This window comes from Aethalodelphis obliquidens, unplaced genomic scaffold, assembly GCF_003676395.1.
Source record: "Aethalodelphis obliquidens isolate GAN/ISIS:26980383/991018 unplaced genomic scaffold, ASM367639v1 scaffold3, whole genome shotgun sequence".
NCBI lineage: Eukaryota > Metazoa > Chordata > Mammalia > Artiodactyla > Delphinidae > Aethalodelphis > Aethalodelphis obliquidens.
Genome location: NW_020837947.1, coordinates 37,943,999 through 38,016,087, shown reverse-complemented (window position 1 = coordinate 38,016,087; position 72,089 = coordinate 37,943,999). Strand labels below are relative to the sequence as shown.

Sequence of the window (72,089 nt, the reverse complement as noted above, 5' to 3'; positions counted from 1 at the left end):
CCAATTAGAAAGTGCACTCGAGCACACTGAATAAACAAATGAGGCTACATGCCAGTTTTTATGTTCATATAGTCACTTTTCTACATTAGCACTTTTCAACATGGCTCTGTGTTCTCTTCCTACCCTGGGATCCAAGCTCTTCTCAGAGACATATTAAGGGGAATGAAGAATGATCCAGGTAGCAGGCTGCTTTAAGTGCTCTGACCTTAGGACCATCTCCACAGGGCACCTGCACCTAGAGAGCAAGAATCTCCCTTTACGCCTTAAAAAAAAATAATATCTTATTTATTAATATCTGTATGTAGGAAGGAAATGAAAGCAGCTCTCGTCCTTCATACTTCTGTCTCTCTATTTTTTTCTATTTACTTTTTTTCAATTTTTTTTTTTTGCGGTACACGGGCCTCTCACTGTTGTGGCCTCTCCCGTTGCGGAGCACAGGCTCCGGACAAGCAGGCTCAGCGGCCATGGCTCACGGGCCCAGCCGCTCCGCGGCACGTGGGATCTTCCCGGACCGGGGCACGAACCCGTGTCCCCTGCATCGGCAGGCGGACTCTCAACCACTGCGCCACCAGGGAAGCTCCAATTATTTTTATTGTGATAAAATACACATAGCATAAAATTTACCATCTTAAACCTTTTTAAGTGTACAGGTCACTGTTATTTAATACATCCAAAGTGTTGTGCAGCCATCACCACCATCCATCTCCATAGCTCTTTTCATCTTTCAAAACTGAAACTGTGTGTCCATTAAACACTAATTTCCCCCTCTCCTGAGCCCCTGGCAACCACCATTCTACTTTCTGTCTCTATAATTTTGACTATTCTAGTATCTCATGTAAGTAGAATCATACAGTATTTGTCTGGCTTATTTACTTAGCATAAAGTCGTCGAGATTCATCCAAGTTGTAGCATGTGTCAGAATTTTCTTTCCCTTTCTACCTTTTTAAAGGTGTATCTCATGCAGTGACATATAAGATAATGTGACAGTCCGTCTACACATTGATTCTAAGTATATTTGACCAGGCAGTAGACGATATCGTAAGTTCTCTGGAATTTGCCATCTCAGAATAAGTTTTCTTTATTTAATTCTTTTTCTCATGATGTTACCTTTTGTCTGTGGTATAGATTCTTCCCAAACTCCTCTCCAATTCTTTCCCCAACATAGAGTTAAGTAGACCATTTGTGATGTCATATTTACTTTATTTTGTGCATTTTTCCCATTGTAATCCCATTATGATAAGGTGAGGGCCCTGCTGAGGGAATAACCTTAAAAGGTTTATGTGTCATTTCAACCTTCTAAAACCTTACCATCATCTGGTTAAAATCCCAGTGTATTCTGCTTACTTCACTTCCCACATTTTACTGATAGTAGCTAACCCAGATAATTTCTCCATCAACCTATAATGGCCATTCAACAACACCATCATTATAAACTAACTTGCTCAGGGATCATCTATAGTAGAAAGTGATGCCAGGGAGCTCTTATAGCTTACCATTTTATTGCATTGCCTTAAGAGTCTGTCTTAACATGCAATATAGTGAGAAAGCCTTTGTCTAAGGCTCAGAGGCCCCAGATTTTAGTTCCACTTCTGTCACATACCTACTATATGCCCTTGTAGAGGTCTTATGATTAAGTTTCTTCATCTTTAAAGGATCAGAATAATACTTGTCCTACTGAACTGATAAGGTTGAGTGGAGACTACCTAAAATAATGTGAAAAGACTTCAAAAACTCTAAAATACAGTAAAAAGTTATGTTGTTGTCATATGTGAAAACAGAAAGGAAGCAAGCGGAGCCTGAACCTCCTATTGAAATTGCAGATATGCCCAAATATATACGATAAGGAGCTGAAGTAAACTGAGGAAAAACTTTTCTTTTTAAATTTACCAACTGTATTTTCAAGCCCCCAGACTTTGGAAAATGGTGTTCTATTTCAACTGCTAAGTAATACCAGCTTTTCAAATACCACATACTTTGGGGGCTCATCCTAATACTCTTTCTGAGTCTTGCAATTCCTGTTTTGGCAAACTCACTAATACGGGCAACATAAAAAATGAATATAAAGGGAAATGCAGAGCAGGAAAAAAAATGATAAAATATTAAAGTCCAACATATGTTTGCCCGAGGGCAGGAAAGCTTAAATATGTAAAATCTAAGACGGCTGTAAGGTTCAACTGTATTTTGTAGAATCACAGATCAATAGCTCTAATATGCATTTTATTCTGTACTAAAAAAAAAAATAGCCTGATTTATCCACTGCTGGTCAAACTTATCGAGGAAGCAAAATAAATTCATTAATTATTTACAGCAAAATGTCAGATCTAATACTAAGGGACTTTGTGAGGTCACCTCACCCCTCCCCTACTTACTGGCAGAAAATGCCCAAATATATTCAAAGTACCATGATTTATTTGCTGACTGGTGTTTCTATTCCTAGTTCAAAATATTCCCACAGATGTACATTCCACAGTCTTCCCCTGTAACATAACTCACATTCTGAGATCACTAAAAGTGTAACGGCCTACCTTGATTATTTTATTGAATTTACAATTATTATTGTTAACAAATCGGTAATTTGGTGTAGTAACAACCAACTATGCCTTGTCTCTTCACATAATTACCAATAATTTTGTTACATACACTATATAATTAACATTTGTATGATGTAATTTCATGCCTGTAATTACCTTGTATTTAGTCAAATTTAAAGTGCCATAGATAGGTATAAAGGTCAATAAATCATTTACAAAAATTTGCATTTGAAAATATTTTGATAAAAATTCTTTAAATAAAATATAATATTTAATGTTTAATATTTAATACTTGTTTTGTGTTATGTAGCCTCATGTACTCTAAGATTTATAAATATCTGTCTCTATCACCAGATTGTGATCCCCTTGAAGTTGGAGACTCTCTCATTCAGTTTTGCATTTTTTTTCTGACTAACCATGCTTGGCACATAGCAGGTGCCACCTAAAAGTGTATTGAATGAATGAAGGAATCTTAGATGTTGTAGCAGATCTTCCCACACAACAGATACTGCAATCAGAACCTAATTTTGTTTGAATGCCCATTTTCCCTGTACCTAATCTATACCAAATATGGCAATAAATTTCCCTTTTGACATTGATTGTTCTAGCAATGACTATGTGATCCAGTCCGAGTCAGTAAGTTATAACGAGACTCCACTAGGATTCTTCTGGGAAAGATTTTCTTTCCTAGTGAAAGAGGTAGACATCCAAGTAGAATGCTATTTGTTCTGCTTGGCCTTTCCTTCGTGGGAAAATAAGTGAAAATGTGAAACTATGGCAACCCCGAGGGCAAGACCTCCCGAGGGCAAGACCTCCCTGTTAGTATGAGGAGGACAGTGCAGCAAGCAGAGGGCTGGGTGTTGGGAAGACAACGCTCCATGAATATTTTCACCTTTTTGCAGAGGCTGGACTTCACGACTGAACGGCAAAGAAACTAGAGATTGGGGATTGCTCCAGGGAGATTTAGACACTCATCTTCCCTGCACTCAGTTGTTTACATTTTAAGGATAATAAAATCTTGGAACCCTCCCCTCCTCTTCCCTGAGAGGATCTGTTTACATTCCAGAGCAAAAGATAAGGGCCCTCTGTCTCTCCAGAGAGGAGAAGGGACAAAGTAACCATCTGTCCTATATAAACTTTGAGACATAATTTCCGTTTCCTCTCCTGTGGTGCAAACACTCCCTTGTATGCACAGGTGGCAGCAGGCTTCATAGTGTGTTGCCTTATGAACAATTGGGAGATGGGGAACCTGTGCAAGATGCTCTGTGAAGAAGCAGTGTGTTCTCTGATCTAGAAGCCCTCATATTTCCTGTCGGGGTGAATAAATACATATACACATAGACTGCCTCATACTGGGTATTTTAGAACATTTTGGGTTAGTATATCAGTCCTGGAATCTCTTATGTGAGAGAATTAGATGTCATTATTTTTAAAAACATTTTTATACAGGTGTTCTGTTACATATAGTTAAAGACTTCCTAACTGAAACAGAATTAATCTACTTCTTACTCAGAATCATGTGGTGTAGAAGTTTTCTCTTGAACTCGTTTTAGGATTACTTTGAAAGGACCTCTATCTAATGTATGCCTGGTTTCCTAATTAGGAAATCCATAATATTCAGCCAAATTGTACCCTCTGTTTACCCTATCTATAGCATCATGTTTAAAAATATAAAGTTTGTATTCAGATAGATCCTAATTCAGATAGATCCTAATCCTAATCCTAATCATCCTAATTCTAGAATTTATTGGCTATATGATACTTAATCTCTGTTTTAAGCTTCAGTATCACCATTTGTAAAGTAAGCAAAACAATATTTATATCATAGCGTTTTATAAGGGTTAAATGAGGTAATTTATGTAAAGTGCTAAATAGAATGCTTGGCGTAGAGTAAGTGCTTAAAGCAGGTAATCTCAATGAGCCAAGTAGAAATTCAACCACCACTACAATCACTGAGAAGTGTATCAATGTATAATCTAGTTGTATTTTTCAAATCGTAAATGCTTAGCCCCCACTCCTATCGCTCCCACAAAGGGAGACACTAAATTAAACCTTCAGGGGATAATCCCTACCAGCAGAAGTCTCCCTTACTGGTGGAAGTGTGTCATATAGCTCCAGTATACAGAACCAAAACAAATGGCAGACAATCATGACATTAGCAAATCTGCATTTTTTTTTTTTTTTAGGTCCTCGTCAGCAGGATGATCTTTATACGTTTGTTGACAAGCATCATGCTTCCTCATGTTTCTTCTTCTTCCCATATCTTTCCCATTTGCCTTGGTTTCTAGACTGGTCTTCCTGTACCCTAACTGTGAATGCCTTCTAGTTTGTTAATATCTTTTTGAAATATAGTACAGAGAAATAACACCAATAGTTCCTCTCTAGGTAGCATAAACAATGAAGATCATAAATCCTAGTATTTTTCTTCATCTGAATGTTTTGTTTCTGGAAGTATGCCTACAACTTCACATACTCTTTTAGCACTGCTATAGTAGCCACCATTGGCTCATACTATGCTTGTATCCAAGTTATTTTTCTTATAGGTCTTCTTTAAGCCAAGATCCTATAATGCACATTAGGAATAAATGTAGGCATTTATCTTAATTTTCGTCATATTTAATCTTACTAGTTTTAATTCATTACTCCATCTTATTGAGAAATCTTGTTCATGTTTGTTTATATTTTCAAAAATATATTTCTGATTATATAAATAATACTACTGTAGGAGAAAATCTGTTGGAAATACAAATATAGTAAAATATTACCAAATTTTTTTCTCAAAACACATCAATAAAATTTACATTGCCTAGTTATACATCTTGCCATGTTTCTATGCTCATATATTTATGCAACTGCCTTAATAGGTCACATAGTTTTATTATCCTTTATTTTAAATGTAACTGTTTGAAATATATGTTGGTACTTTGCATGGCTATGTCCCAGCTCTGTGTTATAATCAGCCCTTGCTTTAAAGACAAATCATCCTTAATTTACCAAGTTCAAGTTAAGAAATATTGAGAGACCAGAATCAGATATAGTGACTTTAACACACACTAGAGCACTCTCTTCCAGACTGTCATCACTCTATTAATCACACTGTTTGAACACAGATGTGTTTTCACATAATTAAACTGTCTTTCAAAATATACATCTCCATCATGTCCACAACAAAGGTTTTCATTCAATCACTTATTAATTGATTAAATTAGCTTATAAAAATGGAACATGAGAAAAGTCTATATTATGTCAAACATTACACTCAGGTCTACAGGTACAAATTGAATAAAAACATTCTATATCTTGAAAATACAGTTCCCTGGGAAAGAGGGATATTTATACAAATATCTCCGAAGTATGCCGAATGCCGAATGTATAAAAAGTTATGGGAGTTAAGAGGAAAGAAAATTATTATTCCAAAGGGGATTAGGAAAGGCTTCATGTTATTTCAGATACTTTGATCAAATTTCAAATTGAATTCTGGATATAGCTTGGGAGCAGAAGATGGCTGAGTAAAGGATTTTAAACTATTATTACCTTTGAGCAGGAAGAAAATGAAACATAAAGATGAAAAACTCCATCTTTATTGTAACCCTAACCCTAACCTTTGAAGAAGGCCAAAAATTCAAATTTGGATCAGACTTAGGACACTACAGTCTGCATATATGTGACTATAACTGCAAATCTTATCAACGAGTAGAGGTCTCCAAAGGCAAACAGTAAGCCCTAGGTTGCGAGATCAATGATGATTGATTTCAGATGTCAAGGTCTGAGGTGTAGGTAGGCTAAAAAGTATATCTGAGATCCCTTAGCTGGTCAGGCAGGGCTGAATAATAGTCACATGGATAAACGATTTTGCAAATCGTGGGCTTTTATTTTGACAGCGTGAAGGATATATGTGTTTGCTAATCACCTATGCAGATGTTGATGACTATCAATGGAAGAGAAGTTTATGTTAATTTGTTCAGAACTCTATTATGAATCTAGTAGAATTTCTCAGACTCTGGAGATGAGATATACCTGCAAGTAAGAATTCTGTTAAGGAGTTTTTGAGACAAAGTAATCACAACCAGGCTGATATGATTCTTTCTTACTCACAGTTTCAGCAATAGATAGCTTAAACAGAATTGCCTTCATTCAAAGATAATCATCAGAGAGCAGATAATATAGGGATTTTACAAAAGTATTTTAAGAAAAATGGTAGAAATGAACTTTAAAATCCAGAGTAAAAGGGACATGAGAAAACTTCTAGGAGGTATAGAAAAGTTATGAATCTTATTTGTAGTGGTGGTGACTTCAGGTGGGTGTACATCTGTCAAAACCCACTTCCTACTTACATAGTGTCAAGGTCAGTCAGTAGAAAGTGCTTAGCATTTTCTTATTTCCTGAGCTCACAACCCTGGGCATATGCAATGAGGTAGCTGATATTGGAAACTTACTCTTGAGGAAACTAACATGTGTAATGAAGAAGCTACTTGCCCATTGCCACATAGCTATAAGCTGTAAGAGACAGATTTGGGATTCAAAGCCAGCCTCTATAACAATGGTGAGTACCTCCTATATATGACACACAATCACCCTGTAGTTCTTAAAGGACACATTAAAACTAGCAACTGTCTGAACTCCCTGAGGAAAGAGACAATCTAAGCCTTGATCATATGTATTTTGTGCTATATTATCACAAAAATACTTATACAGTTATTATTTTCTCTGACATTACACTTGAGAACTCCTGTGTGGATTAATTCTTGGTTTTATATCTAGGGTCTTGAGTTGTTTGGAAATTAAAAAAAAAATAACTTTTCTCAGTAGGTTTTCTAGAAGCCTGGGGGTCATATGTAATACATTCATCATTTCTAGAGCCTTCAGTGCCTGGTCATTCTCTGCTAAAATATTTGCAGCTCAGATGCAACTTTGAATGGACATTTAGGCAAACAGAACCTGCTGAATGTTGGCATAAATCTCACCGCTTGGCACTGTCATGGGGACTGAGAGATACGCCAAGACTGTTAAATACATTTATTTGAAGAGAGTGCTTGGTTTTTGATCAATTGTTGTAGGAATAGAAGAGAAAACAGCCATGGTGTTTTGAAAAGGGAAGAGCTGTAATCTCCTCCTTTGGGAAAAGTGACTAAGCTTGTTGTGGGAGAGGTATCAGATCGAGGAGTCCAGAGAACAACTGCTTTTTTTTTTTTTTTTTTTGCGGTACGCGGTCCTCTCACTGTTGTGGCCTCTCCCGTTGCGGAGCACAGACTCCGGACGCACAGGCTCAGCGGCCATGGCTCACGGGCACAGCCGCTCCGCGGCAGGTGGGATCTTCACGGACCGGGGCATGAACCCGTGTCCCCTGCATCGGCAGGCGGACTCTCAACCACTGCGCCACCAGGGAAGCCCAACAACTGCTTTTAACATGCAGGCTTTTTGGCAGCGGTGACAACAGACCACCTTGCAGAAACAGACAAAAAATCAAATTTAGATGGTCTCTCCTGAGACAGAATTGGATCATATAGACAACAACAAATAGCAGACTTCTTTTTAAGGAGGAAGCACCTCGGTGTTTGAACAAATAGGGCACCCAGCACTGCAAGGCATGAGTTCAAACCTAATTCTCCTGTCTCCACAGCCTTATGACCATGAAAAAGTGGCATACACACTCTGAGCCTCAGTGTGGTCATCTGTACAATGATAATAACTTCCCTACTTCACATCATCTAGTGAGGTAAGATACATGAAAACAAAGGGCAGTAAATGATTATACAAATGTTAATTGTCACTATATTTAAGATGGGTATCTATGATGGAATGATAATATATTTCATTGCTCTTTCACATATATGAATTGGATTTTGGATTCTGGACCAGTAGCTAAACTTACAAGCTGAAAACCAGATTTTATTCTTCAATATGTTTTTGTCATCCTATTTAAAATTTTACAAAATTGCATGAAATACCTGCATATATTACAGTTTGTGGAGATAGAGTGTAATGACAAAACTAGAAGGTTTTTTCTACTCACTATTACAAGTAAATTAGAACTTGCTAATGATCATCGGATTCTGTATTGAGCACACTGATGACCAAAGATCAGTTTTGTTGCATAATTAATACTCAATTTTTATTATAGTTCTAACAAACACAATCTTTGAGAATTTAAAAATGTAGTAAGGCATTTCTGGTACTTCCCTGATGGCGCAGTGGTTAAGAATCCACCTGCTAACGCAGGGGACACTGGTTCGCACCCTGGTCCAGGAAGATCCCACATGCCGTGGAACAACTAAGCCTGTGTGCCACAACTACTGAAGCCCGCGTGCTCTAGGGCTCACGTGCCGCAACTACCGAGCCCGCGTTCTGCAACTACTGAAATCCGCGCGCCTAGAGCCCATGCTCCGCAACGAGAGAAGCCACCGCAATGAGAAGCCCACGGACTGCAATGAAGAGTAGCCCCCGCTCGCCGCAACTAGAGAAAGTCCGCACGCAGCAATGAAGACCCAATGCAGCCAAAATAAATAAATACATAAATAACTTTTGAAAAAAAATAAAGATGTATTAAAGCATTTCTAAAACTCGGTTTTGTATATATAAATTGAAGATCAGGAAAACTGGTTTCCCTATCTCAAAGAAATTCATGTACAACATTTAAGAATGAATCACGAACAAGTGTCTAAACTAAAACTTGGAGCTCTTCTCTCATTATTCAAAGAACATTTACTGTTTCCTATGTAACAGGCCCTAGAATTTTTCTTTATTATTAAAAAGTTTGGCTTTGTTGATGGTCACTAATCTTTTTACAACTAATTTTCTTTTCCCTCAGAAATTGGAAAGCTTATAATCTTTATGTCAAATTTGAATTACCTAGTTTTACCAAATTTAGTCTTGTAAAACAGTACTAAAAATCAAAGTTCTGCACCTTTAGATCTCCTACATTGATCTGTTGTTAACAGCAATAATACTAATAACAAAAAACTAATAAATAACAATTATAGTTTTTAGAAACATGAATTCTTCAAAAACAGATGGAATCATGCTGTATAAATTGTGTAATTAAATCTATGATTCTATTCATACTGAGACTACATATAACTTCTATGAAGACAGAAAAGAAAAAAAAAATCTATGAGTGTTTTGGTAAATTCAGATAACAATACACCTATCAGGACTTCTCTCCCAGGTGGTACTCTGCAGAGCCAATTGTATTCAGTCAACAGAATCATCAGATACTCAGGAAACATCAACTCCCTGCCAGGAACTCTCCAGGTACTGGGAATGCAGCAAGAAACCTGGAGGAAAATATTCTTACCCTCATGGATATTATATTCTAGGAGGATAAGGTGGACAATAAACTAATACTAGCAATTTGTTCAGGTTTTAATTATTCAATAAAATCAGCCAGTTTGGGGGCAGTTATGTGAACACTAATAACATGCAAACAACATCTTTTTCTTTTTTTCTGCCTGGAAATTTCTCAGTGGCTATCTAATTTTGAAAGCCCCTCCCCATTTATCTTTTCTTTGTTTCTTTCATGCCACATTTTTCTCTTATGTTTTCCAGAATAGCTAGAAGATGTTAACTACCTCTGAAGTATGAAGAGGACAAATAACTTGTCAAGGCAACACAGACACAGCCATGTCCCCATATCTTAGCACTCTTACAGCTATGTGCGGATTGGCTTCCTAACAAGAAGTGGGTGCAAACCTGACAGGGTGACCAAGGAGATTTGTGTGGTGTCGAGTAGGAAAGAAAAGCTTTCCTCCTACATGAGGAAGTTTCATGCTGCAAAGTTATGTGGCTCCAGGTAACGCACCCACTTGATAAAGTAGAGGTGATAAACAAGTAGGCATGGAATGAACAGCCCTCCAGTGAGAAAAAGCAGTAAAATGATTGTATAACAAATAAATTAATTGAAACTTTACTGATTATTTAATCTGTGCTCATACTGTGCTTTACATACATTTCTAATTTAATCCCAACAGAAATCTCATAAAATGGTTTTTATCATCATCTTGTTCAGATGAGGAAATGAAGAGTGAAGTTAAGCATCTCACTCTTTTTTTTTTTTCCAGGACCTAAACATTTATTTGACCTTAGGATGACATAGAAAGTTTTAGCATTATCTGTGTCATACGGAGACATAAAAACTTTTTATACATTCAAACCTGTTCACTTTTTTTTCCTTTATTATTTCCAGGTTTCCAAAATGTCTTAAAATTTTTTTCCCAACTCTGAAATTATATGAATATTCTACTAACTTTTCTCCTAATATTTTAATATTTTTACATTTAAGTCATTGTAGTGAGAGATTATTTCTATACATGATGTAAGAAAGGAATATGACTTTTTGTCCCATATAAAGCATCTCACTCTTATTTACAAGCTGGAAAGTGGTATAGCTCAGCCCCTGAGCTTATGACCTAATCATTGCCAAACTGTTATATCAGTTAGCATACTGACTATCTCAAATGATAGGCAACTTATTTACATGTGTTTAATCCTATTATTTTTTAATGTCAGATATTATTTTTAAAAATCAAATTTGAGGGCTTCCCTGGTGGCGCAGTGGTTGAGAGTCCACCTGCCGATGCAGGGGACACGGATTCGTGCCCCGGTCCGGGAGGATCCCACATGCTGTGGAGCGGCTGGGCCCATGAGCCATGGCCGCTGAGCCTGTGTGTCTGGAGCCTGTGCTCCGCAACGGGAGAGGCCACAGCAGTGAGAGGCCCACGTACCGCAAAAAAAAAAAAAAAAAAAAAATCAAATTTGAATCTGATTTATGTCCTGTCTCGAATATATCCTAATATACCCTAATATGTCTGCCTTCCAATAGCTAATATGACTAAAGGACAGCGTCCAGCCCAGCTTCTTTGTGTAAAAATGTTTTTTCTATGTTTGGAATGAATGACTCAGTCAAGTTCTCATTCAAGAAAACTTTATTGAGTGCATATTACGTGTATAGAAATATAAGATAAAAAGTGAACTAGACACAGATCAGCCCTGCAGAATCTTTCACTCTAATAATGGAGATGGCAGAAATACAGCCAACATTACCACTCCAAATGAAATAAAAGACCAGGCTTAGCAGTGAGGATGTAATTAGAATGATTACCTGCCTTTCCCTAAGAGACCATCAGGAACAATGTCACCTTGCCTTACATGGCTCTTGACCACAGTCTCCTTCATCTATCATCACCAGGCTTTTTATCCACACAAACTCCTGTATATTTTCTAATCTCCTTTTCCCTGATCTCCTACACCCAAGATTTGTGACCCTCTAGAACTCTCATCAGCCCTCCAGGAACTCCTCCATAAATTCACCCTCTTTTCTTCACAGATTTTCCCCTGGGACTTATCTACTCTCTGTCCACTAACAACACTGCTTGTCCAGAAGCCTCTCCGGACAAGTGACCTGTGTCAACTTTTTCTCCCATATTCTATGTACCAGAGATCCTAAGAGTAGAATAAAGCCCCACTGAATAATCCTTGCTTCTAAAAGCCCTCATCTATTTTGATGTATAGGCTACCAGGAGATATTACCTGCTACCACTCCTCTGCCAACCTCCCTGACACTCCCACTTACTAATTGAAAAGCTGGGGATCTGGGTCACTGTCTTGTTATTCCATCATTTCTCCTGTCATCATTCTTGATGAATTAAAAATTATAAACATATATAGAATATTAAATATGTATGTATGTGTACACATTCGTATGTGTGTGTGTGCACATATACCCCCGCATTCCATTTCAGCTTCCTTCTCTCCTGGTCATTATCAATAACAAACATACCACATTCAAACTTGTGATTTCAAACATCTCTCACTCAGATTTCCACTGGGATTTTCAGTTATCTTACTCTTGTGCCCACTTTGACAATGCTTCACTCCTATCAGGACCTCTCGTTCATTGCTGTTACCAAGTTCTAATTTTCTATCACCACACTTGTCATCATTTCCCCCCACTTTTTTGTCTTAGATTCTATTAACTCAGTCATTCAACAAATATCTGTGGAGCGTCCAAAACTGTCCAGCAGTAAATAGCCTAAGTAAAATCCATGACCTCCAGAAGCCCATGATTTAGTGATAAGAGTCCATCACTGGAATCATTCACCTGTCTCCACTTATTTTTTCTCTCTCCATCACAATTCTCTGACAAAATATCAACCATAGTTTTATCCAATTATTTGCTGGAGCAAATTTCCATGATTGAAAAAAAAAAAAACTAGGGGACCACTCCCAATTTAAACGTATAACCACAGATTTCAGGTAGCCCTTGGCACTGAAATCCTACAGTTTCCTAGTTCGTTCAGTTTGCTACTTTCTGACATAATAATTTTACCATTTCTCCTCTAACTTCTAATACTTAATTCTCTCTCTCCATTTGTAGTTGGTGATCTCACCTTATTTGAAAAGGACAGTAGAAATAACAAGAGACAAAGTATCTCAAGGGATAAACTCTTCCTGCAACTTTCTACACCCAACCCTCCACTTGGTTGTAGGTCCCATCCCTTCTCACTCATTTAAAGACATTGCTTTTGAAGTTTTATTCTCTCTTCTTACTTTGTTTCCTCCCTATTAAATAATTCCAAAAGCATACCAATAAACCAAAATTTATCTTAAATAATGTGAAAACACATGTACATATAAATAGATCTCTCTCTTTTTGTCTCTGTCTCTCTACCTATGTCATCTATATCTATAGATACATCTATGTCTATCTATATATAAAATGTCGAATATATAACATATATAATGTTGAATAAATAGCATATAGATATAAAATGTTGAATTAGAATGGAGTTTTTTGCATGGAAAGAAAGTAATTTAAGGGACTAAATTACTCAAAATTTATCAGCATCTCATCTATCTAGATAAAATATAAGGTAATTTAATCAGCATGTGTCATTTTCTGCTCCCTTGCAATTCATTGCCTCTGATGCCATCTCCTAAAAACACCTCCCCGCCCCCCCGCATTTGGTTCAATTTCTACAGAGCTGTGGGGAAACTCTATTATGCTGAGTTGATGAGACAGATAAGTGGTTTACTTAAATTAAATTAGCAAACACATCCAATTACTCTGCGAACTTAACAAGAAAAATCATTATCAGCACAGAAGAGATAAGCCCTGTTGTGTGTGTGTGTGTGTGTTATCCTTCTTTGGAGATTAAAAAAAATCAGTAGGAAAATGCTTCACCATGGCACCTGCTTTAGAAAGGGCAGCGCAGACAAGAATGTAGCATCTCCAGAAGTTGAGAGAAAAAGTTAAGGTGCAATAGAGTCTCTAAGATTGAAAGGACAGATGGATGGAACTTCTAGAGAAGAATGGGAATATTGATTCTAACCTAAATTTAAAGTTGATTATTATACATAGCTGAAAAAGTTAAAGTCCAAGTAGGAGAGCATCGGAGGAAGATATCTTGGAATACTTACTCTTTTGGAAAACAATCTATAAGGCCCAAGAAGCATGTGTATTTTTGCTGCTCCCTTTCTACATTCCTTTGGTCTTTCACATTAGAGGTTCTCTCTGCTGCCAAAGCTTAAATGCTCTTGAGCACTGTATTGGGAAGGGTTGCTAGATTCTCTGACCTGCTTCCTTGTGACAAGGTCACTTCAGGAGGATGCTGAGTGGGAACTGCCAAGACAACATTATTTTTGGAACACAGGTAAGTTGCCTTCTTTAAAATAATTTATTGTTCCTGGACTTAATTCTTGGCAGAGTTTTTGATTCCTTAGCTCCGGGGAAAAAAAATACAAATTATCTCTGAAAGAAAATGTCCTTACCATTTTCCTCTTTCAAGTTTGCTGAAGTCGAAGCAATAATGGTGGAAGACAGAAGCAGGAAAGGAAGGTGGGCTTGAGAGCATGAAGATGTGGCTGTGAGAGCAGAGGAGTGGGCAGGCATAAGCCTTGGCCTGTGCCCAAGAAAATTAAAAGGTGGTGCTGGATGTTGGGAAACTCATGACCAGCTAAAGCCTCATACATAGATTCTGATCTGACAAAAACTTCTGGATAATTCTTCAAATCATTTTCCCCCCTGGGCACCTTCTGTTTAGTATGCAACCATAAAAGCGTTTTATTACTTAATTTATTATCTCAGGGTTAAAATTACAGTGAAATTATTGAAAAAATAGCACCATTTAGAAAGATTTTTCACAAAATTTCATATTTAAACCAATTACTTTTAATTTCTATTATACAGTAAATTACAATAAAGGCCATTATACTTTTCTTCAGCATTCTAATTTTTATAAATTTGCTAATTATGCTATTCCCATTAAGTGAATATGTTTTTAATAAACAATAAATTCATCTCAGGGCACAGATAGTTATCACCAAATGACTTTATCTCTAAATTTCTTTTTCTCTTATAAAGCAAATTTTAATATTTACTTTGAGTTTTGTTTCTAGCCCCACTCCTACCCCACAGGAAAACTGGGGGTGTTGTATGAATGAGAATCCATTTTTATCTCATCTCATTCTTATACCTTAATGATTTGCACAGGCTTAGCCTTAAAAACAGCATACCTTGGCTCTTCCGCCAGCCCTCATATCTTCTTATACCCAATCCTCATATCACTTTCGTTCTGTGATCCTGTTAACCAAGTCATTTCCCTCCTGAGATGGTTCCATAGGGCTATGATGAAAGAAATTTAGGCCTACAGAGGCTGGGCTGGTGATGCTGACAGACATTCTGTAAAAAATGTGAAAGGGTTTTTGGTACTTCCACTTCCAAACTTATTGGGGTAACTGTATGATGTAACTGTCTTTGGAAATTGGAGAACAAGCTTAGCAGAACACTGATTCGTGACAGGAAGGAAGCAAATGATATAAGAACAGTGATCACCACATTATTCTGTTTGGAGGAATTTTCTGAGCAATGGTGAATGAGGGGGAACCCAAGGAGAACATGGCAGGTTTGCTGCATTAAGGAAAAGAGAACAGGTTCAGGTAGACTGAAATGACAGGTCTTTGCACAGTAGACTATCAGAGAGGAGGAGGTACAAAGAAAAAGAGTTTCAATAAATATGTATGGAGTCAGTTCCTGAATATTAATGTATGCTTACATAGAATGGACTTCTATAATCGGGGTAAATAACATCTGGAGCATTGTAACCTGAGCAATTCCCTGAGCGTTCTCAGTGCATTCTGACCAGCTAGAGTGGAGACTGCTCACTGAACACCCAGAACATTTAGTGGAGACTACAAACAGTAGAAGACTAAAATAATGGATCATGAAAGTTAAGAATAAGCTTTAAGGGAAAAAGCTGACCCAATTTGATTGATTGATTTCCAGAAAAAACTTGAACCTTTTTTAAAAGAAGGCAAAAATTCTAGAACTCAACAAGGCAAAAAATATCCAGCATTAATTGAATTTACTAGACCTGAAAAGAATCAAAAAAATGTGCCCCATATCAGAAGATCAGTCAACAGAAAAAGACCCAGAAATGACAAGAAATGATGGAATTAGCAGAAAAAGACTTTAAAATAGCTATACTAAATATGCTAAAGGATTTTAAAAATTAGTATAATGATAAAGAAAATGTGAAAGATAAAAATAACAAAAAGGGGGCTTCCCTGGTGGCGCAGTGGTTGAGAGTCTGCCTGCCGAGGCAGGGGACACGGGTTCGTGTCCCGGTCCGGGAAGATCCCACATGCCGCGGAGCGGCTGGGCCCGACAGCCATGGCTGCTGAGCCTGCGCGTCCGGAGCCTGTGCTCCGCAACAGGAGAGGCCACAACAGTGAGAGGCCCGCATACTGCAAAAAAAAAAAAAAACAAAAAAAGGAATACTTAAAGAAGAATTATAAAATATGTGAAATGAAATATCACTGTGTGTTTATCAGCACATACAGATTGCAGAAGAAAAGATCAGTGAACTTGTAAGGACAGCAATAGAAAATTTCTGAGTGGAAGCATAGAAAGAGAAAATACCTAAAAGTGATGAGCAGAGTGGCAGTGAGGTGTGGGACAAAATCAAGTGGTCTAATGTATCTGTAATTGGAGTCTCAGAAGGATGAAGGGCAGTAAAATATTGGCAAGAGCTAATGACTAAAATTTTCAGAATTGATCAAAAGCATAAACTCCTAGAGGGAAACATAGGGAGAACACTCTGAGAAAAATCACAGCAATATCGTTTTGGATCCATCTCCTAGAGCAATGAAAATAAAAATAAAAATAAATAAATGGGACCTAATTAAACTTAAAAGCTTTTGCACAGCAAAGGAAACCATGAACAAAATGAAAAGACAATCCTCAGAATGGGAGAAAATATTTGCAAACAATGTGGCCAACTGAAAAGGGATTACTCTCCAAAATATATAAACAGTTCATGCAGCTTAATATCAAAAAAACAAACAACCCAATCAAAAAATGGGCAGAAGACCTAAATGGACATTTCTCCAAAGAAGACATACAGATGGCCAAGGGGCACAGGAAAAAATACTCAATATCGCTAATTACTATAGAAATGCAAATCAAAACTACAATGAGGTATTACCTCACACTGGTTAGAATGGGCATCATCAGAAAATCTACAAACAATAAATGCTGGAGAGGGTGTGGAGAAAAGAGAACCCTCTTGCACTGTTGGTGGGAATGTGAATTGATACAGCCACTATGGAGAACAGTATGGAGGTTCCTTAAAAAACTAAAAATAGAAAGACCATATGACCCAGCAATCCCATTACTGGGCATATGCCCAGAGAAAACCATAATTCAAAACGAATCATGTACCACAGTGTTCATTGCAGCACTATTTACAACAGCCAGGACATGGAAGCAACCTAAATGCCCATCAACAGACGAATGGATAAAGATGTGGTACATATATACAATGGAATGTTACTCAGCCATTAAAAGGAACAAAACTGGGTCATTTGTAGAAATGTGGATGGACCTAGAGACTGTCATACAGAGTGAAGTAAGTCAGAAAGAGAGAAGCAAATATCGTATATTAACACATATATGTGGAATCTAGAAAAACGGTACAGATGAACCGGTTTGCAAGGCTGAAATAGAGACACACATGTAGAGAACAAATGTATGGACAACAAGGGGGGAAAGTAGTGGGATGGGGGGTGAATTGGGAGATTGGGATTGACATATAGATACTAATATGTATACAATAGATAACTAATAAGAACCTGCTGTGTAGCACAGGGAACTCCACTTTGCTGTACAGTGGAAACAAACACAACATTGTGAAACAACTATACCCCAATTAAAAAAAATTTTTTTAATTGGCATTATTGACAGTGGGGGGGAAAATCCTTTGAGGAGTTTGATATGGATTACTTTGAATTGATAGATTTATTTTGATGTAATTAATTTTAATAAAATTTTAATTTGAGAATAGTTTTATATTTACAGAAAATTTCAAAGATAATAGAATTCCCATATAGCACATACCCAGTTTTCCCTACTATTAATATTAACAGCTTACATTAATGTGCACATTGTCAGAATTAATGAATCAATATTGATACATTATTATCTACTGTTATCCATCTTTTATTCAGATTTCCTTCATTTTTGCTAATCTCCTTTTTCTATTCCAGGATCCCAATAATAAAAAAAAAAAGAACAATGAAATAATGCCATCTGCAGCAACATGGATGGACCTGGAGATTATCATACTAAGTGAAGTAAGTCAGACAGAGAAAGACAAATATCATATGATATCACTTATATGTGGAATCTAAAACAAAATGATACAAATGAACGTATTTACAAAACAGAAACAGACTCACAGACATAGAAAACAAACTTATAGTTACCAAAGGGGAAAGGTGGGAGGGGAATAAATGGGAAGTTTGAGAATGACATATACACATTACTATATTTAAAATAGATAAACCAATAGGACCTACTGTACAGCACAGGGAGCTCTGCTCAGTATTCTGTATTAAACTAAATGGGAAAAGAACTTGAAAAAGAATTAGATACATGTATAAGTGAATCACTTTGCTGTACACCTGAAACTAACACAGCATTGTTAATCAACTATACTCCAAAATAAAATAAAAATTAGAAAAAAAGAAGGCTCCAAAAAGACAAAAATAATAAAAAAAGAATACTTATCTTCCAAATGTTGACGTAACATTTCCTGATTTTGGAGTGAGTTTCAGCGGAACTTGAAGTTTCATCACAAGTGGGTTATTAGATAGGCATGGCTATCATGCTCATACTCACTCTACTGCAAAATACTCCTTGACTGAGGGCTTCTATCTGCAAGATTATTTAAGAAAAATGCACAATTGTGACCAATAAAAAAACACTACAGTGGTCCTTGTCTTAAAGTTTAAAATAAAGAACATATCATTTAATTATTTAACAGAAGGGAACAGTAAATGTAACAGAAGAAACTGAAGAAATTTTATTTATTTATTTATTTGGCTGCCTAGTGTGGCATGTGGGATGCAGGATCTTAGTTCCCCGACCAGGTATCGAACCCCGGCAGTGAGAGCGCTGAGTCCTACCCACTGGACTTCCAGGGAATTCCCAGCAGTGAACATCTTAAACACAGTATAAATAATTGGTTTTAATAACAAATTTTATAAAATATAGCAAATCTTTAATCATACTCATATCGTTAATATTATTGTGGAAAGTAAAATTAGGTAGATCACTTGATTTTCATTTTGCTAGCTATACGCTATCAAAAATCGCTTCACGGGGCTTCGCAGGTGGCGCAGTGGTTGAGAGTCCGCCTGCCGATGCAGGGGACACGGGTTCGTGCCCCGGTCCGGGAAGATCCCACATGCCGCGGAGCAGCTAGGCCGGTGAGCCATGGCCGCTGAGCCTGCACGTCTGGAGCCTGTGCTCCAAAACGGGAGAGGCCACAACAGTGAGCGGCCCGAAAATACAAAAAAAAAAAAAAAAAAAAAAAAATTCACATCACATTTCAGTTCTGCTTGGAACAAGCTTGTGATCTTAGGCAAATCAATAAACTGTTGTGAACTTTATCCTGTTTGTCAAATTACTGATTTATCTCTTCAAACCCAAAGTTTCTATACTCACAATATTTTTCTCTAGGCATTTAAAGCTATTCATAACTACTTTATTGTTTTTCAAATCAATATTATTTTATAAGTAAGAAATACAGGGACTTCCCTGGTGGCACAGTGGATAAGAGTCCAAGCTCCCAATGCAAGGGGCCCAGGTTCGATCCCTGGTCAGGGAACTAGATCCCACATGTATGCTGCAACTAAGAGTTCACATGCCACAACTAAGAAGCTGGTGAGCCACAACTAAAGAGCCCTGGAGCCACAAATAAGGAGCCCACCTGCCACAGCTAAGACCCAGCACAACCAAACAAATAAGTATTTATTAAAAAAGAAATGCATAATAAGCAAGTTTCTTAAACATACATTTTTTAAAAATTTAAGGTAACCAATCATTTCTGAAAGACAAAGTTACTTGTTCCTGTCATTATCAAGTTGATGTTTCATTTACAAAACAATCTCCTCATTAACTATCAGCTAGTATCTTGATTCTTTTGATTATTAATTTAATTTCTAATATATTCTATTATTAATCTACTATGGAAATATTGTGATTATTTTAATCTGGTTTGAGTTTTACCCTCTTAGATACATGAAAAGTATCTTTATATACAAAAAAATTGGCCTGGTAATCAAAGAATAAAAATCTTTCACTCTGTTTCAAAATTATTTTCTCTATTTCAAAAGGCTGTTCATTACTTGACTAAAGGTGGTACCACTGAAATTAAATTACAGAAAATGTAACTATGTTGTGGTCCCATTTTCTACTGTAGACATTCCATTTTATATAAAATATGCTATTTTTGGCCATTTTACACAAAATGTAAAGCATGATTTCTATATTATTTCTCAAAATGTGCTCTAAGCAATCATCACACTAAATATGCTTTATTTGTATTCTGTTTTAGCATAATGTTGTAGGAGAAAGTAATAGGAAATAACCAATGAGACAAATAACATTTACCAATTCCCACTCAACAGATGAAAAAATACTCTGTAATTGGATTTATAATTGCAAATTTCAGTAAGATGTATATTAACAACATGGATTTAAGTCATTTTCAGCCTTTTCATTTTGAAGAGCTTTAGCAGAGATAAGCAGTCTAGCTAAGTCATTTTAGGCATACATGTGATAAGTTCTTTCCTCACTAGACAAGGGGTTAGTTACAAGCTCTAATGGGACTGAATAAAATGAAATGTGAATGGGATTTATCATCAATTTCAAGCAAAGATTCCTTTGAACTAAGAAGAACTAAAGACTGCTTTACATCAAAGGTGCAGTTTTAAAGCTGAGGGTGTTAATGATGTGAATCATGACCTTTTGATTTCTTTAAAATATTTTATATGACTCATAATGAGATTAAAAGTGGGCATTATTTCCAGATATCTGAAATGTAGGCACCAGACTCTTGTTACTCAAAATGACCCATTGAAAACTCTTTGCCTAACCATCCTCAGAATTAAAGAAAGTAACAGTTACAAATTAAAATTTCTTCATCTCTCAAAAAAGTTTAATTTCCTCATCCACACCAAATGAAACTTAACTTGAAAAGAAACAAATGATTATTAATTATAAAAGTCTGTGCAGGGGCTTCCCTGGTGGTGCAGTGGTTGAGAGTCCGCCAGCTGATGCACGGGACACGGGTTCGTGCCCCGGTCTGGGAAGATCCCACATGCCGCGGAGCAGCTGGGCCCGTGAGCCATGGCCGCTGAGCCTGCGCGTCTGGAGCCTGTGCTCCGCAACGGAAGAGGCCACAACAGTGACAGGCCAGCGTACCGCAAAAAAAAAAAAAAAAAAAAAAAAAAGTCTGTGCATTATATTTCAGTCATCAAAAAACTTAACACTATTCTGGCATTAGCAATAGAGTACTGCCATTTAGAACTGTCAATTTAATTCAATTTATTTTCTAGTTTCAAAAATAATTTTATTTTCTTTAAATGAATGTTATTCTGGTTCTAATAGAAACATGGTGTATGCTGAGTTCCCAATCTTGACACTTCATGGAAACTACATGGAACAACTACAAAAACAAAATAAATGAACAAACTAAAAAGGTCCAAAATCTTGTATCTTCAGCAAAACGTGGAAACAAAGAAAATATGAAAACTCAAAACTAGATCTATGTGAAGCCAAACGTATTCCTTTAAAAAAAAAAGACAAAAATCTACTTAACAAAAGTCCACACAATTTAAGCAAGTTTTATATAAAAGAGGATTTCCAAATGATCAATAAATATATTAAAAGTTCTCAACATCATTGGTCATCAGGGAAATCCAATTTACAAGAGTGATGAAGTTTGACTACATACCCACTAGAAGTTAAAATGAACAAAATGACAACAGGAAGTATAAGCAAGGATTGAGGCAGCTGGAAATTTCGTACTCTGTTGTTGGAGTGCAAACTGTTACAACCAGTTAGAAAACTGTTTGGAATTATCTACTAAAAATGAACATTCACATACTCTATAAGTCAACAATTCACCTCTGAGCTATAACACCCCCCCGACCCATGTACATATGTATGCAATATAAGAAACTAACAAGAATATTTATAGCAGTGCTATTACACTGGACAGAAACTGGAGATGTCCAAATACCCACCCACAATAGAATGTATAAATAAATTCTTTGGTATATACATACGTGAACACTATAAAACAATGAAAATGAATAAACTACTTCTTTAGAATGTAAACAATATGAATGAGTCTGACCTGTGTAATGATAATTACATAGAATAGAAACTGGATATAAAGATGAATAATTTATGATTTCATTTATATGAAGGTCAAAACAGTCAAGACAGTTCTTTGATGATAAAGTCAGAATAGTGGTTATCCGGGGATATTAACTTGATGAGATATGAATGAGGCTTCTGCGGCACTGTTAAGGTTCTATATCTTGACCTGAGTGGTGGTTTAATACATGCCTCCAGCTCTCCACTCAAGATGTGTGCAAAAAATACATCTATCTATACTTGTCTATATTAATAAGGAAGCTCTGTATATACTGACATAAACAAATAATTGAAGATACATTAGATGAAGAAAGGAAGGTACAGAACAATGTTTATGATATGTACTGTTTGTGTAAGAGAAGTATCAAAATGAGAACATGTATTAGTTTACCTTTGTATTTTCATAGGATGAATACACAAGAATCTGTCAATGTGATTAGCTGTGGGAAGTAAAGGAGTGGATGGGAAACTGAAGCAACGAGGATGGGGTGAGATGATACTTTCGATGTATACCTTTAATACCATTTTGACTTTGAGCAACATTAATGTATTCCCAATTTTAAAAATATTTTTTCATGAGTAGATGTTCCAAAGATGAAAAAATGGAATTGTTTGCTATATTTGTCCCTCAAAATTGCTGGAATTCACAGCTGTCTTGTCTTTTCTATAAAATAGTGCCTCCTTTTTAAAGAATGTACTTTCCTTTCAGATCATCCCAACTCTGTCCATGATGGCATCAAATATATACAAATATACAAATGATTTGCCATTGAATTCTGAATATGAGAGGGAGAGAGAGAGTTATTTTCTAAGCCAAGACGTAGGCTACTTGTTTTAAGATGCAGTAGTATTTATTTTGACACCGCCTTCACTAACTTACATTGCTGAAACACCTTCAGACCTTCTAACAAATGTTCGATTCTGTGGCAGTGTCTAGGGTACAAGAGTCAATTGGTGTTCTGTCTCAGCTTTACATTCAGAGCACTACCTTTTCACAGATATCTTACAAGCTCCGTGGGTTCTGACTCAATGGTTTGAAGGATATTCTGCTGCCACTGATTTATAGTAGCTCCATGAAAAGAACACAAAACAGTGAATTTTTTTAAAGCAAACATTTTTTTGCCAGTGGTGATGTTCCCATTTTTGCGTTTGGCTCATGCCGGTCTGGCTTTCATTTGCTGTTTTAGCTCATGACACTTAGCAATGCTAGGTCTCCAGTTCAGAGCATAGCTGGACCATTTAATAACAAAACCAGAAGGAGTTTGAAAGGTCTTACCAATATTACTTTCCAAGGTACTTTCCTGTAACTTTCCTCACCAAAGATGAATGACCTTGTGTGGCAGGAACATTTGTTTTCGTTTCGAGATGAAGAGCTGAGGAACAGAGGAGATGGATGACCAGAGTTACTCTAGAATTAGAATCTGACCTCAAGTTTGAGGACCTTAGGCCACAGGGCTCTCTACCACAGCAGACTTGTTCTGAAAACACATCTGACCTGGAAACTCTACTCAGAGAGATCCTGAGGGATCCCTCCTACTCAGAGGGATCCCAACCTCTTATTAACTTATTTAAGAGAGCTTTGGATGTAATGGGGAAAAGTAAAATGCCCTAATGACCTAATGCAAGCAGTTAGTTCTTGCTAAAATTTCAACATGGAGAATTGACTCAGAAATTGATGATCTTGAAGAGGGCACATGGCCTGGAACTGAACATGGCTGTGTGAGAAACCAATATTTTTTTTTGCTATTACCACTTTATTAACGTGCACTTCTTCTGAAATTTGTATGACTCTAATTATTAATATGCACTAATTCATCATTTATTTGGAGCTTTCCTTTAGAGTCTAAATGTGTTTTTGTTAGCATCTGTTTTTCTTACTTATTTTGTTAACCTGCATCTTTGGATGCATTGAGATTAATTTAAAGAGAGTTGTTTTCTTTTTATTTGGGGTCTTTCAGTGACTTTTGACTTTTTTACAGTTAAACTGTGTGGAAAAATAAAACTATTTTTATACACACAGGGAAGCATCCACAGGAATTTCTAAATGTTTTATGGTCATATATGATTATTGAAGGGGAACAGGTACAGGGTAGCAGCAGTATTGGCCTGAAAGGAGTAGGGCAAAGAGTGCTGTCTGAAACCCTGTTCCTGGAAAATTGTGCTGTTTCCACATCTTAATGAGTGTGTAAATTACATAGGAAGTTGATGATGGTGGAGACTTATATGGAGTCACACCCGGTGGGTTATATGCAGCGGATTAGAAAACAGAAGATTCCGGTTCTCAATCTAGTTCTGTTACTAGTTAGCAATCCCTTTGGCACGTCACCTAACATCTTTGAGATTCAGTTTATCTCTAAAGCAAATGAATGAAACTTAAGGTCCTTTTAGGCTCTCACGTAGAAAAAAGTAAGTCTTTGCACACAGGATTACATTTCTAACACCGATTATAATTTAAAAATAAATTTTGAGATGCTGGATAAAGTAGCCAAGATTTGTAATAGCACCCTGAGTACAAAGTTAAAGGCATTTGGGAGCTAGCAGACTAATATTCTAGGCCTGGCTTTGACGCAGTTGGTGACTGGGCAAATTTATGCATTTCTATAGGGACTAGGTTTGTTTTCTGTACTGCCAGTTGGGCTAGATGGTCTCTGAGTTTTCAATCAGCAATAATATTGGCTATTCCCTCTGATTTTTCCAGTAAAATAACTCAAAGAAATAATATGAGTCCCTCAATATACAGTTTTAGTTTCCACAATATTTCCATGAGGAGTTTTGAAAGGGATGTACCAGAAGGAAGCAATATACCAGCACTTTTCATGGGAATTATTTCCAAAAAGCTTTGCCCCATTATCAGGCTTTATGAAAACTAAATGTAAATTTAAAACCTTAGGTAGTTATTTATTTTCTATAGACCTTCATCATCTATTAGTAAGAGGTAAAGTGTGGGGCAGAGTAAAGAGTTGGGATGGGTAGCTCACACCAATTAGACAAAATGAAGAACTGAAACAGTTATTAACTACTTACATGTTCATGACCAATATGACATGAATTATAGGTGAACTACTAAAGACAATGACTTTTAACCAAACATTTATCTTTTCCTTTTAAAATGTAAAGCACAAACATGAAAGGACTAGAAATACTTTATTTGATGGACTCGTACAAACAGATGAGTTTAGTTAATATTTTTCATGTGCTCTTATCATTGTAACTTTAAGCAGATAAACCTTAACAATTATTATTAATATCGTTAACATCATAATTCATTTGTCTAATTCTAATTACAAGAAATTGTCATATTTAACTTTTTTATCAAATAGTTTTCATAATGAGCGTGAAAGAAACAATAAAATAATATAGAAATGCACTCAGAGGGAAAAGTACTGCCACATCCAAAAGTATTATTTCAGAAAATGTTTTTTATGTCATATCTGTATTAAGATATTTTGTCAGTCTCCACAGTACATCTGTGAGGTATAAGGTTGTTTGTCCTGAAATCCCTATTTTACACACAGGGAAACAAGCGCAGTATGTTTAGCAAATTTTCCAAGGCCACATATTGTGTCAGGATAGCGCTGGGAAAAGAATTTATCGCTGATATTTTTCTTATATAGTCCAGTGCCTAACACAGTGCCCTAGAAAGAGTAAATGCTCAATAGTCACTGAAGGAAAAGAATGAAACCATTCTTCTCTATGAAATTGAGAAAACTGTCATATTTGCTCTCTATTCCTTTAGTCATTAAACTGGACAAGCTAGGGCAGCAGTTGAGCAATAAACTTCATCCACTGTCCTTTCCACAAGTTTTCATTATTACATGAAGAGGCTTTACAAGATGGTACCATCTGGTCAGTACTGAAGTTACACACTTCTAGGCACCCCACGTAAGGAGTGTCATTAATCTTGGTTCATTGTACCATTGGCTTTTGTGGTGTAAGTTAGGTCCACCAGCCTGTGGCCAAGATCAACTTTTCACAAAAGTCACTGAAAATCCATTATTAATAATTAACATGTTACTAATGTCCTACCCTAATGATAGTCTAGTAAAACAGAGTTCTACATCTTGGAGCTAAAACACTTAGTTGCAGTCCTTGAAAATAAATGACTTGGCTAGTGTCGGCTCTGTCTACTTCAGACTTCGCTGAAGATAATTATAAAGCCAGAAAGAATAACTCAATTTATTTCCTGAGTTAATGTGTCGTAAGTTGAATTGCAACTGTAAACATGATAAAGATCACAGTGGCATGACTTCTACTTTTATTTATTTAATTATTTTGGCCACGCCACACAGCATGAGGGATCATAGTTCCCCGACCAGGGATGGAACCCTTCCCCCCTGCAGTGGAAGTACAGAGTCGTAACCGCTGGACCACCAGGGAATTCCCTGGCATGACTTTTAGAGTTGATAGAAAAATGTGGTAAAAAACACAAGTGTTGATATCACTGGGAGACAAAAGGATGGCAAAACTATAGTAGTTACTCCCAATGATGCATCATCAAAATAAGTTAAAGACTGTCATTCATTTCACTGACACTGGTAACCAATTACCTAAAAAATAAGTAAGACATCTCGTGAAGCACTTATGGTTAAAACGTATTCCTTCACCTCTAATGACATTCATATTTTTCTCTTTTGAGAAATAAAACCTGTTTAACTCCATAGAATGATCCTATTAAAGTGAAATGAAAATACTCTTGTATCTGTCACCCCAATTTAGTGATTGATCTAAAATTTCACCCAGGTGACATTTTCATTAGGGCACAGTCTGCAGAAATCTGACAATTCTACATCTCATTTGCTTATACTTAAACAAATGATTCACCAGACTTGCCTAACTGGATGGTGTATTTCCACTGGAGTGAATGTCCTAATAGTAATTCAAGACAAATCTTAGAGATAAGATTCATCAAACATTTCTACTCCATCTTATCATGTCTAAAGGTCAGAGATATTTTGAGCTCTAAAAGAGCATCATAAGGAACTTAAAGCATTCTTTGGTGCAACTGTTACTCATTTTTAGAGCATAGTCACAACTAAAATAGAGATAGACAGAAATCAAATCAAACTATTAAACATCTAAAAAAAAATGGTTCTGAAGAACCTAGGGGCAGGACAGGAATAAAGACGCAGACGTAGAGAATGGACTTGAGGACACGGGGAGGGGGCAGGGTAAGCTGGGATGAAGTGAGAGAGTGGCATGGACATATATACACTACCAAAAGTAAAACTGATAACTAGTGAGAAGCAGTTGCATAGCACAGGGAGATCAGCTCAGTGCTTTGTGTCCACCTAGAGGGGTGGGATAGAGAGGGTGGGAGGGAGGCTCAAGAGGGAGGGGATATGGGGATATATGTATAGCTGATTCATTTTGTTATACAGCAGAAACTAACACACCATTGTAAAGCAATTGTAATCCAATAAAGATGTTAAAACAAACTATTAAACATCAGCTTACTGGGTAAATTGAGTTTAGACACCTACATGATGCAAAAGAGCAGCCTTTGTATGAGCTCCTACACCCTTTAAACTTGAAGCATAGTCCGTGTTTTCACTTCAAAGTAAATATCTAACTGAAGCCAGAAATTTCATTTTGTCATTGTGTCAATTATGTTTAAAAGACCATTATTAAGTAAAATGTAACCTAATTTGTGAACAACCCTACAGCGAGTGGAAATAGAAAAATATAAGTACCCACACCCAGCAACAAACAAATGACAGATTCTTGAGCGCCAGACCCTCCAACTCGTCTACTTATCATTCGATCCCTTTGCTCACTCTTTCTTTCTACACCAGGCAGGAGGGTAAAATATTTTCAGAGAAATTCCCTGGACTATATGATTTCAATTGCACGTGCCACTCTGGACAAACAGAAGATCCTATTTTCAAAGTCTTAAAGCACTTGTAAGGGCTGTGTATATGTGTCTTATCGTCCTTGTTGCTTCTGTTCTGGAGTACTTGGTTGGCCAGAGCTCTCTCCAGGGCGGTGTGCAGGAGTGACAGGAAACTGAAATCCATAGCCATTGTATCCATCCAAGTAGACACATTGGAAGAAGCTGATGGGGCCTAAAGAATAGAGGATGATGATTTATTGAAACAAGTAGAATGTGATTAGGAACAGAGGTAAAACACTGTGAGGCAGTCTAATACAATACATATGGACATGGGTTCTCCAGCCAGATAGCCTTGGCAACAACCAGCAAGTTCCTCACATGTAAAATCAAGACAACAACAAAAAACCTCACAGAAATATTGTGGAAATTAAATAAGTTCATATATGTGAACCACTTGAAATCCTTCCTGGCACATAATAAGCCATTATTAAAATGATAATAAGAAAAGCCTGGCATAGAAAGTCTAAGTGTTTAGTTTATAGGAATCTAGATGTGCACAGTATTTGGAAAAACTGGTATGTAGTAACAGGTTTCAAAACATGAGCTTATCAATATGCAAAGTAACCAACTCGTGTGTGTGTGTGTGTGTGTGTGTGTGTGTGTGTGTGTGCACGCGTGCGCGTGCGTGTGTTAATAACACCACAGAGAGTCTTGTGATTTGTAAAGTCTTGAGGTTTTCCACTTGCCCTTACTCTGGAGGCAAGCACTCTCCTGAGATGGCACAGTTACTCTCTAGGGCAGTGCCTCCAGATAGCAGCTCTGTTGTCAGAGTAGAAAACAACACAGGAAAGGACTTAAAGCCCAGCGAGGCAGTGTGCGCATTGGATACGGCATGAGCTCTGGGCCCAGTGAGCCGAGGCTTCCAGGTAGCAGTTTTGTTAAGAGATGGTGAGTTTAGCCCCTCCTCACCATGATGGACCCCTACTGACTCTTCAGTGTGGTCCATCGTATCCATTTGCATTCTGTCAACCAACCACAGACTTCTTGCACATGGCCAGGAAAGAGAATGACAATTGCAGCTAGTGGTATGTGGGATATGGGGGTGAGGGGCGTGCTGGCCAAATCCATGTGAGCCTAAGGGTTTACGAAGTAGAATAAAGCAAAGTGTGTGTAGAAAGAAGCCAAGGAAAGCAACAAGGGATTATTCTGATTTCATCATCCATGATGTCAGCTGACTTTAATCATTGGGTTTTCAGTGATGAAAAGTTTGGAGAAATCTTGAGTTTAGTCCTTCTCCTTTCCACTCTATCTCATCCAGACTTGTTTTCTATTTTGTTCTAGCCTCAGACAGAGGCAGGAACACAACCCCCCTCACCCCTGGGTGTTGGACGGTTACACAGAAGGATGGCAGAAAACGGCAGCACCAGTACTAAAAGGGGCAGAGTCCATCAACAACAGGCTACTTTCCAGCTGAACCTTCTGATCCGTAGGCACTGTTCTGACATTTCTTTTATTGATGTCAAATAGTTATTAGTGAAAATACCATCATAGCTGCCTATTTTAGATCTTATATAAAAGGCTCATGAATATCAAACTATAGAATTGCTTCATGGTAAGATGAAAATAGAAAATATTGTTTTGCTACAAGTAAATCCCCAAATGAACTTAAAGTACTTGATACCTTGGTGCTTTTTTTTACTAAAATAATGGAATTATTTTATTTATTTACTTCTTTTTAATTAAACCTTTTACTTTGAGATCATTGTAGAGTCGCATACAGTTGTAAGAAATAATGCAGAGAGAGCCCACGTATCCTTCACCTAGTTTTCCCCAATGGTTAACATCTTTTCAAAATTATACTATAATATCACAACCATGAAACTGACATTAATATAATCCACCTATCTCATTATGTTTTAATATTTATTTATGAAATAAGAGATTTTGAGTGTTATGTGATAAAGCCACAATTTGTTATGAGTAGGTTAACAATTGGGAAAGCATTGCTATATAAATCAGAAACATGCCCAGATTGACTTTATGGATTTTGCAACCGTATCTGAACGTATTAAAACTGCTTATTTCTTTATATTCCACACAACCTGATCATATGAAGGGTTATAATGAGTATCCCTCTTATCTGTTGCAGAAGCCCCAGCATCTAAATGGTGCCTAGAACATAGTAGGCACTTAATATTTGTTCAATAATTCAAGTATTAATACAGAACAGGAGGCATTTTCTATTATAGAGGGCATTTTTGTAATTTCCTTCAGAAATACATCTAAGAAACATTGTGAAACCCAGAGAACATGATTGACATCATTTCCTCAGATAAATGTCTATTCTTTACTTTAAAAGCATTATGTGAAGCAAACTTAGGTTATACCTATTTTAAAAATTGCTTCCTTTAGTCTGTCCAGCAATGACTCTTATGCATATGTGAATTCAAGATGTATTGCTTTACCATCTGAAGAAAAATATCTAATTTAGAAGTACTGAAATAATGAGAATCTTGGACATTGAATTTTGTAACTGCATATGAATACTGATTGCATTCTAAAATCAACGATCCCAAAGATTGAACATTAAGAGCCTGCCATATATCAAGAACAATCCAAAAGAACTTTCATTCTTAGAATGAGTCTCTAAGCAATTGAATTGCTGAGACCTATTTCTACATTTTCTTCTTTTTGATATAAAAAATTTCAGCATATCACTTCAGCTGTCTTTTTACAAAGCAGACAGTAGCACGCATTTAAGCACAGATTCGGTTGGAGTGCTCAGGGTCAGAGCTGTGTAGAACGGTTTGCAATAAGTGCCACTTCCATCATTGCTTTGTAATTCCTCCAAATATGTGCCACTTGCCTGACGCAAAAAATGCAGAACTTCTCTTTGAAATGTAAGAGACCTACTGTAATGTTATTCTTCATGTCTGTGCTAAAAATCTTCTTCTTTTTCTTCTTAAGGGAGTCTAAAGTTTCAATTTATATATACCATCTACAGAATGCGTCAGTAGTTTTAATCTTTTTAAAAAAACTTACTTTTTTGCTTCTTTGTGGAAGACACATCTTCAGCTTCTTCTAGTAGATACAAAAATATGAAAGTAAATAACTTGTACATTCACAGCTATTATACAAATATGTAGGGAACTGAAAAATGCCCCAAAATGCACAGTATGAAAGAAACAGGAGCTACTTGCCCTCCTTAGAACATACTCTAGGTTCTTATTCAGATTCTGTTCAGCCTTTAACTACAAAATTTAGTAGGTGAGATCCAGGAGTAGAAGAGGAGGCAATGAAAGAAAAGAATGGGAAATGTTACAGATAGAAACTGGTCCTGATGTTAATGGAGGGCTAGTTGACACCCATTCCTTTCTCAGAAGAGGTTTTTATGCTCAGAGTTATAATATGGTAAGGATGGAATCTGGCTATGAAACAAACATTTTAGTCAAAATAATTTTAAATTTGTGAGAGACATAAGTTTTAATGATCATCCTTGTCCTGAAAGAATAGCAGCAGGCTAGTATTCTGTATCCTTTCCTTCTCTCATGTGATTCAAGGACACTTTTGCTTGAGTGATATGCACCATGTGTATATCTAACAAAGGATAATTTGACACTATCCATTTGAACCCCCTTTCCCAGGTTAGAAGTTCTTAACTGGTGTCCACAGATGAACTTTTGCGAGTTTCCTGTAAAACTATGAAATGTTAAGATATGAGTGTGTGTGTGTGTTTCATCTAAAGCAGGTTTTAGATTTCATCAAATTCTAAATGAGTTCAAAAAACTTCCTTCTCAAAGTGTGATCCATGTGCCAGTAGTTTCAGCATCACTTGGGAAACTGATATAAACACAGTTCTTGGTCCCCAACCTCAACTTATTTCATTTTAACAAGATTTCCAAATGATTTGTGTATAAAATTGTTTGAGAAGCTATGGTCTAGAAATTTAAAAAATATATTAAAAGTTATAGCTCTTAATAATTCAATTTTTAAAAAATCTAAAAATTTTAGTATTCAAAAATATCTTAAGACGAGTGTAAATCATTTCATAAGAATCAGAAAACTATTCTCTTGTGTCTTTTCTCAAAGTGCTATTTTCCACACTGTCAATTAATTCCAGACACTGCCACAACACTTATATTTTGATGACAAGAACACCTCTTAGGCAAACTCTTATTGTCCACAGGCAAGTCTCGAAGTAGAACAGCAAATATCTATCATATAACAAGCCAAACTAGGAAGCCAGGAAACCCTTCAGGAAAAAAATGCATTAAATTAAATTAGTTGAAAACCTTACAATACAGATGAGGAAATTTAGTCCTGGAAATACTCGCCTAAGGTCATGTATCTTGTTGTAGCAAATTTTTCTGAGGTTTGAGATCTGTCTTCCTTCCTGCCTCCCTCCCTCCCTCCCTCCCTCCCTCCCTTCCTTCCTTCCTTCCTTCCATCTTTCCTCTATGCTATTGTTGCCAGCATAGGCAAGTTATCTTAATTTTTCTTAATAAACACATCAATCTCATATCTGAACATTTATGTGAACCTCCTGCTGTCAAATAACATCTCCCCAATCCTTGGTGAAACAATAATTTTGAAATATTGCTATTGTAAGCAGATTGGCCAACTAATTATCCAATAATTACTTGTAAATATATCAGTGTCCAGTTAGGCTTCAATATATGGATATATATATATATATATATGTTTTCCAAATAACGTACAAAAACTGTTTGTTTACAAATAAGTCTACCTCTAAACATTGCTTAGGTAAAGCTGAAAACCAGATCAAGAATAGTTAAATAAAACAGACAGAAAAAATATTGCAGACTTAAGAGAAAACTCATAGTGAACTGAAGATAACAATTTTACCTTTAGCTTTCGTTGAAGCTGGTACATCTTCAGAAGCTTCTCCTAGAGAGTAAAGAAAGACATATCAATTCATGATCTATTTCTCAGATTTCCCAAAGAGGGAATATTGTATTTAAAGGTTTTTAAGAGCTAGAGGGTCTCTTAATCTATAAATTCAGCATGAAGTGTCTCTATGAATAAGAACTTTGTGATAAATAAGGTAACTTCTCTGACTTGGGCAGAGGGTGGGGAGGAAATAGATGCTGTGCCAGGACTGTGGTCAGCAGGCCAGCGAAGTCTGGCTAGGGCAAGGAGAGCTTGCAGTGACCCTCCCAAACATGCTTGTCCTCCTCTGACTCCTAAAACTGCTTCCTGAAACCACAATCACTTTTGGAATTTCGGGAATTTGAGGTAAATAAATTCATACACATATGGCAGATCAAGAGGAAAATCTCTGCCCATGTATTTTATTAGCTGACTGACTTCTGACAATCGTAAAGGCAATGAAAAGGCATTAAAAGCTGAACAAAACTCAAATATATAAATGATGACTCTTCAGGTGCATTAGGTATATCGCTTGGTCTTTTGTGTAGTCTACTTAAAAGGTACATAGTGGAATAATGCGGGAGTAATTTTAAGTCGGAGATCATTCTAATACAATATAATTAAATGATCTTTAAATTTTTATATCAATTTTTTAGCACTTGTCATGATTGGAAAGAGGGTCATTTTTGTATTGTTTATTCAGATTTTGCATACCAGCTGTCCACAAATACAAAAGGGGTAAAATAAGTTAGTATACAAATTTTCTCTAATAGGGAAGAAATGTGACCTTCAGGAAGAGATGTTACTATGTAAAAGAACAAAATGGGAAAAAGAAACAAAATTGCTAGCATTTTTTATGGTGAATTATTAAAGTTTCAACCTGATTAGTTTTTAAAATATTTAAATACAGGCTTAACTCAATTAAATACTGAATTAAGTGACCTAAAATGTCCTATCAACAATTATAAGTCAGGGAATGATTAAATGATATTTTTAAGTAAAATAATACTTATTTTTTTTAAAGATATCAGTTCTTAGATGAATCAAGTAATAACTATATTTAATTGTGTAGTCAAAATCTGCTAATTTCTATGAAGGATGTTTACAAAATTAAAATGTTACAAGGTCCTGGTACAAGAAATATATATTTTACTTTTGTAGGTAATAGCACACTTAAAACTAAGGCACCTATTCTCTTGATCTATTTGTTACTCATGGGGAAATAAATATGGATAGAATAACAACCTAAGCTTCCTCTCTTTTGCAAAATCAGTATTCTGAACCAGAGTAAACTAGCTACAGGTGATAAAATCTGGCAAGAACGGAGTCACACGTCAATCACTCAGGCTAACCAGGAGAACAGAGGCACAAGGTAACTGTAAGCCTAGGGCAATTGCCGTAGACATGCAATCTCTGTGTAAGCAACTTAACAGTAACAGTTTACTGATCTAGGAATACTTCATGCGATTGTCACTACTCAGAATACAAAAGATGGAGAAAAGCACTAAATACGTTTACTCTTGTAACTTGTGCCTTGATTGGGCAAGTGGTGGTTTGGACAAAATACTTGACTCTGAATGGATACAGTCATTATTATAAAAGAAGTATGAAAATGTGCCAGGGGAATTTTGAGTGACTTGCTTTTGGCGGAGGGGTAGTTAGAAAGACTATGAAGAAAGACTAGATCCAGCAAAGGACAGAGGATAGTTGAGGAGCACGGTAAACGCTGAGGACGGTAGGAGAACCACATCTGGAAAGGTTGGATAGGATTGTCATGTGCAAAGTGTTTACAGATCAGGCTGAGTTGTCTCTATTTAATGTCACGGCAAATGAAGGTTGTTCAAGAGAGAAATAATATTTTAGATGTACTTAGTAAAAACAAGGCTAGAACATAAGAGAATGGATTCAGAGAAAGAAATTGGGAATGCATTTTAATAGTCAACCTAGAAACCATGATTTCTGCAACTAGGAGTCACTGAAGGAGTTGAGAGTAAATGAGGCTTTCTATGCAGAGTTAAATAGAATTGGGCATGTGTGAGTGAAAGTGATGAATCCAATAAGGGATAGCACCATCCACTATTTGAGCTTGGAGGAAGGTAGTGGTGCCATTCCCAGCAAGGAGGGAAACCTAAGAGGCACTTATTAGCAGGGATCATGAAAAGTTTTGTTTTCTTTGAGTTCAGTTGTGGTGTTGGCCAGTCATGAAATTGCAGATGTCTAGAAAGAAGCAAGACAGAGAAGGCAAGATGTCTGGAAAAGTTTAGAATTGATGTGTATTGAGTTAATGGACAAAACTGGGAGAGTTGAGGCATCATTTTCTTTTTTTTTTGGCTGCGTTGGGTCTTCATGGCTGTGCATGGGCTTTCTCTAGTTGTGGAGAGCAGGGGCTAGTCTTCGTTGTGGTGCGCGGGCTTCTCATTGTGGTGGCTTCTCTTGTTGCGGAGCATGGGCTCTAGGCGTGCGGGCTTCAGTAGTTGTGGCTCGCAGGCTCTAGAGCACAGGCTCAGTAGTTGTGGCGCACAGGCTTAGTTGCTCTGTGGCATGTGGGATCTTCCCAGGCTTGAACCCATGTCCCCTGCAATGGCAGGTGGATTCTTAAACACTGCGCCAACAGGGAAGTCCTGAGACAACATCACTTTTAATGATGGCAATAATAGTTAGTATTTCCTAACACTTACCACATGCTGGGTCCTATTAAGTAATTTCGCATGTATAGCACATTCAATCCCTACAACACCTCTCTGAGGCAGGTGCTCTTATTTTAAATCTCCTGTATAGATAGATCAGAGAGGGGTTAAGTGCTGCCCAAGGTCATAAAATGAGTGAGTGGCAGGGCTAGAGCATGAATCCCAACTTGTCTGAGTCAGATCCACTTGAATGAGGATTTACATTTATGGCACAAAGAGAGCACCTATAATGTGCCATCAGTTGTACTAAGCACAGATAGTAACACATTTCACCTCCTCAGCAAATCTGTGAGGAGGGCACTATTATTATTCCCATTTTACAGAAGGGATAATTGAAGGATAGAAAGTCAAGGTCCCAGAGCTAGTAAGTGGGGAAATCAGGATTCATACTCAAGCATTTGGGTTCCAGAGACTGTGTTGTTAACCACTATGCCATTCTACCTTTTGAGAATGGCCTTCTAAACTCAGTACTCTCTGATTCCAGAACCTATGCATTATATTGCTCAACAAGTATCTGCCAACATGCTCAGACAGAGTCAAAGTTACACATGAGCCATGCACTTGTGCAGAGCAGAGATAAAACAGTGTTCCTCTAAGCGTGGCCCTCTGCTCTTCCAACAATCTGTTTTCCTTAAGTGTGGACGAATACACAAGTTACCCAGTTGCCTTTGGAAATGGTAATGACAATGAAGAGGAAAGTATAATATCTGTTCTGTTTGCCTAGCCACTATAAGTAATGTAGGCAATCATATTCCAAATAATGAAGAATAAAAATGTATTATCTTGAGTTTCAAATTGTAGACTCCATCCTATACTTACATGGAAACTTAGATTCCAAAGGAACCATAAATATCAGGAAATCCAACCGTCCATCTAAAGCAGATGTGTCCACTGTAGCAGAGTCATTGAACAAATGGGAGTTCTTGTCTGTGTGGCTACGATTTTGATCTTTTGAACATGTTGGTATTACGGGCTGGCATTTGTATAGCTCTTTATACTCACTGAATTGGAGCTATAGACACAAGTTTTTAAGAGCTATTAGTTTGGGGAGACCTTCAAGATGGCGGTGGAGTAAGACGTGGAGATCGCCTTCCTCTCCACAAATACATCAGAAATACATCTACATGTGGAACAACTCCTACTGAACACCTACTGAATGCTGGCAGAAGACTTCCTGAAATGCAAGAAACTCCCCACGTACCTGGCTAGGGCAAAAGAAAAAAGAAAAAACAGAGACAAAAGAATAGGGACGGGACCTGCACCAGTGGGAGGGAGCTGTGAAGGAGGAAAGGTTTCCACACACTAGAAGCCCCTTCGCGGGCAGAGACTGCGGGTGGCGGAGGGGGGAAGGTTCGGAGCCGCAGAGGAGAGCGCAGCAACAGGGGTGCGGAGGGCAAAGCAGAGAGATTCCTGCACAGAGGATTGGTGCCAACCAGCACTCACCAGCCCGAGGCTTGTCTGCTCACCCGCCGGGGAGTGCGGGGGCTGGGAGAGGCTCGGGCTTCGGAGGTCGGATCGCAGGGAGAGGACTGGGGCTGGCGGCATGAACACAGCCTAAAGGGGGCTAGTGCACCACAGCTAGCCAGGAGGGAGTCCGGGAAAAACTCTGGAGCTGCCTAAGAGGCAAGAGACCATTGTTTTGGGGTGCTCGAGGAGAGGGGATTAAGAGTGCAGCCTAAACGAGCTCCAGGGACGGTGCGAGCTGTGGCTATCAGCACGGACCCCAGAGACGGGCATGAGACGCTAAGGCCGCTGCTGCCGCCACCAAGAAGCCTGTGTGCGAGCACAGGTCACTATCCACACCTCCTCTCCCAGGAGCCTGTGCAGCCCACCACTGCCAGGGTCCCGTGATCCAGGGACAACCTCCCCAGGAGAACGCACGGCGCGCCTCAGGCTGGTGCAACGTCACGCCGGCCTCTGCCAACACAGGCTCGCCCCGCATCCATACTCCTCCCTCCCCCTGCCCAGCCTGAGTGAGCCAGAGACCCCGAAGCAGCTGCTCCTTTAACCCCCTCCTGTCTCAGCGGGAACAGACGCCCTCAGGCGACCTACACACAGTGGCGGGGCCAAATCCAAAGCTGAACCCCAGGAGCTGTGCGAACAAAGAAGAGAAAGTGAAATCTCTCCAGCAGTCTCAGAAGCAGAGGATTAAATCTCCACAATCAACTTGCTGTACCCTGCATCTCTGGAATACCGGAATAGACAATGAATCATCCCAAAATTGAGGCGGTGGAATTTGGGAGCAACTGTAGACGTATGTGCATGCTTCTTTGTGTGAGTTTGTCTGTATAGCTTTTCTTTTACCATTTGTCCTAGGGTTCTGTCTGTCTGTCTGTTTCTGGTTTTGCTTTTTTTTTAGTATAGCTTTTAGCACATGTTATCATTGGTGGATTTGTTTTTTGATTTGGTAGCTCTCTTCTTTCTTTCTTTTTTATTTATTACATTTAAACTTTTAACAATTTTTTAATAACTTTATTATTTTTCTTTCTTTCTTTCCTCCTTCCTCCCTCCCTCCCCCCCTTTCCTTCTTTCTTTCTTTCTTTCTTTTCTTTTCTTTCTTATTTCCTCCCTTTTTTCTGACCTGTGTGGCTGACAGGGTTTTGGTGCTCCAGCCGGGTGTCACGCCTGTGCCTCTGAGGTGGAACAGCCTAGTTCACGACATTGGTCCACCAGACACCTCCCAGCTCCACGTAATATCAAACAGCGAAAGCTCTACCAGAGATCTCCATCTCAATGCTAAGACCCAGCTCCACTCAATGACCAGCAAGCTACAGTGCTGGACACCCTATGCCAAACAACTAGCAAGACAGGATCATAACCCCACCCATTAGCAGAGAGGCTGCCTAAAATCATAATAAGGTCACGAACACCCCAAAACACACCACCTGATGTGGTGCTGCCCACAAGAAAGACAAGATCCAGCCTTATCCACCAGAACACAGGCACTAGTCTCCTCCACCAGGAAGCCTACACAACCCATGGAACCAACCTTACCCACTGGGGGCAGACACCAAAACAATGGGAACTATAAACCTGCAGCCTGTGAAAAGGAAACCCCAAACACAGTAAGTTACGCAAAATGAGAAGACAGAGAAAAACACAGCAGATGAAGGAGCAAGGTAAAACCCCGGCAGACCAAACAAATGAAGAGGAAATAAGCAGTCTACCTGAAAAAGAATTCAGAGTAATGATAGTAAAGATGACACAAAATCTTGGAAAAAGAATGGAGAAAACACAAGAAATGTTTAACAAGGATCTAGAAGAACTAAAGTGCAAACAAACAATGATGAACAACACAATAAATAAAATTAAAAATTCTCAAGAAGGAATCAATAGCAGAATAACTGAGACAGAAGAATGGATAAGTGACCTGGAAGAAAAAGTAGTGGAAATAACTACTGCAGAGCAGAATAAAGAAAAAAGAATGAAAAGAACTGAGGACAGTCTAGGAGACCTCTGGGACAACATTAAATGCACCAACATTCTAATGATAGGGGTCCCAGAAGAAGCAGAGTATAAGAAAGGGACTGAGAAAATATTTGAAGAGATTATAGTTGAAAACTTCCCTAATATGAGAAAAGAAATAGTTAATCAAGTCAAGGAAGCACAGAGAGTCCCATACAGGATAAATCCAAGGAGAAACAGGACAACACACATATTAATCAAGCTATCAAAAATTAAATACAAAGAAAAAATATTAAAAGCAGCAAGGGAAAAACAACAAATAACACAAAAGGGAATCCTCATAAGGTTAACAGCTGATCTTTCAACAGAAACCTTGCAAGACAGAAGGGAGTAGCAGGACATATTTAAAGTGATGAAAGGGAAAAACCTACAACCAAGATTACTCTACCCAGCAAGGATCTCATTCAGATTTGATGGAGAAATTAAAACCTTTACAGACAAGCAAAAGCTAAGAGAATTCAGCACCACCAAACCAGCATTAAAACAAATGCTAAAGGAACTTCTCTGGGCAGGAAACACAAGAGAAGGAAAAGGTCTACAGTAACAAACCCAAAACAATTAAGAAAATGGTAATAGCAACATACATATCGATAACTACCTTAAATGTAAATGGATTAAATGCTCCAACCAAAACACATAGACCAGCTGAATAGATACAAAAACAAGACCCATATATATGCTGTCTACAAAAGACCCACTTCAGACCTAGGGACACATACAGACTGAAAGTGAGGGGATGGGAAAAGATAGTCCATGCAAATGGAAATCAAAAGAAAGCTGGAGTAGCAATTCTCATATCAGCCAAAATAGACTTTAAAACAAAGAGTATTACAAGAGACAAAGAGGGACACTACATAATGATCAAGGGATCAATCCAACAAGAAGATATAACAATTGTAAATATTTATGCACCCAACATAGGAGCACATCAATACATAAGGCAAATGCTAACAGCCATAAAAGGGGAAATCGACAGTAACACAATCATAGTAGGGGACTTTAACACCCCACTTTCACCAATGGACAGATCAACCAAAATGAAAATAAATAAGGAAACACAAGCTTTAAATGATACATTAAACTACATGGACTCAATTGATATTTATAGGACATTCCATCCAAAAACAACAGCATACACATTCTTCTCAAGTGCTCATGGAACATTCTCCAGGATAGATCATATCTTGGGTCACAAATCAAGCCTTGGTAAATTTACGAAAATTGAAATCATATCAAGTATCTTTTCTGACCACAGTGCTATGAGACTACATATCAATTACAGGAAAAAAATCTGTAAAAAAATACAAACAGATGAAGGCTAAACAATACACTACTAAATAATCAAGAGATCACTGAAGAAATCAAAGACGAAATCAAAAAATACCTAGAAAAAAAGGATGAAAACACGACGACCCAAAACCAATGGGATGCAGCAAAGCAGTTCTAAGAGGGAAGTTTACAGCAATACAATCCTACATTAAGAAAGAAGAAACATCTCAAATAAAGAACCTAAACTTACACCTAAAGCAATTAGAGAAAGAAGAAACAAAAAAAAAAAAACCCAAAGTTAGCAGAAGGAAAGAAATCATAAAGATCAGATCAGAAATTAATGAAAAAGAAATGAAAGAAACTATAGCAAAGATCAATAAAACTAAAAGCTGGTTCTTTGAGAACATAAACAAAATTGATAAACCATTAGCCAGACTCATCAAGAAAAAAAGGGAGAAGACTCAAATCAATAGAATTAGAAATGAAAAAGGAGAAGTAACAATTGACACTGCAGAAATACAAAGGATCATGAGAGATTACTACAAGCAACTATATGCCAATAAAATGGACAACCAGGAAGAAATGGACAAATTCTTAGAAATGCACAAACTTCCACGACTGAACCAAGAAGAAATAGAAAATATGAACAGACCAATCACAAGCACTGAAATTGAAACTGTGATTTAAAATCTTCCAACAAGCAAAGCCCAGGACCAGATGGCTTCACAGGCAAGTTCTATCAAACATTTAGAAAAAAGCTAACACCTATCCTTCTCAAACTCTTCCAAAATATAGCAAAGGTAGGAATACTCCTAAACTCATTCTATGAGGCCATGATCACCCTGATACCAAAACCACAAAGATGTCACAAGGAAGGAAAACTACAGACCAATATCACTGATGGACATAGATGCAAAAATCCTCAACAAAATACTAGCGAATAGAATCCAACAGCACATTAAAAGGATCATACACCATGATCAAGTGGGATTTATCCCAGGAATGCAAGGATTCTTCAATATATGCAAATCAGTCAATGTGATACACCATATTAACAAATAAAAGAAGAAAAACCATATGATCATCTCAATAGATGCAGAGAAAGCTTTCAACAAACTTCAACACCGATTTATGATAAAAACCCTCCAGAAAGTAGGCATAGAGGGAACTTTCCTCAACATAATAAAGGCCATATATGACAAACCCACAGCCAACATCGTCCTCAATGGTGAAAAACTGAACGCATTTCCACTAATATCAGGAACAAGACAAGGTTTCCCACTCTCACTAGTATTATTCACCATAGTTTTGTAAGTTTTAGCCACAGCAATCAGAGAAGAAAAAGAAATAAGAGGAATCCAAATTGGAAAAGAGGAAGTAAAGCTGTCACTGTTTGCAGATGACATGATACTATACATAGAGAATCCTAAAGATGCTACCAGAAAACTACTAGAGCTAATCAATGAATTTGGTCAAGTAGCACAATAGAAAATTAATGCACAGAAATCTCTTGCATTCCTATACACTAATGATGAAATATCTGAACGTGAGATTAAGAAAACACTCCCATTTACCACTGCAACAAAAAGAATAAAATATCTAGGAATAAACCTACCTAAGGAGACAAAAGACATGTATGCAGAAAATTATAAGACACTGATGAAAGAAATTAAAGATGATACAAATAGATGAAGAGATATACCATGTTCTTGGATTGAAAGAATCAACATTGTGAAAATGACTCTACTACCCAAAGCAATCTACAGATTCAATGCAATCCCTATCAAACTACCACTGGCATTTTTCACAGAACTAGAACAAAAAATTTCACAATTTGTATGGAAACACAAAAGACCCCGAATAGCCAAAGCAATCTTGAGAAAGAAAAATGGAGCTGGAGGAATCAGGCTCCCTGACTTCAGACTATACTACAAAGCTACTGTAATCAAGACAGTATTGTACTGGCACAAAAACAGAAATATAGCTCAATGGAACAGGATAGAAGGCCCAGAGATAAACCCACGCACCTATGGTCACCTTATCTTTGATAAAGGAGGCAAGAATATACAATGGAGAAAGACAGCCTCTTCAGTAAGTGGTGCTGGGAAAACTGGACAGCTACATGTAAAAGAATGAAATTAGAACACTCCCTAACACCATAAACAAAAATAAACTCACAATGGATTAAAGACCTAAATGTAAGGCCAGACACTCTAATACTCTTAGAGAAAAACATAGGCAGAACACCCTATGAAATAAATCACAGCAAGATCCTTTTTGATCCACCTCCTAGAGAAATGGAAATAAAAACAAAAATAAACAAATGCGACCTAATGAAATTTCAAAGCTTTTGCACAGCAAAGGAAACCATAAACAAGACGAAAAGACAACCCTCAGAATGGGAGAAAATATTTGCAAGTGAAGCAACTGACAAAGGATTAATCTCCAATATTTACAAGCAGCTCATGCAGCTCAATGTCAAAAAAACAAACAACCCAATCCAAAAGTGGCAGAACACCTAAATAGGCCTTTCTCCAAAGAAGATATACAAATTGCCAACAAACACATGAAAGAATGCTCAGCATCATTAATCATTAGAGAAATGCAAATCAATACAAAATGAGATATCGTCTCACACCAGTCAGAATGGCCACCATCAAAAAATCTACAAACAATAAATGCTGGAGAGGGTGTGGAGAAAAGGGAACCCTCTTGCACTGTTGGTGGGAATGTAAATTGATACAGCCACTATGGAGAACAGTATGGAGGTTCCTTAAAAAACTAAAAATAGAACTACCATATGCCCCAGTTATCCCACTACTGGGCATATACCCTGAGAAAACCATAATTCAAAAAAATCGTGGGCTTCCCTGGTGGCGCAGTGGTTGGGAGTCCGCCTGCCAGTGCAGGGGACGTGGGTTCGTGCCCCGGTCCAGGAGGATCCCACATGCCACGGAGCGGCTGGGCCTGTGAGCCACGGCTGCTTGAGCCTGCGCGTCCGGAGCCTGTGCTCCTCAATGGGAGAGGCCACAGCGGTGAGAGGCCCGTGTACCGCAAAAAAAAAAAAGAGTCGTGTACCAAAATATTCATTGCAGCTCTATTTACAATAGCCAGGACATGGAAGCAACCTAAGTGTCCATCAACAGATGAATGGATAAAGAAGATGTGGTACATACAATGGAATATTACTCAGCCATAAAGAGAAACGAAAGTGAGTTATTTGTAGTGAGGTGGATGGACTTAGAGTCTGTCATACAGAGTGAAGTAAGTCAAAAAGAGAAAAACAAGTACCGTATGCTAACACATATATATCGAATCTAAAAAGAAAAAATAATGGTCATGAATAACCTAGGGACAAGAAAGGAATGAAGACACAGACCTACTAGAGAATGGACTTGAGGATATGGGGAGGGGGAAGGGTAAGCTGGGACAAAGTGAGAGAGTGGCATGGCCATATATACACTACCAAACGTAAAGTGGATGGCTGGTGGGAAGCAGCCGCATAGCACAGGGAGATCAGGTTGGTGCTTTGTGACCACCTAGAGGGGTGGATTAGGGAGGGTGGGAGGGAGGGAGACGCAAGAAGGAAGAGATATGGGAACATATAAAGAAAGAAAAATTTAAAAAAATTTAAAAAGAGCACTATTTCTGGAAATTGTTAGGGTTAATTTTCAGATTGCATGGAATTAAAGACTGAAGAGGTGGTGAAGAATTGGTGGGAAACTTAGTTCAGAAGTGTGGTTGTAAATGAAAGCAGAACCAAAGCACAAGAGCTTCAGTAACTGAAATGGTAAGAGACATTTTATACAAGGGAATCATCTGAAGATATTTGTCAGCAGGCGGAAGAGGATCTCTTAGAGTGAGAACTGAAGATGTGGGATTGAGGGAGCAGGAGAAGCAAGAAAGGATGGAGTCAAGGAGAAACATGGAGTGATAAATCTTGGGAGAAGCAATGCTTCTTCACCTGAGCATGAGAGGGTAGTGGTGGGTAAAAAAGGGAAAAGATTAAAAGAGATTGTAATTTGGAGAGAAGGACAATTTTAAAGAATCCACATTGATAGCATAGATTGTTAAATTTATTTTTCTTATTTTTACAGATAACATTTTCCTGTGTAGTGCCCAGTTTGCTCTGCATTCTCTTAGCAAACAGGATAAATAAATAAAAACTACCTAAATAATGCATGTGTATGTACCAGCAGTTACTGCATGTTTATTTCTACTGGCAGTCTATTCCGATCTGTGCAGAGTTTCAGGAAGTACTCACAGGTAAGCATCTAGGATCCTTAGGCACAGACACAAAAGTAACTTAGCCTGGATTTTTGTATTCTTTCTCACTCTTCTTACTTTATCTAATTCACAGCATCACCTTGTGTCTGCAGATATATTGAAAGCTCCAAATTATTTTCTCAGCTGATTTTTTGATAGATTATCTGTAAATAGCCTGATAGAATATTATAGTCTAAGAGTTTATGTTTTTTCAAGACATCCTAAGAATCTATAGTAGTTCAAGGCAACACTTGACAGCTAGTCTATTTTAGCTGTCAGGTGTGAAATGCTCCTTCTATACATTCTATTATTTAAAATGATCATGAGTTTTAAAGAAAATTAACTGCTACACTGAGCAATCTCCACAGATTCTTAGAATTGCCCGCAGGGAGTAATAAAGTATGCAGAAACAATTCACATTTGGACTTTTGCACACAGTGAAGCCAAGGGTATTCAATACAGTATGCAATCCTTTCTGAGTGTCTGTCCTGTCACTCTAAGGATAAGACACAACTGTTTTGAGGGCAATGTCAGAACAACTTACCATCACCAGTAACTGAACGTGGCCACATTGCTGGTACCCGAAGACTAATAATGGACAGTGACAAACATTTCACCAACTATGCCTTATACACAGACTTTCTCTGGGATCTAGCAGAAGGTGTGATCACAGGGGATGAGCACTGCAGCTAGTGCCTATTCAGAAGGCTTCGGCCAAAAGTAAGTGCTCCATTATTTTTTCTCCTGGAACAAAATCTCCATGAATTTAATCACCCATTTTCTAAAAAAGTAGGATTGTTTTAAGTCCACCCCAAAATAAGTGAGATTTTTAAATTATTATTTTATCTCATTGTTTCATCCATTTTGACACAAAATCTTATAAGCAAAGCCTATCTCTAACAAGGGAAGTAACCTATTTTCATCATTATCACCATCATTATCATCATCATCCCCACAGATAGCAATTAATGATCACTTACTATGCACCAGTCACTTATGCACTCTTTTTTATCTTACTTCACCTTCCCCAAATTTCAATTAGGTAATTTTATTATCACTATTCACATTAAAAAAAATAAGACTACTAAGCACAAAGATGTTAAGCAATTTACCCAAGCTTTTAAGTCATGATGGGAACCCAGTCCATCTGAAACCAGTTTCCCTGTTATCAGCCACTACCCTGTGAGGACTTTTGTAATTCTACCATGTATTTACTGCTAATTTGTTTTTAACAAAAACTACACTGATGTTAGTATCCATCAACATTCCATTGCAGCAAGTGATATCCAATAAGATTCCATTTCACCAAGGGGCCTCCAATAAAAAAGGGAGTCAATCATTTTATCCTGAATTAAGTTTTCATATATATACCACAAGAAGGCATGTTTTCCTTTTTCAAAGGTTTGTGTCTTTATGTATTAACTGAGGATGAGGATGGTTTGGTTTGAAAGAAGATTAAATTGAGGATTCTATGATTAAGATTGTCTAAAATTTTAATAACAAATTTAATTTTATACAGCTGTTTGGAACGAGGCTATCAGATATTTTACTTTTTAATTTAGAAAAGTAAGGCATGAACCTTGGTTAAAACAAGATTTGTGGGGCTTCCCTGGTGGCGCAGTGGTTGAGGGTCCGCCTGCCGACACAGGGGACGCGGGTTCGTGCCCCAGTCCGGGAGGATCCCACATGCCGCGGAGCGGCTGGGCCCGTGGGCCATGGCCACTGAACCTGCGCGTCCGGAGCCTGTGCTCCGCAGCGGGAGGGGCCACAACGGTGAGAGGCCCGTGTACCGCAAAAAAACCCCAAAAAACAAAAAACAAGATTTGTGGGTGACATTAAAAAAACTCTTAGGCACTATTACTTCTGATACTATGGTAGACAATAACGACAACTACAAAATCACATCTTTTGTTGTAGTGCTGCATTCAGAGGAAGTAAAGGAATCTCCAAACAGAATCCTCCCTCCTGCTCCAGGAAGGGGACAAAACCCTGCTGATACACGAAAAGTGAAGTCATCCTGAGGACAAGTGATTACATTAAAACTGGAACTCAAAAACTAAATGTACAAGGAGCAAAGTGGGGGTGCAGGGGCTAAGCGCCCTTATTAGGTCAGAGACAGTGGGATGAACATATGACTGTCCCAGGGGCTCCTGAGAAGACAGCAGTTTTCAGATCTCTTCCAAATCCCACCATAAAAACAGATAGCAAAGGCCATGGACAATATTTATTACAAAATGGAGTGAACCCTAAAGTACTTGTGAATGGGGACAACTGGCCAGTCAAACACCCACCAGGTATCAGTGTTTGCAGAAGAGGAAGCAGGAGGAAACAATGGGGATTCTGAGATACCTGAAAATAGGGAACCCTACTAGAGCCAACAGATATTTTCTGAAAAGTGAGTCAGAACAACTTGAGATCATCAGTTGAAACTGGGAGGAACTTTGCCCAGTCATTAGCAGGTGAGCATAAAGTGTTCACCGTGAGGTCTGAGTGCTGATGCCATCAGGTACCCTATGACCTTGAGAAACTGATGAGCCAGTGTTGACTTTCAAGACAGGACCCCTCAAATGGTAAGAAGCTGCTAGGAGTGGAATAAAAGTTGAGCAGGACAGGGACAATAGAGACAAAGAAAGATAAGGTCAGATAAAAATGAGGGAAAGAAAAATAAATAGGACCTCATAATCAAAGTCCCAAACACAAAAAGACCATCATGAGTAACAGTCTGAAAAAGCAACAAAAAACAAATTTATATCACAAAGTACTTCAAATACTGAGATTTTCAAATTCAAAATTTAATATATATGAAATGTTTTAAGAAATAGAATATAAATTTATAAGGACAAGCAATAGGAGATTGTGAAAATAACAAATAAGATTTGAAAAGTAATTTATAATAAAAATATAACATATAAAAGCTCATTGGATTAGTTAAAATAATATAGAGCTCAAGATATAATTAGTGAATATATATATTAGAACTGATTAAATTCTAATCAGAATAAATATGGCATAGAGCCACAAGGAGATGAAAAATCTGAAAGAGATGTTAAGAGAGAACAAATAATATACATACATAACAGATTCCTAATCAGCAGTAGGAAATAAATTAAGACACCATATTTGAAGAAATAATGGCTATGAATCCCCCAAATTGGTAAAAGAAAAAAAAATTGTGTCCTGGAAGCACTTCACAATAAAAAGAAGCTCTTGTTCCAATAAACTACAGTGAAACTGTAGCAGATAAAAGGCAAAGAGAAAATATATTTAAAGAAGCCAACTCTATTTACAATAGCCCGGAGATGGAAACAACCTAAGTGTCCATCATCGGATGAATAGATAAAGAAGATGTGGCACATATATACAATGGAATATTACTCACCCATAAAAAGAAACGAAATTGAGCTATTTGTAATGAGGTGGATAGACCTAGAGTCTGTCATACAGAGTGAAGTAAGTCAGAAAGAGAAAGACAAATACCGTATGCTAACACATATATATGGAATCTAAGAAAAAAAATGTCATGAAGAACCTAGGGGTAAGACAGGAATAAAGACACAGACCTACTAGAGAATGGACTTGAGGAAATGTGGAGGAGGAAGGGTAAGCTGTGACAAAACGAGAGAGAGGCATGGACATATATACACTACCAAACGTAAAATAGATAGCTAGTGGGAAGCAGCCGCATAGCACAGGGAGATCAGCTCGGTGGTTTGTGACCACCTAGAGGGGTGGGATAGGGAGGGTGGGAGGGAGGGAGACCCAAGAGGGAAGAGATATGGGAACATATGTATATGTATAACTGATTCACTTTGTTATAAAGCAGAAACTAACACACCATTGTAAAGCAATTATACTCCAATAAAGATGTAAAAAAAAAAAATTCTGATAAAATACTAACCAAAAGAAATCTGGAATAATTATAATATCAGACATACTACACTTAAAAAAAGATCCCTATATGGAATACAGAAGTTATCATATAAAAATGAATGTTCAGTTCACCAGAAAGATATAATTAAACTAGTATAAAACTTATAAAACAGTTCTTAACATAAAAATTGAAAAAACTATAGGCATAAGTTGATAACTTTCCATCATAGTAGGAGATTTCAATACAGTTTATTCAACTATTGATACTTCAAATATTCAAAAAATTAATGAAGATACAGAGTATCTTCACACACAAACTTGACTCAATGGATATAGAATTGTGCTTCCAACTATTAGAAAATGCACATTATTCTCAATAATATATGGAATATTTATTAAAGCAGACAATATATTAGTTCATAAGATAAGAGCTCAACACATTTCAAAGAATACACCATTTTCTGTGACCAATACACAATTAAGTTAGAAGTTGATTAAAAGAGGATTATCTTTATAATTCCCATAGGTTTGGAAATTTTAAAGTATTTAAAATTCTAAAACTTCCATGTAATATAATAATTAAAAAATTACAATGGAATTAAAGAATGCTTAAAACTGAATGATAATACTATGTATATACAAGCTTGGGAGATGCTGTTGAAGTAACACTTAAAGGAAAATTTATTGCTTGCCATATGTGTAGAAAGGGTAGAGACTAATAAAATAAGCATACATATTAAGATGTTTAAAAATGAACACAAAAATCTTAAATAAATCAGAATCAAAGCAAATATACATTAATAGTAGAATAGATTAAAATGTATTTATTCACAAAGTACTATACTCTACAGCAGTGAAAATGAATGAACTATAACTACACAGAAACACTGATCAATCTGAGAAGCATAACATTAAGTAAAAAATCTCAGAATGTGTCTTATAATGTGAAATATATATGAACCGGTGATAAAATTAAGAAAAAAAATCAAAAGAATTGAAAAAAACACACCAAAATTCAGTGTTTTAGTTACCTCTGCCAGGAATCAGGAGATGGGATAGGGAGAGTCCAAAGGTAGAGCCACATTATTTTTAGTGTCTAGTTTTTAAATATACACATATATGTTATTTTGTTTATGTACAATATCAAATAATAAAATACTTTTAAAGAACAAACACTCATGGAACAATCTGAGTTTGTGGAGGAGAAAAGTAAATTCAAATTCTAACATTAATTTGTACGCAAAGTTAAATTACAGAAAAGGATAATCATCTCTCTTGTTAAATCTTCATTTCCTGAGGAATTATTTTAGAAATGGGAAGGTCCTTTTTTGTGTCTTTCTGTTTTTAAGTCTATAATCAATCTCTTGGCTTAAACAATGAAAAAGGCAATTATGAAAATAATAATTTATTTAAATCAATGAAGATGTCTTTTTAAAAAAATGGTCAAACAATTTTTATAGACCACAGAGAGAGATTTAATAGTCTTAAAATTTAAGTGTCTGCAATTTAGTTTATTTGGGGGAAAATATTTTGGTCAACATTAGGCAAATCAATTCAATATATAACTGGCATGATTAACACTATTTAAACTAATTTTTAAAACTAAGCAAATAATGTTTCAAGACTTTTTCTACAGCTGCATCTTAATCAGACTATTACGTTTTCTCATGCACTGCTAGAAATGTGACTGGCATATGTTGTGTAGTAACAAAATTGATTCACTTATTTGAAAGTTAAAGTGTTGATATGCCACCATTAGTTAATTGCATATTATTTTTTATTAGCAACTTAAGTAGCCTGAGATAACATAAATAATATGATTTAGTCATGAATTAACTCTTATGGGACTTTTAGGTTGGATTTGATCTCTTTAGAAAAGATCATTATTTTAATTGTTTATAAAAGGAAATTACAGATAATATCCACATAAAGCAAAGCATACTCTTCCTGTGTTTAAGAATTTAAGAGAATTCATTCTTTTTGCCACTAGGTTATCATTTTATAATTCACTGACTCATTAATAGTTTCATGATTGTCTGAAAAAGTGAAATCTTCTTTCAAATGGCAAGAACATGCTTATTAGGAAATTCTGGCTTTCTAAAATTCTTAAAAAGTTTCACTCCTTGGACATACAATCAATAAAAAACAGGTTACGCTTTTTTTGTTGTTTTTTGTTTTTGCGGCACGCGGGCCTCTCACTGTTGTGGCCTCTCCCGTTGCGAAGCACAGGCTCCGGACACGCAGGCTCAGTGGCCATGGCTCACGGGCCCAGCCGCTCCGCGGCATGTGGGATCTTCCCGGACCGGGTCACGAACCCATAACCCCTCCATCGGCAGGCGAACTCTCAACCACTACGCCACCAGGGAAGCCCAGGTTATGCTTTTATTAATGACAGGTGGTATACTTCGGTTATGTTTAATTATAATCTTTTAAAAGAAGTCCTTAACCTAAGATATACCAAACATGTAAATTAGGAAAAAGACTATTAGCCTTTACATCCATAGACATTTTAATTTTACCTGCGCTTATTTAAATTTTCAGACAAATTTCCAAGGTAGCTGAATTTGATATCTAAAATATCCATCATACTTTAATATTGATGCAAATTACTTATTAATTTACCACATTTATACAAGAAAAAAATGCAGAACCAAGAAAAATGAATGAGCATTTTAAAAGTTAGAAAGTATTAAAAAACAAATTGCAAATGTAAGCTACAAGGAAGTTGTCTAAAAAATGGAAATCCTGACTAGTTCTCTGCTGGGTTTGTTTGAAGTTTTATTAAAAAGTAATTAATTTCTATAACCGAGTAAATTTATCAGTATAGCCTTAAAAAGTTAAATTCATTATTTTAATAGCAAAATTAGATCTCAGGGAATTTATAATGATCCAAACCTGTCTATGCAGATAATTTTGGTGAGGTGCTAACAGTAAAATCCTCACTATTTACTATCAGAGAAAAATATTACAGAAAAAGATGTCAAAGTTAAATTTCAGCACAGAATCATCTCAAGAAATGTTCTTACTACATCACTCCTTTTAAAATACTCATTTTGAGGGGCAAGCCAACCTAACTTTACTTAAATGTTGACTATTAGATACTAAGAACAAAAGAACTATGGATTCCTATAAAATCTTTTTCCTTGATACCCCAACACCCACTGCGATAAATATATTGTCAGTGTCTCAGCTATGTCAAGAGCCTTGAAAATCTTCTAGGTGCAAACCTTCCCTTGGCACCATTTGCTTTTTAATAATGTATTTTCTCATTTCTTTGTTTTATTTCATGTATTCCCTTTGGGCAAGTTCCTGGGGAATGATGTTTTAGGATGTACAAGGGTTTTTTTTTTCAAAGAAAAAGTTTTCCAAAGACTTAAAATATTAATATCAATAAGAAATGGTTGCACTGTTTAAAATTCAAAAATATGAATATTTCTTTTGCTTTTAATTTTTAAGGTAATAGATTTTAAATATAATACAATCTCATGCCTCTTGATGTCTTCCTGCAAACTCCATGGAAAGGTAATTATTCATTATATATTTACCATATATACAAAGGAAAAATATAGAATGAAAATTAAATGACTATTAGAAATAAAAAAGCTACATCCTTTGAAAAAGTAAATCTACAAAAACAGGCATTGATTAATCCATAATAGTCTGTGAATCATGAAAAATTTGATTTTGCAATGTAATTTTCACTGATGTAATAGAGAAATGTTATTGCATTGCTGATTCTTTTTTATCCCTATAATAAAACTCTAGGTATTTGAGAATCCAGTCCCATGGGATGGTTTCAAGAATCTCAATCAGAGCAAGCCACGAGAATTCAGAAAGAGATACTGCCCCTCTCTTGTACATCAGTCTTTTTCCACATATTAACAACCTCCCCCACCCCCACCAAAAAATCTGGAAATGAATTACATTCTCTGTGCATTCAGCACCAAAGCAGAAAAAATGACCTATCAGAGGTGGAGGACCTGGTCCTGTTCAGAAGACAAGAGATACAGGCACTAGAGTAGAGAATGTGGTTGGAAGGAAGCAATGGGCTCAAAGCAGGAACTATTTCTTGAGCCTCCTTTAGCTAAAGACAATAAGTAACTGAAAAATAAATAAGAAGTCTGACAAAAGAAAAATTATATAATGTTGGAAAAGGTTCAGGAAAAGAACAATGGTTCTTTAGTTTAAATGATCCTTAGTATGTTCGATTTAATAAGTATCTGGGGCAGTTTTTGATAGTTGCCTCTAAAAAGGCATGTCAAAAAATATGTGCTATAAAAATATAATTTTCATATACTTAGAAACCAACTTATTAAAATGTATCATTCCATGATGCCCTGGACATTTATATCTTATTATCCATAAGAAGCAATATACTTTCTTCCTCACACCTTTCTCTTTTCAGTTACTACTCTTATTCTTACTACTTCTATTACTACTATTCTTGTGAGATTAGACTTTCTGACAATTCCTTCACATTTCACTCCTTTATATAAAATAAGCCACTGCCTTCTGTGGCAATAAGTCTAAAGTTTTTTGGCTTGCAGGTTCTCTACCTCATAGTTTCACCCTACATGTCCTTACTTTTCACTACTTTCTAACACAAGCCAAAGCAATCTTAAGAAAGAAAAACTGAACTGGAGGAATCAGGCTCCCTGACTTCAGACTATACTACAAAGATACAGTAATCAAAACAGTATGGTACCAGCACAAAAACAGAAATAGAGATCAATGGAACAAGATAGGAAGCCCAGAAATAAACCCACACACAAATGGTCAATTAATCTATGACAAAGGAAGCAAGAATATACAATGGAGAAAAGATAGTCCCTTCAATAAGTGGTGCTGGGAAAACTGGACAGCTACATGTAAAAGAATTAAATTAGAACACTCCCTAACACCATACACAAAAATAAACTCACAATGGATTAAAGACTTAAATGTAAGACCAGACACTCTAAAACTCTTAGAGGAAAACATAGGCAGAACACCCTATGACATAAATCACAACAAGTTCCTTTTTGACCCATCTCCTAGAGAAATGGAAATAAAAATAAAAATAAACAAATGGGACATAATGAAACTTAAAAGTTTTTGTACAGCAAAGGAGACCATAAACAAGATGAAAAGACAACCCTCAGAATGGGAGAAAATATTTGCTAATGAAGCAACTGACAAAGGATTAATCTGCAAAATTTACAAGCAGTTCATGCAGCTCAATATCAAAAAAACAAACAACCCAATACAAAAATGGGCAGAAGACCTAAATAGACATTTCTCCAAAGAAGATATACAGATAGCCAACAAACACATGGAAGAATGCTCAACATCACTAATCATTAGAGAAATGCAAATCAAAACTACCTCACACTGGTCAGAATGGCCATCATCAAAAAGTCTACAAATAATAAATGATGGAAAGGGTGTAGAGAAAAGGGAACCCTCCTACACTGTTGGTGGGAATGTAAATTGATACAGCCACTATGGAGAACAGTATGGAGGTTCCTTAAAAAACTAAAAATAGAGCTACCATATGACCCAGCAATCCTACTCCTTGTCATATATCTGGAGAAAAACATAATTCAAAAAGACACATGCACTCCAATGTTTATAGCAGCACTATTTACAATAGCCAAGACACTGAAAAAACCTAAGGGTCCATCGACAGAAAAATGGATAAAGAAGATGTGGTATATATATACAATGGAATATTACTCAGCCATAAAAAAGAATGAAATAATGCCATCTGCAGCAACATGGATGAACCCAGAGATTATCATACTAAGTGAAGTAAGCCAGACAGAGAAAGACAAATATCATACGATATTGCTTATATGTGGAATCTAAAAAAAGATACAAATTAACTTATTTACAAAACAGAAACAGACTCACAGACATAGAAAACAAACTTATGGTTACCAAAGGAGAAAGAGGGAGGAGGAATAAATTAGGAGTTTGGTATTAAAATATACACACTACTATATATAAAATAGATAACCAACAAGGACCTACTGTATAGCACAGGGAACTCTACTCAATATTTTGTAATAACATATAATGGAAGAGAATGTAAAAAAAAGTATATATATATATATATGTGTTGAAGTGAATCACATTACTGTACACCTGAAACTAACACAGCATTGTTAATCAACTATATTTCAAGAAAAAATTTTAAAAAACACAAGCCCCCAACTCCAGCCAACTCTTCCTTTGATTGCCTCTATATACTATGCTTGTTTGCCCACTGTGAAATAATAGAAAAATATATATATTAGTCTTTGCTCCTAGTTTCTGGTATAAAGCTCGTAAATCCCTTGGAATTTCCTGGGTGACAGGAGAGTCTTTTGTTCTAATTTGGCAATGCTTGGTGGGCCTCTAGATAGGGGTTTGTCATTAGAAAGACCAAGCCAGATTAGAAATGTGGCACTTTCAGCCTCACACCCCACCCTCCAGGAAGGGGACAGTGCTGGAGATTGAGTTAAGGATCCATCATGCCTATGTGATGAAGCCTCCATAAAAGTCCCAGAAGTACGAGGTTCAAGAATCTTCTGAGTTGCTGAAGACATCTACATGCCAGAGGATGGTGCACCCCAACTCCATAGGGACATAAGCTCCTGTGCTCGGACCCTTCCAGGTGTCGTCCTGCGTATCTCTTCATCAGGCTGTTCATTTGTGTCCTTTATCACATCTTTTATTATATAATAAACTGGTAAACCTAAGTAAGCTTTCCCCTGAGTTCTGTGATCTGTTCTACCAAATAATTTAATACAAGGGAGGGATGTCATGGGAGAGTCTAATTTGTAGCCAAGTAGGACAGAAGTTGTGGATAACCAGGGGACCTACTATTTTTGACTGGCATCTGAATTTGAGGAGTAATCTCATGGGACTGAGTCCTTAACCTATGATATGCTAACTCCAGTTAATATCAGAAATGAATTGAATTGTAGGACATCTAGCTGGTGTCACAGAGAATTACTTGGTGTGAAAACAATCCTACTTGCATGGTGTCAGAAATGTTAGGAGTGTGGTAGTAGCGTGAGAGTAATGGAGAAACACACAGGAGTAGTGAGTTTCTTTATACCCTCTTTTTCCAATTATCCAATCCTAACCATTTTTAAATACAAATCCTGGAGTTACCTCCTATATGAAGTCTGTCCTGACTACCTTTGGCTGTAGGGGAAGAGTACGGAGTGGGATAGTTTCAGAGGGCTTTCCTGAGCATGAAATATAAGCTTTGCTCTTGAATCAGTGAGACAATTCTGTACCCTTGTAATTATTTTCCTTTTTTTAAACGCCTGAAGCAAGTCCATGTGGGGCTCTATTACTTGCAGTCAAAAAAATTTGAATGAGATATATGGCAAGTACCACCTTTACCAATTGTCTTGTATTGTCCTCAGTACTCACTAAATGTTGAACACAGCAGAAGCACTTAAGAAACACTGAGATCTGCTCTGCCCAATGCAGTAGCCACTGACCACCTGGGCTATAGGGAATTGAAATGTGACTAGTACAAACTGAAATGTGACTTAAGTGCAAAATACACACACAATTTCAAAGGCTCAATTAAAATTATGTAAATTATCAATATACTTCTATATTGATTACATATTGAAATATTTGTATATAGACAAATACAATTATTAAAATTGTTTTCGCCTGTTTCTTTTTACTCTTTAAATGTGTCTACTTGAAAATTTAAAACTATGCATGTGGCTCACATGACATTACATTATATAGCACTGATTTAAAATGATTTGTCTTCTTAAATCCAGAAACATGGGAAGGAAATTTGCTATTTCCCAGAATTTTAGAATTTATAGGGAAATTTATAGTTGTATCCTGTATAATTTGAGCTATCTATACCCAGATTGTGGCATTTCAGAGAGTATTTTCTGAGAGTTTGGTCTCTTTATGTTATATACAAGATTAGATCCATTCCTTACTATGTATTCTTCTCAGATATATAATTATAATTAAGCTAATGAGCATTAGAAAACAACAGCAAAGGAAACATTATTGCTCAACTATATGTGCTCTGTAGCAAATTTTTAGTGACTGAGGGTTTAAGGCAGAAGCAGGATTATTTATTCCATTCTACCTCAATCACTGAAAAGACATGTATTGAATGCAAGTCACTTTAATCTTCAGGTTCAAGAACATGTATTTCTGCTACAAGTTATCATTTCAAATAACGTAGTTTAGTTTTTTGAGTTTCAACATAAATAAGATGAAAAGTTATCAAATTCCTGTCAGAGGGTTTAGTATGAAATGACTCAATTTCTGAACACGTTAAAAAATAAATATTTCATGAATTTCAGCTTGAAATTCATACTGTGTGCCAAAGAGAATTTATCATCAATACAAGCAGTACTTACTTGATACTCTTGCAGGTTTTTCTGCTAAAAATAAAGAAAAAAAGTCTTGCTTAACTCAGGTAAAATGCAAAGAAATTATACATCAATAGGCTATATAAATGTATCTAATATCTTTAGACTTTCTTCCTTATTGTTCAGGAGTTGGTGAAGAAATGTAACTCTATTGCCTAATAACATGGATCTTTGTAAGCTGTGACAAAGTGAGAGAGTGGCATGGACATATATACACTACCAAACGTAAAACAGATAGCTAGTGGGAAGCAGCCGCATAGCACAGAGAGATCAGCTCGGTGCTTTGTGACCACCTAGAGGGGTAGGATAGGGAGGGTGGGAGGGAGGGAGACGCAAGAGGGAGGAGATATGGGGACATATGTGTATGTATAACTGATTCACTTTGTTATAAAGCAGAAACTAACACACCATTGTAAAGCAATTATACTCCAATAAAGATGTTAAAAAAAATGGATCTTTGAATAACTTAATTGCTTTTATGTGTTTCACAGCATATTTATGCTTTTTAAACACTCATTAAAATCAGCAGGATCTGTTTTAAATTGCTTTGGTTTAACTATAATTATACCTAACTCCAGTGAAATTGCTTTGTATGATGTAATTAATCTAAATATTTGCTTTACAGTTTCCAAATTCCATAAAATATATTATTGAGAATTATTTTCCTTTCACAGAAGAATAAAGACAAATAACTACCCATTAGACTATAAAATATAAATCTTAAAAAGCGACATGCAAAATCAGCTTAATTTTTCATAATCATTTATTTATTAGTTTCAATGAGGGATTATAATTCTTCAAATATGTTTTTCCATTAAACTGTATGAATGTAGGACAAAGATATAAAGTGGAATGATTGTCCCAAATACTATAGCAGACATTCTAACTTTCTGAAACAAAGAGGATTGGTAACATCTATATTCCATTAACATTAGTCTCATTTAAAGGGCTAGGTTTGAAAATATAATTTTTAAGGAATCTGCATAACATGTTTTACTTTGAGACTTGTAGAGTTTCTGACATAAACCTAAGAATTACAAATTTAGAAAAGTTAGGTTAATGCCAACAGAAAGGTTTATTTTTGTGGGGGGGATACTTATGTTTTCGGTGATATTACAGCAGCACATGTATAAAATTGCAAAACAAACAAAATAATTCAGAAAAATGCTTTAGTAAAGCTAATGTTATAATTTTTCCTTTAAAAATACTAGCGTTGGCTAAAGAGACAGGAACTTAGAAAGGAATAAAATAAACATTTATGGAGATGCAATGAACCATTCGTTGAGTGAAGGAATGAATAAGAATGTGCCTGTATTCTCAACCAGCTCTAGGTTGGACTTGTGCTTTCACATGTAACAATTTTTCCCTTCAGTGTATTCATAATATGAAGATCTTAGAAATAATGGACTCACAGAATAGAGTAAGAAAGGAGTATCCATCCAACGTCCAAATCCTTAGAATCCCTTGTGCAGCCCTCTAGTCTTAGCACTAATAGACCACTTCCTTGGGGACAAAGTGGGGTACATTTTATCTTTGGGCTGCTCTGATTGGTAGAAAGCTTTCCCTTATATTTGCCACAGTGTGGTAGGATAGTGAAATGTAATTGAATGGGCTTAAGTCTTTGATGTCACATCCACTTGGAGGCAATTCCTGTCTCTATTACGTAAACACTGAGATGTTAGACTTCCCTTCATCTAGCATTAACTCGGCTTTAAACTGGGAATGATAATTGGTCCTGTACTAAGGAGGAAACTGAGCTAATAATAGGAAAGGATATAGCTACAGGTATTCAAAATAATCCATTTCTTTTCATTCTTCTGGCTAAATATCTTAAAAGGTATCAAGTTTTGCAGAAAGTTCCAATATAAAAATTGTGTTCCTGTATCTTTGTACAAATTTGATATTTCTCTTATTCTAAATGTTACCCCTTAATATTACTGATAATTGTGCCCTGCCTAGATATGCCCTGCCATTGCAAGTATACATACTACAGTAAGAAACAACAGGGAACCAGTGAAAAACAAGATTCCTCCCCAACACCTGCCCCCCACCCCCGGTACACACACACACTAGAGATCTATGTATTTACTATGAATGAAAATTCTTGCTCAATTATGGTATGTTTATTTAGCACTTTAAAATTTAAGGCATTTACGTTTTGTTACATTTTGGATTAATTAGATTCGCCTAAAATTTTATGACCCAGACTACATAATTCAGCTGTACTCTTATAGTTTTATGATAATATCACCAAAATAGGTCATTTTCATTTTAGGTAAAGAACATCTACCTGACATGTGCATGCTGGCATCTACCTTCCACTACCCACTTTGCATCTACATTGAATTAATTTCAAAGACCAGTATATAAATAATAAAAATATATACATGATATTAGCTACATCTTATGTAGTCATAGATAAAATGAATCTCGGCATCTCGGCTTCCTCTTTTTACTACTCTCTCATTCTTGACTGTAGTCATGCTGTGACTTTTGCAATAAAAGAAATTTTTCTTCTGGTATGTACTCAAATATCTTATGAAGGTTTAGGTTGTTAATAGTTTCTACTTCTCCACATTTCCTAGTTTTCCACTGAAATGTAAGCTTTCTGCTAGATTTCCTACCTGTCCACTTCCTCTGTTGTTAGCAGTAGTGTATACCTGCTAGACTTCCTTGCTTTAAAAAAATTTAGTGTTAATATTAAACACCAACATAATTCAGGCACCTCCACATCAACATAGCATTTGAATCTTTACAAAGTTCAAGATTACCTTTTGTCACATTGTGTAATTGAGGACTTTCTTTCCTAGTTGGCACTGTATATAAAGAAAATGTAAATTAAAATAAGAATTTTTAAAGAAAATGTTCATAAAATTTTGGTTCACTTCATCTCTAAGCGTTAGCAATGTGGGAATAATTTAAATGTTGTAAATATTTTCTTGAGGCTTTAAAAAAAATTTCCTTTCTACTAACACCTAACAAAAATAAATGTTTTGTTTGCATAAACAAAGATATAACATAATCAGTGATTTCAGAGTACTAAAATGAATTAGAGCCCATGGACAATGGGTCATTATGATTAATTGAATTTAGGTGTAAACCAGAAAAAAAGTGTCATCTTTTGTTGTTAACAATCTTTTTGGTATGGCTAAAAATGCCTTCCTCATGACTCGATAGAGTATTTCTCTGATGATTAAGGCCTTTGTAAGTTTTTTAGATAACTACATGGAAATCAGTGATTATCATATTATGTAGTTTACTAAATAAATAAACCTAATGTTAAGAAAAAAAGCAACTTACAATGCAGCCTCTAACTAGCTGCTCACCAATGACCCAACACATGACTGCATACTGAAGGAGTGGCCTGCCATCCACTGCTCCTTTGACACTGCCATTACCACATAGCCAGGATTATTGACCACATTTCTTTTTTTAATCAGACCAGCAATCATCACATACATAAACAAAAGTTTTATTTAAAATTGAAATAAATTTTGACTCAAAATATTTTGACTTCAGGGCCTTTCAATCTTTTAAAAATTACCTTTTTCTTCCTTAAGATGTTTCATTTCTGCTTTTTCTATAGAGATAAAATGGTAATTAGAATCATACACATATTTATTCATAGGTCTTCCTAAGGTTTGGAATTACATATTTTGTAGTCAATATTTACAATTCAGGAGTTATATGAAAAGAACTTTATGGTGCTAATTTAGCAATAATAGGTGGAGTTTGCTTTGAGATCTAAATTCCTGTTCCCTTTAGATATCTAATAATAATGCAATTCATACACCCGTTGCATGGGTAACACCAAAATGAGCTGCGGTTCTGACACATGCTTTAAAATTAGCGTCCGTATTTTCATGAATTGCTTTTAAGTAGTGTAATTTGTGTAATTACATATTTTTGAATTCCTGTGTTTTGTTTCTGTTGTGTTTTTTTTTTGGTACGCGGGCCTCTCACTGTTGTGGCCTCTCCCGTTGCGGAGCACAGGCTCCAGACGCGCAGGCTCAGCGGCCATGGCTCACGGGCCCAGCCGCTCCGCGGCGTGTGGGATCTTCCTGGACCGGGGCACGAACCCGCGTCCCCTGCATCGGCAGGCGGACTCTCAACCACTGTGCCACCAGGGAAGTCCAATTCCTGTGTTTTTGTCACTAATTTGATATACATGTCTTAAGACGTCTTTACCTTTACTTTCCTTTTCAGATTTTTCAATTTTCTTCTTCACTAGAGGGTAAAATAACAAGAAACCATTGGTTTATAAAACATAATTTTCTTACTCAATCTTGGAGTAAATATTTGGAGTTGAAATTTAATCCCATAAGTGAAAGGGGGTCAAGGCTCTACTTTTTCAAGATGTGAAGAGAAAGTCTCCCTCCCATGTGTGAGAACATACGTATTTTTGTTACCCTTGGTTACTTGGCTTTGTAAGGCAGAGCCCCCTCCTTTTGTTTTTGTTTTTTACATGCTTTGAAGTAAAGCTAGAGGAAGCCATGCATTTATTAATAAGTTTAAATGAGTAACAGAAAAAACTCTAAATTTTTTATTGTTATCTGTAGGAAATGGGAATTTGATCGGTGCTATGGATGCTCGGTAAATAAACTGTTGAGTAAAAAAAATGTAAGAATCGCAATATATCTCTGGGCAAAATGTGGACACATACTTTTTAAAACAGAGTTTTGGTTGATTGATGCTTTTCTTCAACTATATTTATCAGACAAAAGTAAGAAGGAAACCAATATTTAATGATGACAACAACGTATGTAGTGGGAATGTTATATATGTTATTTCATTTAATACTTATAACAAGTCTTTGGGGAAGTCATTATGCCTGGTCTAATAGATGAGGAAACTGGGAATCTGAGCTGTTAAGGTATTTTCCCAAATGTTACACAGCCAGACAGAGACTCAAATTTAAATACTGTTCCCACAAATCTATGTTACCTCCTCTTGGAAAGCAAATATTTACCTGATGCTGTTACTTCTGATGTTTCCTCTTTAGAAAAAAAAAAAAATAGAAAAAAGGAAGAAAAATAAAAGGAAAGAATAGTTTTGTTTTTCAGTAGCAGACAACTGAACTTCATCTGCATGTATTTCCTATTAAATTCCAATAATAATGACAACAGACACATACACAAAATGGCAAATAGCCATACTGGTAACTAATATTTCTGAAAACTAACTGGAATCTATTCTGGAAATAGAACCACTCTACAAATTAATCTTAAACAGTCGATTCATATATGGTAGAAAGAATCAATTTGAAGATCTTTGGGTGGTTTTCTCAATTACAATTATAAATCTCCATTACATAATTTTTTTTTTTTTTTTTTGCAGTATGCGGGCCTCTCACTGTTGTGGCCTCTCCCGTTGCGAAGCACAGGCTCCAGACGCGCAGGCTCAGTGGCTGTGGCTCACGGGCCCAGCCGCTTCGCGGCATGTGGGATCTTCCCGGACCGGGGCATGAACCTGTGTCCCCTGCATCGGCAGGCGGACTCTCAACCACTGCGCCACCAGGGAAGCCCCTCCATTACATAAATTTTTAACACGATCTGCACGTGTGCATGCATGCATTCATTTATTAAATATTTATAAAGCAACTTCATGTATAAGATGTATTGAGTGCAATAAGTGGTGTTGAGAGATGAGATTTTAAAATATCACAAAAGTAAACTCAACTCATGATGACTACAGTCAGAGTAGTGAGACAAAACATAAAAATGTTATTTGTCTTAGCCTATGATAATGTAGAACCAACCCTTCATTTTGCTCTTTTAGTAAATTCATAGAACAATTATTTTTAAAAATATAACATGGCAGGCTTTAAAAAATATAGCTTTCCTCACAAATCAGTTCAAATGATAATATTTTCTATAAAACCAATACATTTAATTATCAGTCTAATATAACTTTTTTGGAAGCTATTTTCAAAGTTCAAGGAAAACTAGTTAAAACATTTTATAAGAATGAAGATGTAAAATAATGTTTCATAAACTAAACAGTATTTGCCAATAATTATGCTGATATTTCATATTAGTATTCTAGTTTTGGCTTTCAGCCCTTAATTTTTGTAATACCCTTCATATTAGTAGCAATTACACAAATTAAATATACTAGAGATTTTTGCCAACCCAAAGAAAAACTTTAGGCATAACTTCTAGATACACTCTCGATTGATATGCAAATATTTCCCCCCAGGATAATGTCTGGGTCTTAATTTAATAGTACTAAATAAACAGTTTCATTTTTATGAAATTGCATAAAATTTCATAAATTTTCAAAAATTTCATAAATTGCTGCATTCTTACTACCATTTGAAGTGCCAAAATAAAACAGTGATTCTGAAATACTAAAACAACTCACCTTCAGCTTTTGAAAAAATATGAAAGTAAAAAGCTAATGTGTTAAGATTAAATAATTGAAGACAAGTATTCTGTGTTCTGAACTTTTTTTTTTTTTTTTTTTTTTGGCAGTACGCGGGCCTCTCACTGTTGTGGCCTCTCCTGTTGCGGAGCGCAGGCTCAGCGGCCATGGCTCACGGGCCCAGCCGCTACGCGGCATATGGGATCTTCCCGGACCGGGGCACGAACCCATGTCCCCCGCATCAGCAGGCGGACTCTCAACCACTGCGCCACCAGGGAAGTCCTTCTGAACGTTTTTTTAACCCAGCAGTGACCGTAAGAGGAATCTCCACACTGTGTTTACTCAATAAACCCTAACAAAAAACTGAAAGTACATAAAAGAGAGATGCAACCACCTTTTTTTTTTTTTGCACAGGTATTAGTTATGGTAACTCTGTTAATTACACAGATAATGACAACACAAGTCATTTTAGGCATTTCTTCACATACCCTGGTATAGAGTAATGTGTCTAATAGGCACTCAATAAATACATGTTCAAGGATTAATGAATACAATACACACAAATATTCTTTGTCAGTAAGAATCATTTATATAGGTAATGGTGTAATATCTATTGCATTAACGAAATACCATACTAATTTTTCCTGCATGTACAATTTAAAGAAACTATAAAATTAAAATTAATTAAATAGAAAATTCTTAAAATTTTAGAATAGTACACTTACTTGGAGTTGGTTTTGGTTTGTCTAAAAAGTAAAGAAGAAAAGAGAGAAAAGAAAAGAAAAAGTCAGTGATCATTTTCTAGCTATAGGTAAAATACCAGCCCTTTATATTTCCTAATTCTGTTTGAGTTAAAATAGGAAAAGACTGAACATATTAAAATGAGCAGTAGGCAATGCATTTTGAGTAGTTTTTAAGTCATATTGCAATGAATTCCTCAAAGAAGTTGTAAAGCTTGAAAGTATAGGGTCTTCTTGGTCTCTTTTTATCCCTGTAAAGCCTCATATTTCATTTTATGAAAAATGAATGCTCAGGATAAATCTGAACTCCTTACTGTTTCTGAATGGCATAAAAGGTATATTCTGCCATGTCTTTTCAGAATACATATTAATATTAATTAATATTAACTATTTAAACTCTTCAAATCCAGTATTTTGAATAAAGAACTGACTTTATAAAATCTCAGGAAAGATAAGTGAATGGTGGGTGAAAAACACAAAGCTATACTATCTAAATACATGATTTTTTTCTCCAAAATACCTTGTCTTCTGAAATTATTAACTAAAAGCATTAGTTATGCAGTTTTACACGTAAATATTCATAAAAAAACTAGACAACATTTCATCATGATTGCGAAGAATTTGAATCATCTAAAATTAGGTCAACTAATTCATTAATGGTGGAAATACAAATTAATATAATTTTTTAAAGAACAATTAGGGATGTCTATAAAAATTACATTGAATGTATCATTGCACTAAAAAAATTTACTAATTTTACCCCAAAGATAAATTTACAAAACTAGACAGGTAGGTATATTTTTTATTGTATATCATTAAAGAAAGCTTGTTAGATAACTTAAACATAGGTCAATCAGAAACTAGTTAAGTAAACTGTATACAACTATACAATAGAATACTATTAATGAAGAAATGCTTTATGTACTGATATAAAAAAATCTTCAAAAATACATTCTTAAATAGAAAAACCTAGGGACAAAGCTATTTATAGTATGTCATGATTTGTGTAAAAATAGTGGGAATATATATAATTTGTATATACATATGTGTATATGTCTTTTACATATATTGCTAGAAGGAGACATTAAAAAACAACAATGATTACCTATCAGACATTTTTGGATATTTTGGGAATGAGAATTGGTAGAATAGGAAAAAAGACGAGAGGGAGGGATATTTTCACAGTTAGCCTCCTATATGCCTTAGTGTTGAACCATGCCAAGTATTATATATTTTTTAAATTGAATAATAGTTGTAAAAGTATTAAGCTATTGTAGAATGGGATAACTTCTATTTTAAGCAATTAAACCAAGTTGAAATTCATGATTAGTTTTCAGTGAAATGTTAGATGTGCAATTTGATAGGATATTTTACAGTATCTAAACAGTGAATCAACATTACCAGTATGATAAATGATATTAATATTGACATCAGTGAAATACTGAATATTTTGGAAGGGTCTTATGAACCATGAAGGCAAATACTATTTTGTTAATACTGCTGTATTATAATAGAATGCTTAGCAATCCATATATATTGGTTATAATATTTCGCAAAATGCTTACCAGCACTACCACAGCCCTTATATTAGATAAACTAGATTCTACCACAAAACCACAAGACTAAACATTACCAAGAAATAAAATGAAAGGTACTTATATGTTTTGCTTTAATTTTCAAATTTAATAAAAATAGTGAATTAGGACAGAATATAAACCAGAAAGGCAAAAACACCTGTTTTTATAGATGGAGATTCTTTTTCTTGATGTTCAGCTTTTTCTAGAGAGAGAAATCAAAATTAACTGACACTCTGTAGATTGTTTGCATAGCAAGCAATTTAGTATTTACATATTTGCAGGTGATCCTCAGCATGCCTCCAAAGTCATTTGCATGTAACTTGGAACACAGAAAGCATATTGCCATAGAAACACATTATAAACAAGGTCAGGTTCATTCTCAGGACATCCTGTAAGATACTTCGAAGGCGCTAGCCCTCTTAGGGCCATGTGGTATAAGAAGAAGATAGAATATGACGAAAAGGAGAATAATAATAAGAGGATTTTTCTTTCTTTGCTGAAGGTTGAATCATTCTTTGAGGGTATTTCAAACCAGATGACATTTGCCTTTGGCATTTTACAAGCTCCCTTTTTACCTCTCTGACTCCTACTTCCTTTCTTGCCACATCAGAAGCAATTTGGTGCTGGTCAGAAGCAATTTGGTGCTAGTCATTGGTTTCTTGTTGAAAATGTAAACTAGACTTGCCTTATTCCAGAAAGTGTAACACTTTGTATTTTCATTTTTCTGGAACACCCTCTCTTTTCAGGTTCAGTTAGAACTCTCACAGATGAATCTCAAGTAAATCAAGGACATGACAGCTGTAATCAAAATGTGGAATTGATATTCTTCTCAGCCCTTTGAAAAATATTTGAATTAAAGTACATTTTAGATCTCTCTCTTTCACCAAAAGTGGAATTTCAAATAAAGCTATGTAGGGTAGGATATTTTGAATGGAATTGAGAAGATTTGGAAATACAGCAGATCACTGCCAAGTGTTAGTTCTTACTAATCACTTCCAGGTTTAGTTCTCCTGAACTGTTCTGGTTTACCTGTCCTTTCCTTCCCTCATCCTGAATTTGGAGATTCTCTGAAATCACTACTATTTCCTCCCCATCATCTTGCACCAACAATGAAGTAAGTGGGGAGATGTGGGGCCTATGTTGTCATAAGGTTTAATTGGATATTTGTAAATTAGGGATTGATAGCATTCAAGAATGAACTTCCATGAACTTAAGTTGTATAAATTTTAGTGTTAAATAAGCATGCACAATAAAAGAAGCCAATATTCAAGTTATTAAACTGTCATAATAACACTGCAAAAGTATAATAAATTAAAGTAAAAATAATATAAAATATATATTCAAAATACATGCAACAGGTTCTGGGAGGTGATTATGTTCTTTTTAGGCTCCTTATATTTTGCCGTATCTCCTGAATCACTAACATGACCTCCTAACTGGTCTCACCAAATTCATCTTTGGACCTTGTCAATTCATTTTTCATACATGAACCAGAGAATATTTGACAAAAGCCACTCATATCTTCATCCAAGCCTCTGTTTCACACATATATGTATGAACCAATATCACAATTTTGACACAATTTTGGACATATTTACTACCTGCGACAATGGGCAAATATTCACACTTTTCTGAGCCCAACAGTCACCTTTTAAACTCTACACCAGTAACATCTGTATGACTCCTGACCAATAAAATGGACAATCTTTAAAATCTATACTCATGAGGAAATTCCATGATTTTAATAAACAAATGGCAAAACGTTTATAATTCATAAAATTATGAATAACATTAATACCAAAAACTAACTACCATATAATTAATGCTGCTTATAGGAAACAGATTAAGAACAGTATGTGGTTCATAACACCAAAAATTGTGTATCATTTCATTTTCCTTTGTTATTCATTATGTATGTTTAAAAGATTGCCCATTTACCCTAACTTCTTAGTGTTATTTTATAGCCTGTATGGACTCATTCTTTTAGTATTAATAATAGTGATACAACTTCCAAAGATTTCTTCTGTATAATTATACTGAATTATTAATTAGTAGTGAAAGATAAAGATGTTAAATCAAAGCTGCAGCAATAACGTTAATTTATCACCTATAGAGGTACTTTAGCCTTGGGCAATGCTAAAAATAACAATTGGGGAAAAAAACCGAGCAAATTGTTAAAGTTAAAATGGCCAAGCGATACTTTCCAGATTTTATTTTCGTCTCTTACTTGTTGGTTTGGGTTTGACTGTGGAGAATGAAAGAAAGCAAATGGCATATGATGAATACAAACCATGGGAAAAAATAACTCTTTAGCATTTGTATTTATTGCTTCTTCATTTTAAGTTCTCATCTTATCTTAAGCTTAATCCATTCTCTCTGAACACTATTATTTCACTGTCAGCAAATACATTAAACATACTGCTTATTGAAAAACTAAGATGCACAAAATTTTATGTAAAATTTGAAACAATCTATATATTTGGGACACAAATACATTGGGCTAGTTTTCATAATCTCCAAATACCCATATAACTAAGTGAGATGCTTAACACTTTAGGGTGAAAATTAGAGGAATGTTAACTAAAATTATGAGCTAAGGCAATGACTGGAATAGAGTACAATGGTTGTATGGGGTAATGTGAAAATAGGGTTTCTTTCTTATGAAATACAGTCTATAATTTCTGTAAATAATTAGTCATCTCCTGAAATCTATTATATTTTCCTCTGAGAACTGTATTCAAATCCCAATTATCATGATTATCTCAGTTAAAAGAAAGAAATTATTTCACAGGCCTTTTCCTTTGGAATTATTTTTAGTAAGAAATGGGACTCCATTCATGGCGGAGGTAGGTAGGATTTCCATCTTGGGATCGAAGGGAGGAGATACAGTGTTTCAAGATGTCAGTTGAGATGGAGACTTAATTTTGTTCATCGTTTTAGGAAAGAACTTCAGAATTTCAAGAGTGTGTACACTCCTTTTTTTTTTCTCACATGAAATGATGGTTTGATATTTTTGCTTTGATATTATATGTTCTATTGATCATTCTTCAAGGCAGATTTTTAAAAGTTACACAATCATATAAGTCTCTGCGGAGTTCTCGTGAATGGAAATTATTCCATCTATACATGAACAGCAGACGGTTTCAAATTTCTGTGATTTTAAAATTTGAGGAAATGTGTTTTGAAAATGAGATTAAACACCTAAAAATAGTACATGATAATCAATGCATGACATATATTTCCTTGTGAATTATCTGTAAGCTTAGGTCAATCACACTTAAAAAACTAAAGTATGTCACTCTAGTTTTCCACTGTTAATTTTGATTGAGGATAACTTTTAGTTATTTACAAGAATCAAGAATCTTAGAATTTATGGCACTAAGAGTGCACATACTTCAGTAAAGATGTGTGTGTCTGTGTTTGTGCACGTGTGGGTGTGTGCCAACATAACATAAAACTGATACATAGAAGAAAAATCTAAAATAGCTCATTTACCTGTTTTTTCTATTGTGATAACTTTTGCCTGCTTGATAACTTTTTCATCTGTGATAAGAAAAAATATTAACACAAGTGGAAATTTTAAATGTATCAGTACAAAACAGTGACACATTTCAATCTTGATATTTTATATTTTCTTTGAAATAACACCAATACTGAGACAAACTTAGCTGTTTTCCCAATAAAACAGCAAGTGATATCTTTTATTCAAATTGGATGGAAGCAAAAAAAAAATTTGTCCAGCTGCATATGTCCTTTGCAGCTTTCTTGCCATAAAGGTTTTCCTAATTCAAATGGTCCCCTAACCCCTAACCAAAGTATACTCTATCCTTTGCCTTCACTGTATTTCAGTGTATTTATCTACACTGAAGTACACATAAAACATGTATTCCCTTTTCATTATTGAATAAGAATAGGAAGAAACAATTTTTTATCTTTCTTGAGCAAGATACCTCCCTGAGAACCCAGGATTAGCCTGGGAACCCAAGTTTTTATGTTGCAAAGCTGGGGAAGGGCAAAGGTGGTGCATTTATGGGATGTCTTCTGTGCTGTATGTTTTTGTAGACATAGTCAAATAGATTTGGGTCAAAGCAGAGGGATTAGTAAAATGATTCTATATAAAATTAAACTTTTCAAGTATTCAGCAGTGAGAATGAATCAGTTAGTCAAATATCCTGATTAGAAAGTTTCACTGGGAAACAGAATTTAGAGTATGAATGTGATCACTGAAATAAAAGAAAGATGTGGCTACAGGGCAATGCCTTTGTTATACACTCAGAGACTAAACTCTCTCCTTCTCTCAGTATTTCACCTCAAAAATGGTTGATATTTAGCACAGAAAAGAAAGTAACAGGGTTTACTATTCATTATATCAGGAGGTTCTAAAAGTTGTTTCTAAAGTTTTGCTTATGTCTATACAGACTGCTTTTCTCACCTCCCCATAGTCTGCTTCCGCTTTATTTATTTCTATGGTTTCTGTTGTTGGTGTCTCATATTCTTTAAAGCGTAAACAAGTAAAATCAAACTGACTCAAATCCATTGAAAACAGATTGTATAAAGTAAAATTTAAAAAATATAAGCAAAAAGTTTCCTAAGATACGTTTAAAGAAAGTATGCTTTTACCTTTGTAAAGATTCTGGCCTAACTATATTCACAACATCAGGTAAACAATGAAGGACAATATTCTACAGAATAACTGAGGCTTGACACAACTTCAAATTTAAATTCATATTTAATTGGTTTAAATTAAAATTTAAATAAAGTTTCTATTCTTAAATAAAAACTAATTATTAAGCTAGTCTTGGTAATTTCTCTATTTCTCCTTATGGGCAAAGCCCATTGGCTTACCTCTACTTTCTACAAAATGTAGTACCAAGAATAAGAAGATGAAGGAAAGAAGGAAGGATGAAGGGAAGCAGGAGGAAATATTGATTTCCTTTTCTTGGGATTTTTGGAATTCAAGATGATCATGTTTGAATGAGCCATTCTGAACTACAAGTTTTCTAGTGATGTCTTGCCCCAAACAGAACAAAACAAAACGAAATATAGAGACCATTCATCTGAATGCTGGCAAAGATGGTCTTTGTGCTAAGCTAAGTCTGATGGGAAGGGATCACGAGCTATGTAGTTATATCTGGCAGGTCAAGTTCTCAGCATGAACTATTAACCATCCCTAATAACTTTAGATTTGACTCTAAGCTCATCATCCTGTTAAAACTAGAACATTGAGAGACAATTTGATACTACTGTACAAATAACACCTGCAAAATACCTGGTTTACCATGAGAAACAGTCTTTTCTTGTTCTGAAAATAATAAAAAGAAAATCTTTTCAGATATTTAGAAGCTTTATAAATTAACATATGGCGAATTTTCTCTGTGACGTGGTCCAGTGATTTGTTTAGTAGAAAAAAACTGACAGATTTTAACAAATGTGTCCATGGAGAAAAACTGTTCCTTAATTTTCATGTCATTTCATGTAGTTTAAATAAAAAACTTAAAGGTTTTGGTTGCATGAAAACAATATACAAAGAATTCTTATTTATATTTAAGCACCTATAATTTCCAAAGCATAGGCTGTAATAAAGTATAAATACTGAGGTATAGATTGCAAATATGTATTATTAAAGATATTTAAGTTTTTTGTAAAAATTCTGTATCAACTTTATAGATAAAATTAAGATACATACTGTGTATTTGAGCTTTTTCGGATGAAGCTAGAAAATAAACATTCATAATTATAAAAATTTCAATTAAATCACCTGCAAAATTGTAGTATTTAATAATAATAAATGAAAGTTTTAAATATTACTAGGCCTAAATAGAAGTTTTAAATGGTATTGGGTTTCTGATTTAAAAAAAAAAAAGAGGTAAAATGCAAAGTGTTCATATCTGGTAACACATACGCATCTGCAGCAAATAAATGTACTCGGGAAAATAAATAATAAGATAGTAGTTAGGCATTTTTAAGCCTTGATACATTAAAAAGACACATTATTTACAAGAAAAACCAGACTCAAGCTTATGATCAGTTGTCAGGTAAGCTCTGGTAAGAATTAAAGGAATAAGATAGTATTGTATATACATCTAGACTTGGATTCTTTTTTTAATTTTTTTTTGCGGTACGTGGGCCTCTCACTGCTGTGGCCCCTCCCGTTGCGGAGCACAGGCTCCGGACGCGCAGGCTCAGCGGCCATGGCTCATGGGCCCAGCCGTTCCGCGGCATGTGGGATCTTCCCGGACCGGGGCACGAACCCGCGTCCCCCGCATCGGCAGGCGGACTCTCAACCACTGCGCCACCAGGGAAGCTCTACATAAATTTTTATAATGAAGAAATAGCATCCATAGAGCCTGAGGGTTTTGTTGACTTGCCTCAGGTGAGTAATTAGATGGTACCAGAACTAGGACTTACACATTAAATAGCAGTGTAAACTTGGAAAGATTGCCCTTATTTTAGATCAATGTTGCCTCTTAATAAAATGATTGTTAGTC

The 72,089-nt window shown here is 36.0% G+C and overlaps 2 long non-coding RNA genes across 2 annotated transcripts in view; both read right to left on the bottom strand.

Moving 5' to 3' along the window:
• Positions 1–27,591: 27,591 nt before the first annotated feature.
• On the bottom strand, positions 27,592–59,737 carry LOC113605905 (uncharacterized). Its single transcript, XR_003427396.1, has 5 exons — positions 59,693–59,737; positions 56,910–56,933; positions 32,951–32,992; positions 31,127–31,165; positions 27,592–28,316 (listed from the first exon to the last, which is right to left on the bottom strand). It is a non-coding gene; the product is annotated as an uncharacterized LOC113605905 (long non-coding RNA).
• A 9,359-nt stretch (positions 59,738–69,096) lies between these two features.
• Positions 69,097–72,089, bottom strand: part of LOC113605900 (uncharacterized) — a 3,638-nt gene continuing 645 nt past the window's right edge. The window contains exons 2-4 of the long non-coding RNA XR_003427386.1: positions 71,288–71,314; positions 70,871–70,903; positions 69,097–69,144 (exon numbers count right to left, since the gene is read on the bottom strand). This is a non-coding gene — a long non-coding RNA (uncharacterized LOC113605900). The remainder of the gene's footprint in view (positions 69,145–70,870; positions 70,904–71,287; positions 71,315–72,089) is intronic.